This window comes from Cornus florida, unplaced genomic scaffold (genome assembly GCF_030987335.1).
Source record: "Cornus florida cultivar Cherokee Brave unplaced genomic scaffold, ASM3098733v1 CherokeeBrave_3.0.0_Hap2_Chr05, whole genome shotgun sequence".
Taxonomy (NCBI): Eukaryota; Viridiplantae; Streptophyta; class Magnoliopsida; order Cornales; family Cornaceae; genus Cornus; species Cornus florida.
In genome coordinates, this window is record NW_026775575.1 from 74,732,160 (window position 1) to 74,792,966 (window position 60,807).

The 60,807-nt window shown below is 34.7% G+C and overlaps 2 protein-coding genes across 3 annotated transcripts; both read right to left on the reverse strand.

Annotated features, from left to right (window-relative positions):
• Window positions 1-15,521: 15,521 nt before the first annotated feature.
• On the reverse strand, window positions 15,522-19,925 carry LOC132306881 (protein indeterminate-domain 12-like). The gene is made up of 3 exons (XM_059804462.1): window positions 18,751-19,925; window positions 18,139-18,535; window positions 15,522-16,501 (listed from the first exon to the last, which is right to left on the reverse strand). The coding sequence occupies exons 1-3, from the start codon at window positions 18,917-18,919 to the stop codon at window positions 15,760-15,762; spliced, it is 1,308 nt and encodes a 435-aa protein (XP_059660445.1). The 5' UTR covers window positions 18,920-19,925; the 3' UTR covers window positions 15,522-15,759.
• A 31,773-nt stretch (window positions 19,926-51,698) lies between these two features.
• Window positions 51,699-55,707, reverse strand: LOC132306882 (heat stress transcription factor A-6b-like). Of its 2 annotated transcripts, XR_009482130.1 has the most exons (4): window positions 54,756-55,707; window positions 52,387-53,859; window positions 52,081-52,252; window positions 51,699-51,974 (listed from the first exon to the last, which is right to left on the reverse strand). XR_009482130.1 is itself a non-coding variant. In XM_059804463.1 (2 exons), the coding sequence occupies exons 1-2, from the start codon at window positions 55,053-55,055 to the stop codon at window positions 53,074-53,076; spliced, it is 1,086 nt and encodes a 361-aa protein (XP_059660446.1). In that variant the 5' UTR covers window positions 55,056-55,707; the 3' UTR covers window positions 52,372-53,073. The 2 variants fall into 2 exon arrangements, 1 of the variants encoding a protein (XP_059660446.1); XM_059804463.1 differs by lacking the exons at window positions 51,699-51,974; window positions 52,081-52,252 and having other exon boundaries at window positions 52,372-53,859.
• Between the last annotated feature and the right edge of the window lie 5,100 nt (window positions 55,708-60,807).

Here is a 60,807-nt window from a genome sequence, read left to right on the forward strand (position 1 = left end):
GGAATTGGCTAACCATTAATTCATTCCTAAAGCCCAAAGGCCAAATACTCAATTGATCTTCACATATATCAGTGCTATCAAAGTTCAAGGCGGACTAAGGTGTCAAAGGTCCTTAGGCCAGGTGCACAATTATAAAATTAAATCACTATTAAAGTGTATTCATATTTCATGTTAAAGGAGCAAATGTTGTCAAAGTCATACATGAGCACATAACTGAACGCGAGCAGAATTGGTGGGGATGTTTTAAAACTTAGCAGCCATATATGTTTAGTTTTAAATAAACTTTCGAACTCCATGTCATTACTCATATACAAACACGATGATAATCCTTTGAATTTCACCTTGGCTATGTCATGAGGGAGAATTAAAAAGATCAATGGCCTACTGTTTGGATCAAAGTTGTGCACCATGGAATTCAGGGTAAGATGTACTTGTTACGGTATAAACTTTTTCTATCTTAAAGAAATGGACCACTTTGACTTTTCTCTGCGACTCATCATCATTCAGAACATCATGTGATTTCAATTTTTATGCTTTGCTTGGGGGCTGTAAATTAGGCCGAGACCCATCTCGGCCCGGTCATTTAAACTGGCTATGCCCAACATGGGCCCAATTTCGGATTGGGCCTCTAACAACCTGGCTCGAAAAGTGAACATTGAGACGATGAAGTCGATTCCTCATGATCAGAGCTCCAGAATATGCTGTGATCGACGACGACACTCGTTTGAAGTGATTGATTGAGACGATACACGTCGAATAAACCCTAAATGCTCAGTGTCAAACTTGGAAATCAGGGTTTAGAGGTAGTGGTAAAGCTCTGATTCTTTACTCTTCGCTGAGCTCCCTTTTCATTTCTTCTGTATCTTCTTCTGCATCTTTATTATTATTATTATTATTATTATTATTTTTTTTTCAGTTAATGATTTTATTCAATGTACATTTGCTTATTCGGGTGTCTAAGTTGAATTTTGGATGCATTGGGCTAATTGAGGAATACAACAATGTCTCACCCGAAGAAGTGATTTTAACAACCAAGCATGCGTTCAGTAGATGATGAGCTTGGCATAGTAGATTTTTTGTTCCCACAATGCCAGTGAAATTCTACCCGGTAAGGGAAAAATGGACTCTCCTTTTTCATTATTTCATATATGTCTGTATACATGTATTGATTATTGTGGACACTCATTTTTTATTTAGGCTCTTTTTTTGTTTGGATGTAAAATACTTTTCATAAAACATTTTTATTTTTATTTTCTGGTGTCCGGTTAATATTCAAACTTAGCAAAAAAAACTTACCCATCAATTTTTGGCAAGTTATTTTATACACCTGATGGTTTCGACTAGACCTTTGCCAAACATCAAAAATGTAAAAATAAATAAAATATTTTACCTGAAAAATAAAAATCTTTTCCGAGGAAAATATTTTACGTCAAAACAAATAGAGCCTTAGTCTCATGAGTCTTCTTTTTATGTGATCTCAATAAAAGTTTTGTCGGGTTCATTCTTTAATAGCTTATGTTTTTGGAGCAATTGATGAGTAACAATATTATTATACTATCATATTTAATACATCTTGGATTGATACTAGATTATTGTCTAAATTATGAAAACAACTTAGTAAAATTTTTAAACTATGAGAATGTTTATCATGTTAATTCTTCATAACATCTTGGTTTGAAGTAGGTTAAGAATGACAAGCGAAAATACTATCACAATCTTTCTGACAATGGTAGTTTGATGATTTGCTCACTTAGAGCATTTTGATATTCTGGAAAAGTTTAGTCACCCAATTTTCTTCTACATAGGCATTTGATAATCTGTGCAGCTTCACCATGAAAATTAAATAAGCCACTTTCTTCTATATGTTATATATTTGTTTTTTTTCAACATGTGTCAATTTAATAAAAGAGAGGCAACCTAAAAAAATGACATTGTTTGTTGACAACATAATGCCGTTATTTAATGATATTGTGACGTTCCACATCACCTGGGGGAGAAGCTGGCACTTATAGGTGTAGACATCTCCTAACTGTGTGGACACGTTTTGAAAACCATGAGCAAGGTGGGTGTGCAAATCGGACAACATCTACACAGTGGGGTGGGTCGTTATTGATAGAATTAAGAAAAATAGTCTTATTCAAACACGTTAAGCCAATAGGACTTAGGTTGAATTTTTATTTTATTATTTATTTATTTATTTCAAATTCAATTAGAAGTTTCAAAAGTTAGTTGGTGTCATGGTAGTTACCTCTTGCTCATTGTCAATGATGGAATTCAAGTTGCATTAAGGGTTAAAGAGAATCTTCTAAACAATGGGTATAAAGGTAAATTGACAATCGAATGCACCCACCAATATTAGGGTTCATGCATTCATTTATCAGGGTTTCTAATATTTCATGATTTGATTCAGAAAATCCTTCTGATATGGATGCAAAGTTTTTTTAAAATTTCCTAATATGAAAGTTTTATTAGTATAAAATTGCAAAGGAGTTTGACTGATGGAGCTATCGGTCAAAATTCTTTGGAGTTTTGTTGATCGATTGGCCTGCTCCTTGAGCGACTGATCTATTCAGAAATTTAGTTTCCTTTTCCCTTTAGGGCACTGAAAACCCTACTCTCTACACTATTATTTTGCCTTTAAAATACACTATCAAATGGCAAAATCTATATGCATTTAGAATATACACACACACAGATTTTTATGAGAGCATTATTATTATTATTTATAATAACATTCATAATCTACATTAGTTGGTTAGCGTTATTCAAGTTTGTTGACAACAATTGCCATTTAACACCAGCAACACCAATCAATCATTTCAAGTTTGTTGACAACAATTGCTATTTAACACCAGCAACACCAATCAATCATTCATAGATTGGGCCTGACAATTAGTTGTCTGAGACTGAATCATTGATTGGAGAATCAAATTCATGGAACGAAATCTGTTGACAAGCGGATCATGTGTCTGAAGGCTCTAGCAGGGAGTTTGGTGGATCGATCTGTGTCAAGAGGTAACCTGGGGTTTTGTAGGATTTGAGAAACTAGTAACCTAGTTATAGTATCTTTCTCATAGTGGATTTGGTAAGTCTAGTGGTTTTTACTTTTTACCAGTTGGGTTTTCCACATAAAAAATCTGTGTCCATTATTCTTGCCTTTAGTGCTTCATTTGATTACTGCTTGATTGATTGGAATTATTTTTTTCTTTCTTTTTTCTACCAGTCTCTAAACCTTGACCTGGGCCTTGTTTGATTGGAATTATGGTTTGAATAGATTTTAATATCCTGTTACAGTTTGAATTTAAAAATCTGTTATTTTATTTTAAATTCAAAAAGTAGTTAAAATTAGTTAAACCAATCAACAAGACCTATTCACCCCCTTTAGGTGACATTCATTGCTCTGAAAGCTTAAGTCTCTTGTGTGGGCCATCTACGTAAATGTAATGTGTTTTCTTAGGGCAGTGTTGAGGTTCAAACTCGGGTTCTTTTGGCTGATCCTATGATAATCACCAATATAAGAAAGTATAAGATGATAGAGGGGAATGTTGATGGGTATTGGTCATTTTAGTATGGGTGTAATGTGATATTTTGGCTGTCATTCAATTTAGATAGTAAGTTCATTTCAAGCATCGCAGGCTTTGCCTAAAAATGGAATCCAACTTGCCACCAAATTTGTTATTCTTAAGTCAGCAATTGACGACATGCAAGTTAATGGCCACGCAGCTGGCCTTAATTCTTGAATGCGGACTATATGTTCTTAATACCAGTGTTGGTTGACTAGAGTCCCAACTGAGAATACTGTAGGTGTTTTTTTTCTTTCTTTCTTAGTTGGTACTCACACACCCATGCCTCCACTGAGGCTTGAACCCCTAACCTCCCTTTGAGAAGTAGGGGCTTGGTACCGCTGGGCCACTGGCCCATTGGTACTGTAACTGCTGCCTTTTTAAAAACTGTAATATTGATTTAGTTAATCCCCTCTTCTATTTGCTGCAAAAATTTTGAAGAATTTCAAGGCGTGTTTGGTGCAGTTTTTTCTGAAAGGTGTTTTCTTAAGACAGTAAAATTTTTGAGAATTGGTCTTGTTAGTCAATTTAGTATCTGTAATTGGAAAAGTGAAAAATATAGAATAGAAACATCACGACGATGCTTCCATAAAGGCTGTTCTTTTTTAAAATCAATTTCCTGAAAACAGTTTTGGAAAGGAATTTCAACATTCTTTTCTGTCTTCTATATCTCTGGGAATAAAAACTGATTTTGCAAACGGCGGATAACATGCTCTTAGCATTTCACATCACTTTTGTATTAGTTTGAATCATGGACAATTTTCACCTGTTCCAATTGAAACTTCCAGTATTTAATGGAATACTGAAATTACAATTTTCTCTTTCAGTCACAGGAACAACAAAATTGAAATTTAGTTAGAGAAATAAACTTAGTTTTACAGAACGATGATTTAAGTTCATTCTATTTCTGATATATTTGTTTTATTGGTTTGGTAACGAAAAGCTAAAAGAGGCGGTTGAAAGAAGGGAAGATGAAGTATGTTGGGGTATCTAAAGCGAATCTAGACACAATAAGACAGGCCTATGCAGCTCACCCCATTGCTGTGTTACAAATGGAGTGGTCTCTGTGGACTCGTGACATTGAAGAAAAGAAAGAAAACCCCCTTCGCAGGCTAGTTGAAAGATGAATTTATGTTGTCATAGTTGTATTGACATTAAATGTGTCCTGAACCATGGTTGGGAAGTTAATTTAAAATTTTTCACTTCTTTTACAAATAAACAGATAAATAAAGACCCATTTTGTATCATATTATAACATACAAACGGAGTTCTAATTATCATTATTATTATTATTATTATTATTATTATTATTATTATTATTATTTAATAATTGCATGGTTTTATGGACTCATGATATCAAAGTATGGCTGTATTAAATGCCACATAAAAGACTGGTGCAAATCTGGATAGTAAAGACATGGACACATGAATTGACAAATTACTCCATCCGCGTTCCAACATGCAGAGGATATAGGTTTAGTGTCAAGTGTGTGTGTGTATATATATATTTATATTGGGAGTGCAGTCTGAACAGGAACATTCTATACAAGTTAGATCATCGAGGAGGCCATACTATCCAGATCTGCACCAGCCTTTTATGATGATTTTAAAATGACAAAGTTGTTTCGGTGGAACTGTCCTATATCCAGTTAAGATATTCACTTTGGCAGTTGAATTGTCCACTAAAAATTTGTCAGGTAAGTTATGAAAATTTTACTGAGAAAGCACAGGATGTACTTTGTAGAACATTTGAGAGTTGAATCCATACCATATAGGTGTAGATCAAATGACTTGAGAAAGATCTTTCAGAAAGACCACAAAGCTCAATCGTGTGCTTACTTGGTAGTAGAGAAAAAATAAGGCTACCAGTAATATATGCAGCGTTATTTATCTTATAATATCTGTTGAAGCCTTATTGTTGTAGTCAATGAATTCTTTCATTCTTGCCTTATAATAGCATTCAGTCAATGTGATAATGCTTCTTCAGGAATCAGGACTTCACCTTGCTACATGTCCGTACTATGTCATCTGGCTTAATAGATTTTGTTATATCTGATTACAGATTCCGCCAAGTGGATAGTTTGATATGACCATTGCTATTTACTTTCTGTGGCGATCCAAATGATGTCTGGTATGTTAGAACACATGTATGCTTACTGTTTGCTGAATAATGTGAAGATACTTTGGTCCGTTGTCTTTCTAATTGTTTCTTTTTCTTCTTTGTCTCCGCGTCTTGTTTGCTTATTGATTTTTTTATAATTAAAGATTGCAGAAAGAAATGTTATGTCTCTTCTTCCCTAGTTTCTTATTTATGGCAAGTAAAGCTCATGAAAGCAGGATGTAATTATAGACATTTAAATAAAGTATATGAACAAAGATTGCCATACTAGCTTTATTGGTGGAAAATTAGAGCTCACATGAAGCCCTTTTCTATTCATTATTTCTATCAGTATGTTTTATATGTTTACACCTTTGGCAACATGGTTTGTCAGCCTCACTCCTATTAATAAAACCTATCTCACTTTAACTTTCTTATTTGATGGTTAATAGCCACGAGGAGCACTCCGCTTTTTCTTGCAAATATTGGTTGGAGAACTCTTCTAGTTGGATCTTCAGAAAGAACTTGGTGGCAATTCAACAATGAACATACTTTCATATCTTCTAAAATATTTACAAATCTTTGCCAATGTTTTCTCATAATTTATCATGAGTTTTCCGGAATGTGTGGTTGCCTTTGCAGTTTCTTAATTGCATTTGCAAACTCTCCCTCCTTATGTGTGGGGTTCTGATGGCCATGGAAAATTTTGTGATATTTTTCGTTAAGATAGTCTTGCAGTTGGATCCTGTTCAAATTCTTGAGGAAACTGGCAAATGCCACTGTTGTTGTCATTTCATACATTTGTGTATGTTAGGTGAATAGTACTTAGTTTGACAATTTTTATATCAGATGCTTGAGTCTGTAATTTTGTTTTATTCTAGATAGAATTTTTGAATGTTAGTGTGAGTTGGCTACCTTTTGTCCGAGGGCATTATTGGAATTCAAAGCTACATTCAAGGGCAAAAAGATAAACTCAACACTCACACATGCTCTCACCAATTAGAGTTCATGGATTCATCAATTAGGGTTTCTTGTTTTTCATATTTCATTCAAAAAAATCCTTTTTGATATGCATTAAAGTGTTCTCAGAAGCTTCTTAAATCAAAATCCTAATCATAGAAAGGACAGGGCACTTCGATCTGTCGAAGGATCAGTCGAAGGCCACTGGCCTGGCGTCGATCGATTGAGCTTCAAAATTAAGTCTCTTAAATCCTAATGCTTTTGTGCCCAACTTTATATAAAGATCTCAAATGTTCAGAAAACCTATGCATGCTACATATTATTCTATCTGAGCATATTGAGATCATATTGAGTGTATCCTAGCAATTCTCCACCAGAATTTTATTTCTTGTCTTAACCCCTAGATGGTGTGAACAAACCCCCTGTACTGCCATTGATAATAATAGAATAAGGAATGCAACTGATACACTCCATTACAACGCTAATCCATCTGTCATCAAATCCCAACAACTAAGACAATTGGTTTGAAGTGGCTGGCTAACTTATTTAGTGGAAGGAAGGTTCCAATGCCCATTTATTAGCATGCATTTCTCCCATGAAAGGGTGCAAGTCTATCATATTCGTCACTACATCTAGCTTGGTAAGTATGTGCTACGAGTATCATCATCTACTAATTGCTAAGCCTACAACGTATTCTAACACCAAAAAGGAGTTTTCACACAGAACACTCAGATTGGAGGACTAACCAAGGATATATGTACTTATGGAGAAAAGGATCTTATGAGGAGCATGTTTATTGACGAAGCAGACTGATGGTTTGGAGACTTGAGGAGAGAATTCGGCTTTGGCCTGTATTAAGAGGTAACTAGAACTTCTCCAGAGTTCAGGAAAACTGGTTAATCGAGCATAATACTTCTTTCTTTCTTTCTTCTTCTTCTATTTATTTTTTAGTTTTTATTTTTAATTTTTGATGAATCTACTTCTTTCGCGTTAATGGATTTGATTTGTTTGGATTAGGTCCCGTGATTTTTTCCTTAGGGTTTCCACGTAAAAGTCTTGCTGTCCATTGTGTGATTGCTTTTACTTTTCTTTATTCACTATTCATGTAATTGATTGCATGATGGATTGAGTGAATTACAAGTTTAGTAGATAGTTTAATTTTAAAAGGTAGTTAAAAATTAGTTAATTATCCTTTCAAGACCTGTTCACCCCCCAGGTCTAGGTCACAGGCCTTGCCCTACTTTGTATCAGAGCTTAGGGTTCAGCTCCTACGTCCCCCAGTATACTAATGTATCATACATTATCTTGAATTTCACCTTTATCCTTTTGCAGACTAAAACTTGCACACTTGGACTGAGTTGTTCAGACAGATATATTAGCCATGACTTAGTTTTGAATTAAAAGTTAATCCTTGATGGCGATTCCTTATCCTCTAAGGAGAAGTTATTCTATGTTTTCTTTTTCTTGTTCTTAAGTTCACATTTAAAGCACTGTGAGGCACTGCTGGCTGAGAAATTTTTAACACATGCATTTGAGCAGCCTAATAATGATTAAGAAGCTCACGCTCTTTTTATTACACGGTAATTGGTGAAATGTTTTTCTTTTGGCAGTGGGGGCTTTAAAATTTTAAATTGACATGAATCAAGTTTTCTTGAGAAAAATATTTTTGATGGAGATTTCTTTATATCATTTTACCTTTAGCGATTTCAGCGTGATAGAAAAAAAATCAGTTGCTACCAGGGCTTTTTTTGGTTAACTTGAACGATTTACTTTTCAGTTTATGACCATAATTTAATTAGAGCTATGGCAGTGGTGCTTCAGAAGGGGGAAGCTAAAGCAGAGAATTATTTTACAGGAAGTGGAACCCGTTGCATTTCAGGCTCTTCATCAACTTGTTTCTTCGTCCACAACTGATAATTTTTCTGATTGAAGTCAATATCCTATGAACCTTCCAGTCACCTGTTTTGCAGCAGGTCTTTCTTTCCGTGGCAGTGAGTTATGAATATGCATATTCAGTAGAACAATTATATAATTTTAATTGTTCATTCAAAATTTTCTACATAAGAATTGCACAACTAAATAAATGACGCCCAGCAAATGTTATATAATATATTTTTTTAACGTGTACTCCTGATTATATCTTTTATTTTTCAACTATATTTTTCTTATATTAAAAAGTTTCCATTGTATGTTTGACTTGTTTTTGGCACATGTACTGTGTTAAATTTCTGTTGGAAATATTTAACGTGTGTTGATAGTGTCTGGCAAATTTCTAGGATTGGTCAGAGCAATGCTGTTTCTGACACAGTTGGAGATCAATTGCACACGGATATGGCTCCTCCTAAGAAGTATCTATGCTTCATAACCCTGTTGCTTATTTCTTTTTTCTTTTCTTTCTAAAAATGATGGCATTATTCTTATTTATGATATGGGGTGCCTCTCCTTGTGAATAGGCGTAGTTGCTTTATTAAAATTCACACCGACTCTCTGTCTAGTCCTTCCTTTCATTTTTATATAATGGCCATTGTTTGAAAAAATGAACCCCTAATCAATTCCCATCTCTTGTCAGTTAATGCCTCATCCTTTGGAATATGAATAAAGTAATGGTCTCAGAATATTTCTGGTTTTGTCTTGTATATCCTTTTCTTTTTCCTTCATTGGCACAAGACCTCTTATTTGTTTCAAATGTTGCATGTTGTATCGTTTTGGGGGTTTCTTGATTATCAACAATAGGTGCTGAAGCTGCTCCAGTTACCAATCTTTTCTTATTGACAAAGTCTTCGTATGTTCAGCCACTTGATGGTATATTAAACAAAATTTTTGAAGGAGGAGCCAACGTAATTTCTTCTCTCTTTGAAGTGTGTCACATTATTTTACCCAGTTTCAGCAAAACTTCCAAGAATGTTGGAGGCTTTACCACTTCACTTGCTTTCTGTCAGTGGGGCTGATTGTCCGTGTGCAGAAATTTGATGAGATGAATGAACTGACTGCGGTATAAGATCAATACTAATTAATTTCAAGGGAGTAGTTTATTCTTTGTAACGAAAAGGTAGATTTTATATTTGTCTTTCGTTTGTAATTCATTAGTCCTAGTTTTTTAAATGGTGCATTTCAATTTGCTGCAATGGATTCAATTTTGAATAGAAGAGTAGTTTGCTCTTCAGGTAGTGCTTTACTCTTGTTGGAAAAATGTTGTGAGGTTTAATAAACCACAAATTTGCTAATCACTAGGATTCGAGGTACACATTTATATGGCATATCCAATAGAGAAAAAGCTCTCTCTCTCTCTCTCTCTTTCCCTCTCCCTCTGTTTTTGTTTTATTATTTATTTCTTCTTGTATTTGGGGAGACTTTTTATTTTATTTTAATAATAGTAAGGAAATGGATATTTTGGTTTTAATAATGTCTCTTAACATGGAGTAATTTTTATCACTATGGTTTGCAGTGAAGGATGGGCCTATCAGAATTGCAAAAACCAATAAAAGACAGTCTTTGCTTATTGATCATATTCTTTTGAAGGATTTTCATACCATGATTGTCAATTCGTTGCAATGATAGTTGAAATATTTTGGAAGTCTTTATGATTTTATTCAGTTTTGATGCCACCAAAATCTTTTTCTTTGGACTCTAAATTCCATCAGAATGTTTCATGATTGCTTTAGATTTCTCATTGTGGTCTTGCTTTATGAAATCACTTTTGTTCTCTAGTTGTATGTGAAATGGCGCAGCCGATAAGTTGCAATAGTAGACAAAGTTCACATGGATAATCCAGTGCAAAAGCACACTTACAGGTTAATTTGTTCTTACTGTGCAGGGCAGGGAACATGGCCCTTCAGTTTATTTAGGTTGTTTGGAGATGAAAAGAGCTGGATAGGGAACAACATCCAAAGTTAACCTGCTGATCTAGGTACCTTGTTATTGTACCAATTGTCATATGACATACATTTTTATAATCCTTTTTAAAAACTTAATATACAGGTTTACACAAATTTTTTATTCAAATTGAATTCTACCTATAAATGTTTGGTCCAATATAATTGGAATTCTAAGCATAAATGTATGGTCCTCTTCAGCTTTGAAAACAACTTTGTTATGTCTTCTTTTTGCTTTTTTAATTTCATCCTATTATGCCTTTGTATCTGACAATGTATGCACATATATCATCAACATTTGCATCTAGAAGTCCACTTCCATCTCCATATGCAGTGCAAATTTTCCAAAGCTTGCCCAGGAATGAACAAACATTCAATTAAGTTGCAAATCTAATAGAAATATCTTGTTGTCTAGGATACAGGAAATTTTAAGGAACTTTGGTACATTTTAGAATTTAGCAAAACTGAAATTGATTTCCATGTGCAGCATTTCCTACTGCAGGCATTCAAGAATGTGTTAATATTTGGGATATAATTTTGGGTGGCCGAGACTGTTGGTTGGATGAGATGTTCAACACAGACTTCTATGAAGAAATTGGTCCCCCTAGTATCTTTGAGAATGCAAATCAATTCATATTCACAGCAAGGACTTTGTTCTCAATTGGTACTTTTACATGTGAGTCTTCCGCTGTATTGCAGAATACAAGTTCCACATTAACTTTAATAATTGCTTTCACGTGTACATGCTATTTCATCATGTTATATGACTGAAAATGCGATTTTGTTGAATTCTTGTGGATTCTGTACGATTCTAGATTTGAAATCATCTTTGTGCTAGCTTGTATAAGTTGCATGCTGTAAAACTTGATGATTTGCCACTGTCAAAGTACAAGAATTTTTGAACGTTAGGCACTATCATCTAACTTTCATACTGAGAGGAGAGGCTTTTATCTTTGGGGGTGAGAACAAAAATTTTCTTCATTTTCCTCAACAAACCCTTCATATATGTAATTTAAGTCTTAATGGAAGGGTAAAATGATAAGAAGATTAATTAACTGAGATAATGAAACTATCTAGAAGGTAGAACACACAACCTACAAAAAGCTCAAAAATTTTCTAATGATATGAAGGTTGCAGAAAGTTTAACGCTGAACCAAGCAGCCAGAGTCCATCAGATTCGGGCAAATCTGCATTTATGTCCTTGTTTGGATTGAGGGAGGGATGTAACAGTAGATTTCATGCTAGTTAACAACTATGCATAATTACTTGACGATTTTATCCTGTTCAATATTGCACTCTTATTATAGCTGTTGGCAAAACCAATACTTACATTTTGTTTTAAATAGATGAGGTCGAGTACCATAAGCTTAATTAGAACTCTTCATGGGTAACTATGCTTAGAAACTAGAAGATTTATTATTTTTTTTTTCAAAGTTAGGTTATGGTGGGTGTTTATCTTCTTGGATTATCGTCTCATATCTTTGCTTTTCACTATCCTTTTGTGTGTGAGATTAAGAAACCACCTCTAGATTAGTTAACCTTAAAAAAGGTGTGACAATCTTAATATAATTGAACAGGGCTTTGACAGTTAGTGGCAGGCTAAAGCAGAAGTATCTTAGATGAACTACATATTATAATAGGCCATGGAAAGATGTCTCACCATCCTCTATCTATTGAATGGAGTGATACTCAAGAGGATTGTGGAAAGAGGGTCTTGCATGGGGATTTGCAGCAGAAGGGAAAAGAGAAAAGCATTGAAAAGAAGGGTTTGGTAATTATTAGCATTGGAAGGAAGAAGGAAAAGAAAGAAAAGGTAGTTCTGTGGAGGTGAGATTCCCTTATGAAAGATGACATATGCAAGTCTGTTAGAGAGAGAGGAAAAGAGGAGAGGGGAATAGAAGAGAAGCTTTTGGTTTGTCTGGTTGTGCAGCACAGAGAGATAGATAAAAAGATGTTGTCTTTTTTAGCAGGCAAATGGTATGTAATGTACCTTAACCCTGCAACTTATATCTACTTTCTAAAAGAACGGATATACCATTAGACTCAACCCCTCCTTTCATTAATCCCTAGGCTCCCCTCTCTCTCTCTCTCTTCCCCCACAGATGGTGAATATACTTTTCAGTTGTAATAATTTGAGTTATTGGTTCTCTCTCTAAGTATGTTGAATGTACTTTCTCTAAAGTAAATGCTAGTTGAATTATAGTATGATCCAGAACAGTGCTTTATTTTCACATATATATATTTTTCCCTATTATGCAGTTAAAATCTTACTTATTACTCTCTAAGGCTTTGTTTGGTTCATGGAAAAAAAACAACATAAAGGAAATGCATTTTCTTTTTTGTTATCAGTAGAGGAAATAGAACATATGAGCAATGATCCAAAGGGTGAAAATTTTAGTTTTAGTTTGGTTTTTGTTTGGGGGTGATAGTGGAAAAGTCGACAAATAAGTTACATTTACTGTCACTCTACAGAACCATATATGAGATTTTCAATTCTTTCGAGGTCACTGAATCCTTTTTCTCCTTTGAGAATCTTCGCCCCTCTTCTACTCTATCTCGAAGAGTAACTAGGACCAATTTACCCTCGGTTTTCATGTTCTAGTTGAACACTTATTCAATTATATTTAAGAATGAGAGAAATATGAAGGAAATTGTTTTCCCCTTTGAATTATGATCATGTTATTCTTTGATCCAAGAAGAGTCACTGGGGTGAGTGATGTATCTAATAAGCATTTGATGGGAATTAGGTGGGCCATGTGAAAGATCAGAGAAGAAAGTACTGAAACTATAAGGAGCTAGTGTTGTGTTGTTGTTATGTTGAAGTGCCAGCTAAAGGCTGTAATATGGAGGCCTGCACAGAATCTGAGAGAGTCATCAAGGAAAAGAAGACTGAGGAAATGTAATTCAAACTTTCAAAGTTTCATCGAGCATCATTTTCATAACCGTTGACAATTTTCTTTTCCGTCTTTTTATTTTCTCTCCCTTTCCTCTCTTTATTTTCCCTTCTTTTCTTTCCTTTCCTTTTTCCTTTTGGTCTGGTCTGGTCTAGTAGTAGTACCACTAAGTCCCCGGACCACCACAACACATGTAAACCATTACACCTTTATATTCACGCTTATAACAGATTTTGCAGCCTCCCTACTCTTTAGAAAAGCCTACATTACTTTGAATCTGTTTAAATTCTTTTTGCTTAGTATCCCAAAAGTAAAAGATTGGGAAAAGAATTTCTCGAAATTGAATATACTTCAATCTTAGATTTGAATCTATAAAATGGGTTCTAAGAATTTGAAGTGACAATTACTTTGTACAAATAGTGCTAAAAATCAAGTGACTTCTAATCTATGTAAACAAATGAAAAATGATCATCACCTAATTTTTTTTTTTTTGGGTAATTCACATTTCATTTGTTTGTGCGTGTGTAGGGGGGTGGTTTGTTATTATCTAAGTTGGGTGTGAGTTTTTTTGTCCTATCTTTGGAAATTTCTTATAACTAAAGTAATATGTACGTTGACCTAGTTGGAATTTTCATCGAAGAAATGATGTAAACCAGAGACTTATTGGTGTGGCATATAGCCCTGTTCACAACCAAATTTGCTTTAGGTTTTCTAGATTTCAGCAAGCTCCTAGAAGGGTATATACGTGCCTTCACTGTATAACAAGTCGGAAGCGTGCAATCCGATCCGAAAATTTAAGCTGTTAAGTGGAGTTATTTATTCGTTTTTATAAGACCCTTTTTATTCGAATTCTGACTTGAGAACTTAAGTTATTAAGTAGAGTTGTTTATCTATCTCTATAACGTCAAGATTCAATTTAATGTGAGATAAAAACATTTAGCAGTAATCTAATTCTATCAAAATTTATCTTTTAATTACTCTTATGGATTCACTTTTCTTAGTTGAATTTTTTTTAATTGGAGATGCTTAATAAATTTTCAAAAAGAAGACTGACATGGTCCATTGATACCAACAACTGTTTTTTTTTTTTTTTTGGTCCTAGGATTGCGAGAATGATAGTGAACTTGAATTTATACACATGCAACCATAATGAGAGGGAGAGAAAGAGAGATGTGTCACTTTATATACATATATAAATATGTATATATTACACAATGAAAACAAAAGATCACTATGGTAGAAAACCTACTATTCTGACGATCAAATGATATATAATTCAGATCACACGGTTATTCCACTGTAGGAATCATCAGTGCATGCATGACTTTAGGAATGCATTTTAATCAGTCATTTCAAGAGTCTCAATTATCAATATTTGGCTGTAGCCATCACTGTCAGAGTGTGGGGTTGAAGGGCAAATTTGTCAATTCTGATTAGTACAAGGTATGGCCCCCCACCGACATCTTCTATCATATATTTGCATATTGCGGGATGGATTGGTGCGGTTCCTGGTTCCTCTACACACCTAGGACATCAGAATGTCGAAAAGTCCAAATAAAAGAAATTGTGTCAAATTGAAAGAAACATATCCATATTTTTCATATGTTATTTATTTTTTTTATTATAAAAAAAGTATAAAAATTGTTACCATGCTCTCCTAACTATATAATTTATCAAAATTTATTAGCGAGACTTAAAACTGAGAATTCATAAACAAAAAGGAAAATATAATTCATGGTACCCCTATGGGAAATTACTACTGGTAAACATTTATACGCAACAAGAAAACAGAAAATCATGGAAACAAATAAAAAAAGCAAAGGAAAATCATTTTCTTTACCTCTTTCCTTTGGGGGTGTTTTTGTCGTTAGAGGTCTTTATTATCATTTTACCCCTGAACATGTCTAATAATTACCTCATGCATCCGAGGCCCAAACCAAAACTACAAGAATTGTCACCATCCTTGGCTACGATCAATTATTAATTGAAATGCAAGTAAAAAAATTAAATAAAATCGATATATTTATTTACGTGTCAACTAGTAATTATTCAAAGATCAATGATTTTAGAATTATGTAATAATTTCTCCACCATCGTTCTAACTCTATACTTCTTCAAAATTTAATAGAGAAGATACTTAAAAATGTAAATTCATGAACAAAAACGGACAATATATAGTTCAGCATAACGCTATGAGAAGTTACTGCTACTTAACATTTCTTCGCAACATGAAAACATAGAAAACCACGAAAACAAATAGAAAATAGCCAAGAAGGGAAAATAGTTTCTTTTCCTCTTTCCTTTGGGGGTATATTAGTCATTTTACTTCCGAAGGCCCTTATTACTATTTTACCCCTCAACATGTCTGACAATTACCCCCATGTATCGGCAAAACCAAAACCTTGGGGCTTCAGCAGCGTGTGGTCACGGTCATATGCTGAGAAGTCTACGCACCCCGTGAACGATAGCGGACCCCTCAGGTTCACACTAGCGTTAACGCCATCGTCAGCATTTCCACCGCCAAAGCCGCCGCCGCCACCACCACAGTCTGCTGTCAAGCCCAAGAAGTCCCTGGTCAGCCGATCACTCTTCTGCTGCCACGCGGCAAGATTTCCGGGATTGAAACAGAGGTACTCTGGTGAGATTCCGGAGCGCACGTGACCCACAGTGGTACCCAGCTGGCCCATAGTAGATGCCACTTGACCAACTGACTGTGCACCAACTGTTGCAGCCTTTTGGAGGAGTGCAGTGGCTGAGAGGTGAGCAGAGGTGGCACTGTTTGAAATGAAGCTTTGGATCATGGTCTTGTGTGGTGGTGGTTCTTGGAAGAATGAGGAAGAGATTGGTGGTGGTGGTGGGATGGTGGTTTCAGGTTTGATATGAAGTGGGTTTTGGCTAGGGTTAGGGTTTTGAGGTGGGTCCCAAGGGTTGAGGGAGATGTGGGCAGGTTGGGTGGTGAATGGGAAGAGAGGTGATGGGTTTTGTGGGTCATGTAGATTGAAGGCTTGGTTTGCAGTTTGGTTGGTTGTTGCTGCCAATAGGTTTACTGAGAGTCTTGCACTTTCTTCAGCTAGAGCATCACAAAATGCTCTGTGGGTAATGAAGCTATCCTTTCTGTTAACATACAAACAATTAACAATATAGAAACATTAGCTTCACAATTGACTAATCCCACTGTACGTTTTATGTGGGTGAAGGTTAACGTCCCATTAAAATAGTTGGAGTTGTTTGTTTGACGGTGGAACTCTGTATCATAGACTCATATATATATATATATATATATATATTCAATTAAGCAAATAAATTAAATGACTAGGCAAAATGCATTTTTGAAGTAGCCCCTCTAACAATCATTTTTAATTTATAATTAACTTGGAGTAGGGAAGGAAAGAAACATATATAAGGTTAATTCTTGGTGGGTGAAGGACTTTTGGGGAATAAGATACTCAAAACAATGCATGTACCTAGGAACACAATGAGGACATAGTGATGATGCAATTATGCAAGAAAAATGCGTTTCTTTGATGGCTCTATCCATCTTGTGTGTGGTTCAAACAAAATATCTTTTGCTAAGATTACACACACATGCATGCGTGCAGTATAGAGTCACTCAGTTCACACTGTAAAGTCATAAAGCTTAGAAGAATTTTCTTCGTGGGTCAATCAAGATTTAAAGTCAGTGTGTGTGTGTATGTGTGTGATATATATGTATATATATATGTATAGAGAGAGAGAGAGATCCATGGCAATTGATTGATCATTGATGTTTATGCATGCAAAAGTGGGCATGAATATATAGTACTGCCTCAAAGTTTCTAGATATTAGTGATCATGGATTAGAATTGCCTCTTTGTTCTTTGAGCTCATGCATGAAACAAACATATACATGCAATTGAAACCCCATGTAGGATCTACAGATCATCATGAAACAAAAAAGAAGACAATGCACCATATAATTACCGGATCTTTTTACAGATTTACCAGATTTCATTATAATGAATTCCATATATAGATTCAGAGGGGTACTGCAATTAAAATAATAGCATATATATACACACTTCATTAAAGAACTATAAATCATGGTTCTCAACCATATATGGACACACACCAAGTAATTAATTAAGCTTCTCATGTATTTTTTTTTCTTTAGACAAAAGAACAGCAACCCGGCCATTATTGTTTTTGAGAGTACAGCAATAAGTCCATTAATACTAGTAAGTACCAAGTACAAAGAAAATATTTCCTTGAAGTGAAATTTTTGTCTAGCTCAATTATTCAAATGCAACTTGCCTTTTGTAATCAATTGAAATTGGAGATATTATGTTTCTCATATATGTATATAGGCAGAAAAATAAACAAATTTGAACTTAATTTGCAATTTCAAAAGAGTTATTGCTTTCATTTTCTCTGGCAATGTCATCAAGAACACACACTTGTATTAATGATGTCCACTTTCATGCAAATATGGCAACAAATTTAAGTTACAGATACATTCGGTGCAAAGCTTACTACTCTGGTGTAAGAAGAGAATTGGAGGATTTCAGACTTCCCATTTTCAACAAAATGCCAACATTCAGCATGAGTCCCATTAGACACCAAAGTGGTGAATGACAAAGATATATATTTATGTATATATATATATATATGAAATGCAAACCGATAAAAGAAGAGAATTAATTGGAGGATTTTTGAGATTAAAACACACAGATTAAAAAAAATGGGAATTTGAAAGGATGAAAAGAACTATGTACCTGGAGAAAAGGGTTCCACAATCACATCTATACTCTCTTGTTCCACAGGTTTTAGAGTGAGCCTTCCAGTCTGATTGAACTGCATAGATCTTTGAACACTTCTCACACCTCCATTTCTTTTCCCCATGTTTTCTGCAGAAGTGTTTCTTGATTCCTGTGAGGTCACCAAGAGCCCTTGAAGGGTGGTGGTGAACACATGTAGGCTCAGGGCAAACATAGGCTCTCTTCCTGTTCTCTTTGTTGTTCCTTTGCTTCAGCTTCCATGGAAGATTGTGGCCTCTCCTGTGAAGCTGAAGGTTCTGATCTCTCTGAAACCCCTTGTTACAGATCTCACACACAAACCTATTGGTTGCCAAAAGGGTCTTCGGAGATAATGCAATTACTTCAGCATCAGGGTCTGTGTCATCATAATTAGATCAATCAAAGTTATGAGCAACATATACGAAATCTAGGCCGATTATCAAATCTAATGGTAAATTGATGGTACTAATGTTGTGTTTGGGAACACTTAATTTGAGCAAGTGAATTTTATTTTTATTTTTATTTTTATGTTTTTCGATTTCAAATTTAATGTGTTGATTCGGTGCTCTCAAACGTGAAGACGAAACTTACCTGGGTTTCCGGGAAGGTTCCTCTTCTTCTTGATCTTCTGTGGCTGCTGAGTAGAAATGGATGAAACCATTGGATTTAAGCTACCAAAGTCTTGAACTTTAGCACCAGAAGAAACACTAACTTCCTCATGAGACAAAGATGTTGAGTTAGACATGACAGAAGGAAACATTGCCTCTGAAGAAGACTCCAACACAAGAAAAACAAAAACAAAACAAACCCCACTACTCTGTGTGTGTGTGTGTGTTTGTGTTTGTGTGTGTGTGTGTGTGAATGCTTGCACTACTAAGCCCTCTTGTAACAACCCACTATAGGACTCTGAAGAAAAAACAAGAAGAGAGGAATTAAACAGCCCAGAGAGAGAGAATCCCAGCTTTGGATACAACTAATTAGTAGTGGTTTGTTTGATGAACAGGTGGCAGTGACATTTGGGCAGAGAAAGGCATCATTGAATATGGGGTGTCCAAAGCAAAATCTCGTGAGGAGATGATGATGATGATGATGATGATGGGTGATTATCAAAGTCGCTATCTAACAATGGATATTGGATTGCTTGTCTGAGCAACTCTGCATCCCAATTTGTATATCATGATCTTTTTCCAATCTCTTTTAAAAACCCATCAAGCTATGCTATCCCCACCATGCAATTATATATCAGAAACACACACATATATATAGATATATATGGGAAAGAAGAGACAGTAAGATAATGGTTTTTTCTTCAAAACTCTCCACTACTACCCTGTATGTCTATATATGTGAATACTGAATAGGGAGACTGCACAGTACTGAGAAAAATAAGCAGTGGGTAGAGATTGTGTACAGAAGGTGATGATTATAGTGGCAGACCAAGACCAAGACCAAAGGGAAGAGGGTGCAAAATTAGAGTACATGAAAAATTAAAGTAAAAGAAGGCAAGAAACCCCAGAGAAAAGCTAAGAATTCAGAGAGAGAGAGAGAGAGAGAGGGCAACTCTAGCAAAGAGACTTGGAAGAATCCCAACCTAATTATTCTCAAATTTTCTTTTCATGTTTTACATATTGATTTCTTCAAAAATGACGTAGGCACTTTCTGTCTTATCCTTTGTTCCTCCTGTTATAAAATACCCAAAACCCAAAAGGAGCTTGATTTGAATGGAATGTATTAAAAGGAGGATTGCTAACTAGAAGGCTTAGGAGGTCAATCAGAAGCTTAGAAAGTAGATGATAAAGCTTAAAGGTAAAGTGTTATAGATGAGGCTAGCATTTCAAGCCTTTTTCTACCCCATATCTAATGTCATTGGTTCATTGATATTCTATTATCAGCTTAATACAAAAATGATATCTATTCAACTAAAACAATACTGACCTCCACAAGACAAGACAAAGAAGCAACATCCTCCACATAACTGATTTCATAAGTATAAAATGAGAAGATCAAAAAATGAGAAGTATCTATTTTTAAATTTAAATACACAAAAAGAGAAAGTTAGGATTTATGTTATTTTTCTAAATACTTTATATTTAATGAAAGACAAGTGTCATCGTATCATTATGACACATCAATAGTGTGAAGACAAATATTATTCAATAAATTATTTCGCATAACCTACGCGTTTTGTTAATTATCTCATCTGAAACCACTGAATTATTGTTCACGTTTTGGTCTCACATTGAAATAATTAAATTAATTAAAAATTGGGTGGTCCTAGCCTGAGTATCCCAAGTCTTGTATGAAAATCTTGCTAGTGTAAACAAGCTATTTTAAAAGGACAATACTTAGGTTCTCACCAGTGAAGATGTATACCGTCATCACCGCTGATGTACACCAATAAAAAATGGACATCACTTCTTTCATTATCAAATCAGAAATTGTGTATGTGCTCACCATCTTTGATTTGGTAATTGAGTATGTACCCCATCATCTTTGATTTGATAATTAAAGAGAATGTATTTATTTATTATTGGTCCACATCAGTGGTGAGTACGATGTACATCCTTATTAGTGAGGCCCTAACTATTATCCATTTTTAAATATACCAGCTTTCTTAGTCATTCCCTCTGAAACCAATGAATTATAGTTCTATGTTTTGGCCAAAAATAGAAAAAAAATTAAACTAATTAAAGACTAGGTGGACCTAACCCGAGCATCGCAAGTCCTGCCTAAAAATTTTACACGTGTGGGCAAGCTATTATAAAATCTACGCGCTTTCTTAATTATCCCCTTCAAAACCACTAAATTATAGTTCCATGTTTTGGTCTCGCATTGAAAAAACTAAATTAATTTAAAACTGGGTAGACCTAACTCGAGCACCCCAAGTTCTAACTGAAAATTTTACACGTGTGGGAAAGCTATTTTAAAATCTACTCGCTTTCTTAATTATCCCCTCCAAAACCACTGAATTGTAGTTCCATGTTTTGGTCTCGCATTGAAGCAACTAAACTAATTAAAATTTGGTGGACCTAACCCGAGCACCCCAAGTCCCGCATGAAAATTTTACAAGTATGGACAAGCTAGTTTAAAGTTTACGCGCTTTCTTAATTATCCCCATCGAAACCATTGAATTATGGTTCCAAGTTTTGGTCTTGCATTGAAACAACTAAACTAATTAAAAACTGGGTAAACCTAACCTGAGCAACCCAAGTCCGGCCTGAAAATTTTACAAATGTGGACAAACTACTTTAAAATCTACGCGCTTTCTTAATTATCCCCTCCGAAACCACTGAATTATAGTTCCACATTTTTGTCTCGCATTGAAACTATTAAACTAATTAAAAACTGGGTGGACCTAACCTAAGCACCCCAAGTCTTGCCTGAAAATTTTACAAGTATGGACAAGCCACTTTAAAATTTACTTGCTTTCTTAATTATTCCCTCTGAAACTACTGAAGTATAGTTCCATGTTTTGGTCAAAATCAGGGTGGACCCCAAGTAGGGGTGGCAAATTATGATACGACTCGAACACGACATGAGATAAACGAGTTTAGGTTGACCTTAAACGGGTTCGGATTATAAACGGGTTGACATGATTAACTCATTTACTTAATTGTGTCGTGTTAGGGTTAAGGGGTTGAACTCGTGTAACCCGTTTATAACTCGTTTAACTCAATATGTTATAATCTTAAATATGACCTATGTAATATGTTACTTATTTAAACCCAATTACTATAAATAGTTAAGTCATTTCAACATAAACCTTATCTATGCCTTAAGATTTTTCTTCTTATTTTGAATATTTGAGTTAATTATGACAATTTTTTTCTATTATTTATTATTTGATTAAATATTAAATATCTCATTTTGATAAACAGGTCATTAAACGAGTTAACACTTTTACCCATTTAATAAACGGGTTGGGTTAGTGTTGAGGGTTTTTGACACGATTATTAAATAGGTTGAGTTTGGGTTTACCTGTATAGTATAATATCCTTACATCGACAAGACATGATTATGACCCACGAACACGAATTGCCACCTCTAACCCCAAGCAGCCAAAGTCCCGCCTAAAAATTTTACAAGTGTGGGCAAGCTATTATAATATCTGTGCATTTTCTTAATTATCCTCTTCGGAACTACTGAATTATAATCCATGTTTTGGTCTCACATTAAAAAAACTAAATTAATTTAAAACTAGGTGGACCTAACCTGAGCACAAGAAGTTATGCCTGAAAATTTTACAAGTGTCCGTAAGCCATTTTACAATCTACTTGCTTTCTTAAATTCTCCATAGAAACCACTGAATTATAGTTTCACGTACGTGGTCTCACTTTCAAACAACACAACTAATTAAAAATTAGGGGTGGTACTTGGATGGGCCTAACTCGAGCACACAAAGTCCTGTCTGAAAATTTTACATACAAGTTTCAGCAAGCCATTTTACAATCTACTCGCTTTCTTAATTATCTCCTCCGAAACCATTGAATTATAGTTCCATATTTTGGTCTCTTGTTGAACAACTAATAAACTAATTAAAAACTAGGGTGGTACTTGGGTGGGCCTAACCCGAGCACCCCAAATCTTGTCTGAAAATTTTACAAGTGTGAGCAAGCCATTTTAGACCATGAGATTGTAATTTGGTTAATATTTTACATGATCGAGGAATTCCTAATCTAAGAAAAGTGTAATTTTTATATTTTTACACTCTCCTTTTCTTCATTTGCACTTCCATCTAAAAGGAAATGACACTTTTAACCCTAATTTCACAAGTAAATTATTATCTTTTTAAGGGTCGCGAGCGAAAAATACTTCTATGGCATGCATATAGAGTGTATAACTCCTTATACGTTTTGAAAAATCCCTGACATTCAATTTTTGAGGAAACAAGGATCTGAATGCTTAAAAGACTAAAGTGTCCCTCCATAACTAAATAAAAAAGGGTAAAAAAATAATTAAATTTGAAAGGACTAAAGCACCTCTCTTTTTTTTTTCTTTTTTTTTTGGGTCACAAGAAAAAAAAATATCCCTATGGTATGCATATAAAGTATATAACCCTCTATACATTCTAAAAAATTCATAACATTCAATTTTGGAGCAAATAAGGACTTGATTGCTGAAAAGACTAAAGTGTTCCTCTATAATTGAATAAAAAATAAATAAATAAATAAATGTGAAATGACTAAAGTGTTCCTCTTTTCAGTTCAGTGTGTGTGTGTGTGTGTGTATATATAATAGCATTATCGGATATATGGACATTTTTGAAATTTTATATCTTAAAAATGTCATGTGCAATTCACATGACTAAATTTTTAACGAAATAGTAACGTCAAGCTATTCTTTGCTCAAATTTTCAAACTTAACGGAGTTATATACACAACATAAACAATAGGGGTGTTATTTGCCTAAAATGTAAACATTAGGAGTGTCTTTCTCCCTTATTTATTTATTTTTTTTAATGGCATTATTGGAAGAGAAAAGGGTATTTTTAGAATTTTATATCTTAAAAATGTCATGGGCAAATTTGTAACGAAATAGTGACCTTAAATCATTCTTTGATCATTTTTTCAAACTTAACGCAGTTATGTACCAAAAAAAAGAAAGAGAAGATGTTAGGGGTGTTTTTCTCACTTTGCCCTTTTTTTACCCTTCTATATATGGTTAGTCTCCCCCTTCCAATATTTAATATTTTTGGTGTCTTTTGACATGACCCTAAAAATAAAACAATACTGACCTTTGCAAGACAAAACAAAGAAGCAACATCCTCCACATCACTAATTTGGCATAATGATAAAATGAGAAGTGTGTATTTTAGAATTTTAAAACACAAAAAAGAGAAAGTTAAGATTTATGTTATTTTTTTTAAATACTTTAATTTTAATGAAAGATAGGTGTCATCGCATCATTATTACACATTAATAGTATAAAGGCAAATATTCTTCAATAAATTATTTCACACAATCTATACGCTTTTTTAATTATCTCATCTGAAACCACTGAATTATAGTTCCGAGTTTTGGTCTCACATTGAAATAATTAAAATTGGGTGGTCCTAACCCGAGCACCCCAAGTCTTGTTTGAAAAATTGAATTATAGTTCCATGTTTTGGTCTCCTATTGAAAAAAAACTAAACTAATTAAAAAACTAACTAGGTGGACCTAACTGCTGCTTGAAAATTTTACACGCGTGGACAAGCTATTATAAAATCTACGCACTTTCTTAATTATCCCCTTCAAAACAATTGAATTATAGTTCCATGTCTTGGTCTCGAACTGAAAATACTAAATTAATTAAAAACTGGGTGGACCTAACTCGAGCACCCTAAGTCCTGCCTAGAAATTTTACACGTGTGGGCAAGCTATTTTAAAATCTACTCGCTTTCTTGATTATCCCTTCCAAAACCACTAAATTATAGTTCCATGTTTTGATCTCGCATTAAAACAACAAAACTAATTAAAAATTGAGTGGACCTAACCTGAGCACTCTAAGTCTTGGCTGAAAATTTTACAAGTGTGGACAAGCTACTTTAAAATTTACGCACTTTCTTAATTATCCCCTCCAAAACCACTGAATTATAGTTCCAAGTTTTGGTCTTGCATTGAAATAACTAAACTAATTAAAAACTGGGTAGATCTAACCCGAGCAACCCAGGTACCGCTTGATAATATTACAAGTTTGGATAAGCTACTTTAAAATCTATGTGTTTTATTAATTATCCCCTTTGAAACCATTGAATTATAGTTCCACGTTTTGGCCTCGCATTGAAACAACTAAACTAATTAAAAACTGGGTGGACCTAACCCGAGCAACCAAAGTCCCACCTGAAAATTTTACAAGTGTGGACAAGCCACTTTAAAATCTACCCGCTTTCATAATTATCCCCTCCGAAACTACTGAATTATAGTTCCACGTTTTGGTCACACATTGAAACAACTAAACTAAACAAAAACTGGGTGGTCCTCGAGCACCCCAAGTCCTGCCTGAAAATTTTACAAGTGTGGACAAGTTATTATAAAATTTACGCGCTTTCTTAATTATCCTCTTCGAAACCAGTGAATTATAGTTCCATGTTTTGGTCTCGCATTGAAAAAACTAAATTATTTTAAAACTAGGTGGACCTAACCCAAGCACACAAAGTCTTTCCTGAAAATTTTGCAAGTGTCGGTTACAATCTATTTGATTTTTAAATTATCCCCATAGAAACCACTAAATTATAGTTTCATGTTTTGGTCTCACTTTCAAACAACTCAACTAATTAAAAATTAGGGGTGCCACTTGGATGGATGTGATACCCCTCGGATCCGAGACACGGTTTGATCAGGCCCAGGCCCAAACCCGAGGGAATATCAAACAATTAAAGTATTTTAAAGCGAACACAGATGACAAAAAGAATAATAAAGATAGAATAAAACTGAAAGAAACATTAATTATAAAATCCTCCACAACTTCAAGGTTACAACTTGGGAATCCACTGATGGACCCCTAACCAAAAGTTCAACTGAAACTGAAAACTGAAAATAGATAATGCTAGAAATATCGAGAGAAGTCCTACGTAATCAGATGAAAGTGAGACTGTCCTCGACGAGCACGATCAAGCTCTAAAGCTGGAACCGTCCTGTACCTGAAAAGAATAATGAAGGAGTGGGTCAGACCCACGAGCAAGTTCTAATCTAACTGCAATCCATACAGTGACCCGATACGCAGATACACCGTAGACACCTCACAATATCTATCTAGTCCATACGTATAAATATATCCACACTAAGGGACATTCACTAGTCTATAATAGGGGTCTCAACCTAAATAGAAGGCAACATGCGAATACGCACCCAAAGGTGGGCATGAGTACCTAGACCTAACAGGGTACACCTCAACCTATTATAACCAGCTACGCATCCACTGCATATACGCACCCTAACCAACGAGTCTGAGACTCAAGCTCAACTCGTGGTACCATAAACATATACATAAAGTCCGTCCAAATCCAGGTTAAGCAGTTCAACTATTTATTAAACTGACCTACAATAAACCAACTAGTTAGTCACTCAACTTATTCAGTTGATATGACTTAACTACCATCCGTTAATCCAGGAAGTCATCCAACTTGGTTACAGCTGATCTGACTTAATCACAATTAGGATTCGATATCTTTCAATCCATTCCATTAATCCATTAGGTTAGGTTTATGCGTTTTGAGCTAAACCGTCCCTAGTATGTCACCGTCCCATACCGGTACTTACAATCCTCCATATCCAGGTAAATTACAACATATATAACAGTTTAATAATTTACAGACCCAAGAACCATCATCCAAACAATTGCAGAAAAATATTTAAAGCTTCAGCAATTTAAATCCAAGCATTTAACCATATAGTTGCAGGAGACGATTTAACAAATCAACAACTAACATCCGGAGCATGTATAAACCAAATTTAATATGTCAGGGACTCCATCATGCATGTGAATAGGTTAAATAATCCTATTACTATCCAATAAATTGCTAAAACAATTTCAGAAGATTGTTTAATATTTCGGCAATTTAAATCCAAGCATTAACCATATAGTTGCAGGAAACGATTTAATAATTCAGCAACTAGCCTCCTAAGCATGCATAGATCAAAATTAATAATTAAATGACCTTATCATGCACTTGAATGCATTCTAAAATAAGTTTTATAAACACATTATATTCCATCAAATTGCAGAATTTGAATTCAACAATTAATTCAACTTCCAATTGTTAACAACATAGGAAGTGCCTTAATTTTTACACTGTTTGTCCCGACAATTTAGAATTAAACTTTAATCAATTTAGGGTCTTAATAACACTCAAAATTCATTCCTTAATCCCTCTGTAAAGTTCCAAATTCACTCAAATAGTCTTCATGCTCCAACAGTGAACATAGTACGTAGAAAATAAAAAAAAAACTTAAAATAAATAAAAAATAATAAGGGAGCCTGCTCCAAAATTTGGAGCAGGCTCTTTTTCCAGCCTAGAGCCGGCTCTAGGACTCCTTAGAGCCGGCTCTACTTTGTTGTGGGAGCCGGCTCCCACTTCTATGGAGCCGGCTCTCACCTCCTTTAAGAGCCTTCAGTCCCCGGTGCGTCGTTTCAGCTCTTGTGTTCCTTCTCCGGCTTATTCCTAACACTCTGTTAGTTTTTAAAACCAAACTTAGGTGTCATATTAATACCCAGTAGCATCCCAATGGCTTGATAACAACAATTAAAATCAATTACAGAGATTAAATTTGCTACCGAACTAACCCGCGTTAGGAACAAAACTGAAACTATAATTCTATTCCAACCTCTCTGTTTCTCTTCACAAACAAATCTTAGGAGTCTTATATCATCCCATTAACATCCCCAGGGTTTGTTTACAGAAGATAGAAGCAAGAATCGTAACTAAAATCTCAACAGATTTTAATATGCTTTAATGAATAGAACTGGGAGCAACAATACACGAACTGTAAACAGATTTGAATTCAATGCAAACAAATCATCAACAAGCATACATTAAACACATAAGTTCCATTTACTAATTAGTTAATCCCTAGAGACTATCTAGGTGCACAGAACACGAGCCAAAGAGAAGGAGAAAGAGAAGAACTTGCCTGTGATTTAAATTTTGAAATCCCTGTGTCGTCTCTAAGTTTTCCGGCAATTCTGAACGCCGCCAAGCTTCCTATAACTCTGTCTCTAATCCTTACTCAACCTCCTTGGTCCTCTCTGTACAATTCCTCTTAAGCCTCACTCTGTTTTCCCACAACTGCTCTCTGTTTTTCTCTCTGTATCTTTGGTACGTGAATAGGGTTTTTCCAACCCTTGATACAGATTATAACCGTATATATATAGGCGTAAAAATCATAAACCCTAATCCGTGTTTAATCAGAGATAGAGCCCTAATTCTAAACCTAGTCGGCCCATGAAACTATCTCTGTTACGGCTTACCTATACGTGAAATTCCAACCCCAAAGTTAACTGTAACTTAAAACAGAATTAAATGAAAAAAAACAATTAAATAATTAAATCTACTTAACTAATTAATTCCAATTAAATAACCCAATTAAATAACTAAAAACACATAAACAATAAAATGCCAATTAAATAATAAAAGATAACTTAATTCAATTTAAAACACATGACACATAGGTAAACAATTAAATTAAATCAATAAATAAAAATACTTAAACCAAATAATCACGAAAAATATAATAAAAATAATAAATAAATGCCAAGACTATCCTTTTAAAATTAGGGGTATTACATTCTTCCCCCCTAACAAAAGGAATTCCGTCCTCGGAATTCGCCCTTACCTTCTTCCAATATTCTAAGAAACTGCGAGCGAATGATATCCTCCCATTCCCAAGTGGACTCGGCCTCATTGTGATGACTCCACTGCACATGAACCAAAGGAATAACCTTATTGCGAATGATTTGATCCCGACAATCGACAATACGACATGGTGGCTCCAAATAAGTTGCATCCGGCTGCAACTCAATCTCCCCAACATCGATATGCTGATACCGATCCTCATCTCGCAGAAATTTCCGCAACATGGACACATGAAATATGCTGTGTACGCGATCCAAATTATCCGGCAGTGCCAACCGATAAGCAACAGCTTCAACTCGATCCTTAATCATGAATGAACCGACAAACCGCGGAGACAACTTCCCTTTCTTCCCAAAGCGCATAACACCCTTCATAGGAGATACTTTGAGAAGAACCTGATCCCCAACCTGAAACTCCAAAGCACGAGTGCGACGATCAGCATAGCTCTTCTGCCTACTTTGGGCAGTACGCATGCGATCTCGAATAAGAGCAATCTTTTTAGAGGTATCCTTGATGAACTCAGGACCTAAGAATCGATTCTCTCCAACCTCCATCGAACAAACAGGTGATCGACACGGTCGACCGTATAACGCCTCAAAAGGTGCCATCCCAATAGTCTTCTGGAAACTATTGTTATAAGCAAACTCCACAAGTGGCAAATAGTCCTCCCAGTGGCCTTTGAAATCCAGGACACACGATCGAAGCATATATTCCATAATCTGATTCACCCTCTCAGTCTGTCCGTCAGTCTGAGGATGATAAGCAGTACTAAGGTGTAACTCCGTACCTAAAGCCTGCTGAAAACTCTTCCAAAATTCAGATACAAAGCTCGAATCCCTGTCCGATATAATAGACAATGGAATGCCATGTAGCTTCACAATCTCTGAAATGTAAAGCCTCGCCAATTGCTCCGAAGTGTAGTCAGTGCAAATAGGCAAGAAATGAGCTGACTTAGTTAACCTATCTATAATGACCCATATAGAATTATGCCCCTTGAAAGAATTTGGCAACCCTTCCACAAAATCCATAGATATGCTCTCCCATTTCCACTCCGGAATTGGTAGTGACTGTAGAGCTCTTGGCGGCCTCTGATGATCAATCTTAACCATCTGACAACTACTACACTGAGAAACAAAAAGAGCAATGTCCCTCTTCATACCTGCCCACCAAAACTGCCGCTTCATATCCTGATACATCTTATCGTCTCCTGGATGAATAGAGAACTCAGAGTGGTGAGTCTCAGTCATCACATCCTTCCTCAAATCATCAGCAGAAGGTACCACTAACCGTCCCTTGTACCTTAAACCTCCATCAGCCCCAACATAGTATAATATTACCTCTCCGGAAGCTATCTCTGCGACCTTGTCGACACACTGCTGATCGGTGAGTTGTGCTTGTAAAACCTTGTGAATGATGGAAGGTGTAACTACCATGCAAGCCATAAAAGCATCCGATAACTCATCCACACTCTGCAAAGCATTCCACTCAGTAGTGAATAGAGCAGAAAGACTACCAACAGGTCGGCGACTGAGTGCATCCGCCACCACATTCGCTTTCCCTGGATGGTACTGTATAGAAAAATGATAGTCTTTTACAAACTCCAACCATCTGCGCTGTCTCATATTCAGCTCTCGCTGAGTGAACAAGTACTACAGACTCTTGTGATCACTGAATAATCTAAAGGACTCACCCAACAGATAATGCCTCCAAATACGCAAGGCAAAGACCACTACTGCCAACTCCAAATCATGTGTTGGATAATTAAGCTCATGAGGCTTAAGTTTCCGAGATCCATAAGAAATCGGTCGCTCCTCCTGCATCAATACACATCCAAGACCCTGCATCGAAGCATCCGTGTAAATAAGATACTCTATCCCGCTCTGCGGAGTAGCCAGAACCGGTGCAGAAGTCAGCTTCCTTTTCAGCTTATCAAAAGCTCGCTGACAGTGTTCATCCCACACGAACTGTACACCCTTCTTGGTCAGATGAGTGAGTGGTCCTGCTATCTTGGAGAACCCCTGGATGAATCTCCCGTAATATCCTGCCAGACCGAGAAAACTCCGAATCTCAGTAGGTGACGTAGGCTGTCCCTACTCAACCACCGCTGAAACCTTAGCCGGATCCACTGCTATCCCCTTTTCTGACACCACGTGACCCAAAAATTTCACCTCCCGCTGCCAAAATTCACACTTCTCGAACTTGGCATATAACTGATGCTCACGGAGCATCTGCAAGACTATGCGAAGATGTCTAGCATGATCGTCCTCCGACCGAGAATAGATCAAGATGTCATCAATAAAGATAATAACAAACTGATCCAAATAAGCCCGGAAGACTCTATTCATCAAGTCCATGAACACTGCAGGTGCATTAGTTATCCCAAACGGCATAACGCAAAACTCATAAGAATCATATCTCGTGAGAAACGCTGTCTTAGGAACATCCTGCTCCCTAACCCTCAGCTGATGATACCCAGAACGCAGATTAATCTTGGAGAAATATGTGGCTCCCCTTAACTGATCAAACAAGTCATCAATCCTGGGCAAAGGATACTTGTTACGAATCGTAACCTTGTTCAACTCCCTGTAATCTATATACAGACGAAGCGAACCATCCTTCTTTTTTACAAATAGAACCAGTGCTCCCCAAGGTGATGTACTCCTACGAATAAAACCCTGGCTGAGTAACTGCTGAATCTGATCCCTCAGCTCTCTCATCTCTACCGGTGCCATTCTATAGGGTGCCCTAGCAATAGGCGCAGTGCCTGGAGCTAAGTCTATCACAAAATCGATCTCGCGACTAGGTGGCAACCCTGGAATCTCCTGAAATACATCCGGGAAATCCTGTACAATTGGTATGTTATCCAATGACACAGTAATCCTCTCATCCTTTTTCTCCTCCACATGGAACAAATAGGTGCTACCGCCTCCTTTAGAACGTGGCATAGCTACTACATACATATCTTGACCAGGTATGGTAAAAATAATAGATCTATCAAAACAATCAACTTGGGCATGGTAGTGAGATAACCAATCCATCCCAAGTATCACATCATAAGTGTGCATATCCAGGACCAGTAGATTGGCTAGAAATCTGAGTCTGCCAATATCTAGTGTCACATGCCCATCACTCTCATGTATAATAGCTGTATCACCCAATGGTGTAGAAATACCCTGAGGTCTAGTGCATACCCTCGTCCTCGTCCCAGATGAAGCAACAAAAGTCCTAGCTACAAATGAGTGTGTAGCACCAGTATCAAATAAAACACGTCTATGCAAACCATGAATAGGAAACTTACCCTCAATAGTCTGAGGTGTCTGAACATCCTATGGCATGGGGTTATACACCCTGCCATAATGCAACTGTTATGGTGCCTGTCCCTGAGTCTGCGGCAGTGCCGGTAAAGCTAGATGTGTCTGTCCCTGAATCCGCGGAACTTGTGGAGCTGGTAGAGGCACTGGCGCCCTCTGTCCCTGCTGCACATATTGTCTCTGTCCCTGTCCCTATCCTGCTTTAGGACACTGCCTGGTGGTATGACCATACTCTCCACAAGTGTAACAACTACCCTGGAAAGTACCAAATGGCCTTCTCTGTCGGTTAGCCTGTGGCTGACCCTGTCCTACCTGTGGTCCCCCATTCTGTTGCCTTTGAATAGGTGCCACATTCCGGTGAGCATCTGAACCACCCTTGTGCTTCTTCCAAGTCTGTTGTCCTTGGAACTTGCCTTTGTCATTCTGCCGGTGACCATTGCCATTCCCCTTTTCATCTGACTGATTAACAGAGTCTTTATCACCTCGCTTCTCACCACGAGCCTGTCTGATGTCCACAGTCAACTAATACTGTTGTAGAGCGGCGTCTATCACCTGAGCATAGGTAGTATAGGCTGGACTACCTGTAATAGCTCTCTTGATAGACCACATCAGTCCCTTGACGAAACTGTTACGCTTCTTCTCCTCTGTATCCACCTCCTCCGGTGCAAAGAGAGACAAGCGTGTGAACTGCTGCTCATACTCCGCCACTGTCATGCTTCCCTGCTGCAAATTTAGAAACTCGGTCTTCATAGCTGCCCTAATTGCATAGGGAAAATATTTCTCTTCAAAGCGAGCACTGAACTCATCATAAGTCAATGTCATCCTCTCCTCTGGGGTGGTAACTGACTCCCACCACTGTAGTGCATCCCCAACTAACTTGAAAGTAGCAAGCATCTGCTTCTGAACCTCCGTGCACTAAACCAAACGAAGATGACGCTCAATGTCCTGTTTCCACTGGTGAGCTGCTCTCACATCGGTTGAGCCTGAGAACTCAGGTGGACTCCCCTTTGTGAAAAAGCTCTTAGCCTTTCCCCAAGAATCCGTCTGAACCACTGGTGCTGGTACAGGTGCCTGCTGAACCTGTGGTTGGCTCCGGAGTGCAGCTGTTACCCCAGCCTCTATAGCCCGAGCAACAAGGTCATTGAGGTGTGGAGGAATCTCTGGAGATCTGACCCGACCCTGAGTCTGTTGAACTTCCTCCTGCTCCTCCTGAAACCCTGGCATTTGTTGCTCTTCTTCCATTTGCCGACGTTGTAAACGTTCCTGCTGTCTACGAGCCGCTCTCCTCTGTCAACTGTTCATGTTCTGTCCTCTTCCAGTGTTAACCATGCTGTTAACATAGAAAGACAGACATCAGTACGAGTTTAAACGAACCATGAAAGAATTCAACGAATCCTAAACATAAGCTCTATATAAAAAACAAATGCTACGCGGAAGTCTTAATACGAAACGTCCTAGAGACACTTGAACCTGGAGTGCTCTGATACCAACTGTGATACCCCTCGGATCCGAGACACGGGTTGATCAGGCCCAGGCCCAAACCCGAGGGAATATCAAACAATTAAAGTATTTTAAAGTGAACATAGATGACAAAAAGAATAATAAAGATAGAATAAAACTGAAAGAAACATTAATTATAAAATCCTCCACAACTTCAAGGTTACAACTTGGGAATTCACTGATGGACCCCTAACCAAAAGTTCAACTGAAACTGAAAACTGAAAATAGATAATGCTAGAAATATCGAGAGAAGTCCTACGTAATCAGATGAAAGTGAGACTATCCTCGACGAGCACGATCAAGCTCTAAAGCTGGAACCGTCCTATACCTGAAAAGAATAATGAAGGAGTGGGTCAGACCCACGAGCAAGTTCTAATCTAACTGCAATCCATACAGTGACCCGATACGTAGATACACCGTAGACACCTCACAATATCTATCTAGTCCATACGTATAAATATAACCACACTAAGGGACATTCACTAGTCTATAATAGGGGTCTCAACCTGAATAGAAGGTAACATGCGAATACGCACTCAAAGGTGGGCATGAGTACCTAGACCTAACAGGGTACACCTCAACCTATTATAACCAGTTACGCATCCACTGCATATACGCACCCTAACCAACGAGCCTGAGACTCAAACTCAACTTGTGGTACCATAAACATATACATAAAGTCCGTCTAAATCCAGTAAGCAGTTCAACTATTTATTAAACTGACCTACAATAAACCAACTAGTTAGTCACTCAACTTATTCAGTTGATATGACTTAACTACCATCCGTTAATCCAGGAAGTCATCCAACTTGGTTACAGCTGATCTGACTTAATCACAATTAGGATTTGATATCTTTCAATCCATTCCATTAATCCATTAGGTTAGGTTTATGCGTTTTGAGCTAAACCGTCCCTAGTATGTCACCGTCCCATACCGGTACATACAATCCTCCATATCCAGGTAAATTACAACATATATAACAGTTTAATAATTTACAGACCCAAGAACCATCATCCAAACAATTGCAAAAAAATATTTAAAGCTTCAGCAATTTAAATCCAAGCATTTAACCATATAGTTGCAGGAGACGATTTAACAAATCAACAACTAACATCCAGAGCATGCATAAACCAAATTTAATATGTCAGGGACTCCATCATGCATGTGAATAGGTTAAATAATCCTATTACTATCCAATAAATTGCTAAAACAATTTCAGAAGATTGTTTAATATTTCGGCAATTTAAATCCAAGCATTAACCATATAGTTGCAGGAAACGATTTAATAATTCAGCAACTAGCCTCCTAAGCATGCATGATTAAAATTAATAATTAAATGACCTTATCATGCACTTGAATGCATTCTAAAATAAGTTTTATAAACACATTATATTCCATCAAATTGCAGAAATTGAATTCAACAATTAATTCAACTTCCAATTGTTAACAACATAGGAAGTGCCTTAATTTTTACACTGTTTGTCCCGACAATTTAGAATTAAACTTTAATCAATTTAGGGTCTTAATAACACTCAAAATTCATTCCTTAATCCCTCTGTAAAGTTCCAAATTCACTCAAATAGTCTTCATGCTCCAACAATGAACATAGTACGTAGAAAATAAAAAAAAAACTTAAAATAAATAAAAAATAATAAGGGAGCCTGCTCCAAAATTTGGAGCAGGCTCTTTTTCCAGCCTAGAGCCGGCTCTAGGACTCCTTAGAGCCGGCTCTACTTTGTTGTGGGAGCCGGCTCCCACTTCTATGGAGCCGGCTCTCACCTCCTTTAAGAGCCTTCAGTCCCCGGTGCGTCGTTTCAGCTCTTGTGTTCCTTCTCCGGCTTATTCCTAACACTCTGTTAGTTTTTAAAACCAAACTTAGGTGTCATATTAATACCCAGTAGCATCCCAATGGCTTGATAACAACAATTAAAATCAATTACAGAGATTAAATTTGCTACCGAACTAACCCGCGTTAGGAACAAAACTGAAACTATAATTCTATTCCAACCTCTCTGTTTCTCTTCACAAACTGATCTTAGGAGTCTTATATCATCCCATTAACATCCCCAGGGTTTGTTTACAGAAGATAGAAGCAAGAATCGTAACTAAAATCTCAACAGATTTTAATATGCTTTAATGAATAGAACTGGGAGCAACAATACACGAACTGTAAACAGATTTGAATTCAATGCAAACAAATCATCAACAAGCATACATTAAACACATAAGTTCCATTTACTAATTAGTTAACCCCTAGAGACTATCTAGGTGCACAGAACACGAGCCAAAGAGAAGGAGAAAGAGAAGAACTTGCCTGTGATTTAAATTTTGAAATCCCTGTGTCGTCTCTAAGTTTTTCGGCAATTCTGAACGCCGCCAAGCTTCCTATAACTCTGTCTCTAATCCTTACTCAACCTCCTTGGTCCTCTCTGTACAATTCCTCTTAAGCCTCACTCTGTTTTCCCACAACTGCTCTCTGTTTTTCTCTCTGTATCTTTGGTACGTGAATAGGGTTTTTCCAACCCTTGATACGGATTATAACCGTATATATATAGGCGTAAAAATTATAAACCCTAATCCGTGTTTAATCAGAGATAGAGTCCTAATTCTAAACCTAGTCGGCCCATGAAACTATCTCTGTTACGGCTTACCTATACGTGAAATTCCAACCCCAAAGTTAACTGTAACTTAAAACAGAATTAAATGAAAAAAAATAATTAAATAATTAAATCCACTTAACTAATTAATTCCAATTAAATAACCCAATTAAATAACTAAAAACACATAAACAATAAAATGCCAATTAAATAATAAAAGATAACTTAATTCAATTTAAAACACATGACACATATGTAAACAATTAAATTAAATCAATAAATAAAAATACTTAAACCAAATAATCACGAAAAATACAATAAAAATAATAAATAAATGTTGAGACTATCCTTTTAAAATTAGGGGTATTACAATGGACCTAAGTCGAGCACACAAAGTCCTGCTTGAAAATTTTAAAAGTGTTAGCAAGCCATTTTACAATATACTCACTTTCTTAATATCCTTTGAAACCACTGAATTATAGTTTCATGTTTTGGTCTCTCATTGAAACAGCTAATGAACTAATTAAAACTAGGGGTGGTTCTTGGGTGGGCCTAACCCGAGCACCCCAAATATAGCCTGAAAATTTAACAAGTTTGATCAAGCCATTTTAGATCATGAGATTGTAATTTGGCTAAAATTTTACATGAGGAATTCATAATATAAGAGAATATAATTTTTATATTTGTAAGAGTAATTGGATGGTAGCCATCAATCCAACTTATGCCAAAGCTACTTCAAAAGTGAAAATAAAAGTATAATAATTGATATTTAGTTATATTTCTAAATTACACTCTCCTTTTGTAATACCCCGATAATTTTAAAAGATTTATTAATTAGGATTAATTATTTTATTTTATTTTTCAATGATTTATTTTATTTTATTGAGTGCTAGATTAATTATCTTATTTTAATTAAGTTATATTTCGTGATTATGTATGATGATTGATTGTTTGTGTGGTTGATTATTGATGGAAATATTGGTGTGTTGATTTTATTGGTATTATATGACTTAGTTGTAAATTCTTGTTTGTTTATGTGTTTCATGTAATTAGTTATTTTAATTTCTGTATTTAATTAATTATCTTATTTATTTAAATTAATTGGATTGGGCTTAAGGAAAGTTGGACCAAAAGATGTGGTCTTGGGCTTGTATGAAACCTTATTGGGTTAATTAATGAAGGTCCGTGGTTATTTAATTATTTAAATGATCATTTTTGTATCAATTATATTTATATATATATATATAATTATATATAAATATAATTAATTAATAATTGTTATGGAAAGATATATATATAGATATATATTTATTGATATTTATAAGTATATATGATTTAATTAACTAATGAGTTAATTATGGAAGGAATATATATTTATATATATATATTTTTATAGATATAAATTATTTAAAGATTATTATTTTAATTCATAATACTAGTTGGAATAGGATTTGGAATTTAAGGTGTATAAAAATACACATAAGGCTTTAGGGTTAAAGGTTTTACACGTTAGAAAAATAAAATAGACAGAGAGAGAGGAAGAAGAAGGGCTGCTGACAAGGAGGACGTCGGATCTGAAAAGGAGGACGTCGGAATTGGAAGAGATAATTAAAGCTTGAAGCGTCGGTTTCGTTTCGAAACCTTCAGGCGAGTTTTCTCTATTTTTCCTCTTAAAACCTATAAGGATTTCATTTTAAGTATTAAGGCTCTAATTAAATTATTAATTTGGATTAATTAAAAGCATCAAGTTAATTTATTTTATTAAATTGTGTTTAGATATGATTATTTAAAAGTATGAATTATTATATATTTTTAAATAGTATTGGATTATTGGATAATGTTTTAAGGGGTCCTTGAGTTATGGGATTTCCGAATTGTAATTGTTCGAGAATCATTAAGTAATATTGATTTATTAGTTTTCTTCAGCGGTTTATTTATTCTTTATTATTCATCTTTGTATTCTGTGCTTGTTAAATACTTAAATTGTTTTGATATCCCTTGATTTTGTGCGCGGATTTGATCAATCCGTGTTCCAAAATTAGGGGGTATTACACCTTTTCTTCGTTTGCACTCCCATCTAAAAAGAAATGACACTTCTAACCCTAACTTCAAAAGTAAATTATTATTTTTTAAATTACAAAACTACCCTTCCGGATATGGTTGGTCTCCCCCCTAGCTCCAGTATTTAATATTTTTGGTTTCTTTTGACAGGGCCCAAAAAATAAAATACCCCCCTTTCCCAAAAAAAAAAAAGTTATAAATAAACTATCTCTTTTGAAATGACCCAATAAAAAAAAGAAAAAAAAAAAAAGAAACCAAAAAGGGACAAATTTTTTTTATTTAAAAGTAGCCATAAAAAAAAGAACACAAAAAACAAAACACAGTTATATCAGTTGAATAAATTCTTTCTTTTGACAGGACCCAAAAAAAAGAAGAAGAAGAAGTTATCTCGATCTCTATTGAATTATTTATCTCTTTTGACATGACTAAAAAACAAAAAAAAAATACCCAAAAAGAAAGTTATATATGTTGAATATTTTATCTATTTTGACAAGGTTCCAAAAAAAATGGGGCTATCTCTATTCAATTAATCATCTCTATTGAACAAATTATCGCTTTTAGCATAGCCCCAAAAAAAAGGTATAGTACAAAAAAAAAAAAAGAAAGAAAGAAGAGAGAATTGATGAAAAATATTATTTTTGCTAAATAAATTATCTTTTTGACATGAACTAATTAAAAAAAAAAAGTTATTTTTGTTGAATAAATTACTATATCTCTTTTGACAAGATCTAAAAAAAATTGGTATCCAATAAAGAAAGGACATCCCAAACTTTATCTTAGTTGAATAAATTATCTCTTTTCACACGATAAGAAAAAAAAAAAAAATATTACTAAAGGATGAAAAGATCGAAGGTAAAAAATGTAATGTTCTGGAATTTTCTGAATTTTTATATTATTTCTTTTTTTTTTTGTGAGGGCCGTTTAAGTCCTTTTCTCGAGCCGAGAGTTTTAGAAGTGCATTTTTATTTATTTTAAGCCAATTAGAAGTGACGGGATGATTTTCAGAATTTTTTAGAGTCGGGAAGACTTCCTGGCTCGGGAACTTCTCCCGGTTTTCTCATTTTAAATGGGGCGTTATTGGTATTTCATACACATATACATATATCTATACATTAAGGTAGATATTTTGGGAACAAGGATTACATTCCATTGGAAGGGTAAAGGCAAGATGGTAACTTAGCCTAAAGTAAGAATCATTGGTGGTTTGACAAGTGGCAAGGCTATGACCACATTTGGGTTTGGAAGACAAGGCCAACTCCTTGCTTCCTCTACATTTTTCAAGCATTATTTCTCTTTCTCTATCATTTCCTTTTTCTCTCTCTATATCTATACACATGTCTTTTAAGTTTCAAGCCAAGATTTGAGAACGTTAGGCTAGGATTTTGATGAAGAGCAAGAAGAGAGTTTTATTCTACTTGGCAAGAGCTTCCATTTAACACTATTGATGATAGGGTTTAGAGGATTTCAAAAATGGGGGCTAGCTAAGGGCTTGTTTGGTTGCACATAATTGAGGTAGGGGTTGTTTAATTCTTCAAACTTTTCCTTTATTTGAGTATTATTATATGATTTCTCAAAAATCTCATTCTTGAATGATAATTAAGTGAATAAGTTGATGGCTGTGTGATGATGTGTACTAAGCATGCTATGTATGATGAAATAGTGGTTATTTTATGTTAATTGAAATTATGTTGCTACTTACATGCATATGTGATTAATGTATGAAGATATCATGATTGTGATGATGTCAAATTTGTGATGAGCATGCATGAAATTGATGTATTGATAATGCTATACTTGTATTCATTTCGTAGAAATTGCCATGCTTATGCTATTGTTATTACACAAGTAAAATTGATGAGAATAATTATATGCATGGCATGGTGGGTAAATTGAATGAGAAGGACAATGAGCCATTTTAGAATGGTGAGGAAGTTGAATGAGATTGACAAGTAAGCCATATTAGAGTGGGCGGGAAAGAGAAATTTAGAAATGGACCAAGTATCGCTAGCCCAGTGCTAACTTGACCTAGAGGGAACGCGGTCCAGTGTAGGACGTGTAACGTTGGTACTAAGCCCCGAATGGTTATCAAAATGAGGCCAGGGATAGTATCAATCTCATCTCGGTAAAATCGGTTAGCGTAAGTGGGAATCGGGGTCGGTTTGAGACCAAGTCTGGGAATGGGTATGCATTGCATTGCATTGCATTGCATTTGCATTCATAGTGTGTAAAGTTGTATCTATGCTATTGATTGGATTGAAAAGTGGTTTAAATTCCATAAAATCCCCGATGTATGATCTCGGTTTTCTTTTATCCGCAATGTGTGATCTGTGACTTAAGTGAGTTCAAAGTTGGCGCCTTAGACATCTTCTATTATTGAGCCTCCGTGCTCACCATTTCCTTTAACTTTTTTCAGGTTATTACAAGGACCAAATTGACAACGGATCCTCACAAGTATAGTTAGGGTTGACATGAACATCTTTTGATATTTTTGTAATAAAAGCATAGTTGATGTAAATTCTTATAAAAACATTGTAATTTTGGTCTTAAGGACCTCAACTATGTATTTATATTCTTTTCGACTATTTCGAAACCTTTGGAGTATTTTGGATATGTAAATGATGATATTTGTGATTATGTTCATATCCAAATCGATTATGCAATTTTATGAAATGAATTAATTTTTGACGTTTTGATTTATTTTGTATCCGTATCGGTAAGTTGGGGCAGGTATTCTAAGGTCTAATTGACTATATTATAGCCCGAGATTAAGTACCAAGCCATAGGAGTAAGAATGAAAATTTTCAAAATTTCAAATTTTGGGCCAAAACATTGTTCACCAAAAAGTTTTTGAGCTGGCTACTGGTCGTTGCTTGTCATGCCGCACGCCAGGGTGCTCATTTGTGCGCACAGGGGTTGTCCAGGGTGTTTAACGACCGGTAGCCAATCACTCCCATACTATGATACCCCCTAATTTCAACGTCATGGGTTGATCAAGTCTAAGCCTGAAACCAGGGGATATCAAAACCATTAATATTTTAAAACAAACACATAATACAAAAGGATAAATAATAAAGAAATAATATCGCTGAAGAGAAAAACTAATAAATAAATAATCATTTGAATTAAAAATTCATAAATTCCCAAATGTAAATAACCCTTCAAAATACAACACGGGAATCCTTCATATGGATCCCTAATAAATCCCATAACCGAAATAAAATAAATGTTTAAAACTGAATAAATAAATATGAAGTAGAATCTTACGTCGACAACACTGGAAGAGTGATGAAGAAAAGTCTTTGATCTACACAAGTAACCTCTAATCCTGCTAGTAACGAGGAACTGAAAAATATAACAAAGGTGGGTCAAAATTTATAAACAAGTCATTTCTACAACAACCCAAATAGAGACCTGATGAACAATACATCCCTATCTAACTCATGCAATATTTACATAGTCGATACACACACACATACACACACACACATACACACATACTGAAGACTCCCACTGGACTAAGGCAGACTCAACCGGATAGTGAGTATCTCATGCAAAGTGCACACGAGGTGGTCATGAGTCCTCATTTTACCAGGGCATACTGTGATACCCCTCGATTCTAGAGCCACGGGTGATCAAGTCTGAGCACAGATCCGAGTGACACCAAACAATTAATATGTAAACAAGTAGGAATAAAACTGAATTAAGAATAAAATAATAATACGCTGAAAGAAAACTAAAATAAAAATCCTTAAACTTTAAATAGTGAATTATTATCATTTAAATCCTTCTAATCCGTACAACTTGGGAATCCATCTAGTGGACCCCTAATAATCCCAAGCGATAATTTAAAATACAGAATTTAAATCCAAAACTAAAAAAGGAAAGAAAATCCTATGTAGTCGAGAGTGTGAGTGTCTGTATTTGCATCAACACGATCAACTCTAGGCCTGGTACCAACGAATACCTGAAAAATAAGAGAGTGGATCAGGCCCACATGCAAGTCCTATTCTACTACGATCCATACATAAACCCGATACGCAGATACATCCTAGATAGACTCAATAATATTTAGAGTAGTCCATATATGTATAAGTACACACTATAGGACGCTCACTAGTCCAATAGGTTTGTTTCAGCCTGAGTAGAGATACCATGCAAGTCGCACATAATGTGGTCATGTGTACCTAAACCTACCAGGGAACAACACCTCTGTCCAGCTATCCATCCTAGGTGATATACGCACCCTAACCATGGTCCCGAGACTCAAACTCATACCATGGCACCATAATATAGATATATAAAGTCCGTTCCAGGTGTGTCATTCAAAAGTTTTATTGACCTGACACCTAAGTATAAGTAGGACTTAACTTTTGTAGTTAATCTATCTTATTCCTGTATAGGTAGGACTTAGTATTAGAACTAATCCGTCCCTAGCATAGGTAGGTCTCAGTGTTCTGAACTAAGCCATTCCTATTATGCTACCGTCCCATACCGGTGCATAAACATCCACGTAAATAAGACCTAACTGTTTATAGTTAATCCAACTTATTCCAAAATAGGTAGGAGTTAATGTTTTACTACTCTATCCCTAGTATGCTACCGTCCCATACCGGTGCATACAATCCTCCACAACCATATAAATTACAGAACCAAGATAACAGTTCAACAACTTAAATCCAAATCCATATTCCAGTTACCAACCATAATACAAGTAATTGCAGAATATATTATAATATTTCGACAAGTTCAATTAAAAAACATATTCCAATTAATTGTAGAATAATATTTAATATTTCAATAATTAAATACCAAAACCATTATCGAGTCCAAATCCGAAGTCCAGTTAATTGCAGATTACACATAATCGTTGTTTATCAACCATTAGCCAGAATATACCCAAGTACAGTTCAATACATATATCACGGCATTAAGCATTCATTACAGAACCTAAAAATCACCTTCCGAATACTTAAATGGCTAACACGAGTTGTAGCATTTAAGTCCTCCACATAACCCAGTAATTGGCACAATTAACAGAATATATGTATCAATTTATTCCAAACTAAGCATAGATGATTTCAAGAGGATTGCTATGCTTATAACTATGTTTAAACATAATTAAACTATATAAAATTTATATACAACAGAAGCTTCAAAACCTAGCACGTAGGTTAATTAACCACAACAGTGTGCCGTTTATAGGTTTTTCCCTAAATCCTTCTCGCTTCATCCCTTAATCTAATTATGAATTAATGTTTTCCCCTACTGTTATAGGTCTAATACAGTCCCATACACTATTTATAACAGTTTAAACCAATCAAGAAACACCTATTCAGTCCAAACAGTCCCTTAGCATCAAAACTGGACCATTTAAAGTGGAGCAGGCTCTCTTAAATTTTGGAGCCTGCTCTAATTCACCTAGAGCCGGCTCTAGGACCTTGAGATCCGGCTCCATTACACCTAGAGCCGGCTCCACCTCAATGGGAGCCGACTCTAATGGTTTTGGGAGCCTGCTCTCCCTCCCATGGCAGCCGTTTCCTGTTTTCACCTTGTCTCCTTCGACTCCAGTGATTTCCAAACCTCTGTAATGTGTTTCAATTCTTGTTCCAGTGTTCGATTAACATTCCAGACCAATTACAAGACAACTATATGCATCATTAATCTCAAATAAGCAAGAATTAAACATGTATACAGAAGGAGCCAACTAACAGAAACTTAAAGAATTTTATATCAGTTTCATTCAACGAGATTCATTATCAATTTAAACATGCATAGAAGATTGTTTAAACATTTATTAAACTCCTGGAGTCCATCTAAGCATGCACAAATCACAAGTTTAAGGGAAAGAAAAGAACATAGACTTGCCTTTGAGACATTAGATTAAAATCTATAACTGTCGTTTCTAGATTTTCAGGCAAATCCTTCACCGATCAATCCCTCTGTTTCTCCTTGGTTCCACACACGTACAACCCCTTCAATCCTTCCTTGGTTCAATCGTAGCCTAAGGTAAAACCCTAGACTTCCTCTCTGTATCTCTCTCTGTATTCTTCCCTGTAACTTTCTGTTTTTCAGAATATGTTTACGTTTTGTTTTTCTGTTTTCAAACCCTAAACCACGGTAACCCTAATCCGTGTATAACTATTAAACCTAGCTATAATTCCAGTCGGCCCATCCGTGAAACCTAAAACCCTAAATAATTAAACACTTAACAGAATAATCTACAGTTACCTATTATTAAATTAATTTAAATAATTTAAATAAAATTTAAATAATTCAAATAACACAAAGAAATAATATGATTAATTAATTCAAAAACACAAATAAATAATATAATATAATTTACATAATACAAACAATTCAATCATTCAGCCCATAAACAACAATTCAATTATAGAGTAATTTAAAAACAATAATTCAATAAACACAATTTGTCAAATAACTCAAATAAGCACATAAGCCACTTAGTTAAATACAAATGCAATAAAAAAAATCAAAATTAAATTCCCATTTTATCCTTTTGAAAAGTAGGGGTATTACACATACATATCCCTATATTCAGCTACCCATCTCAACTGATAGTATACGCCTCCATCCTAATTACTGATCACGAGATCTCAAGCTCGTATCATGGCACATAAAAATAATATAAATAACTAGTCATATACTAAACCATGACATAACCACACATAGAAATACCGCAACCATATCCTGACAATGGCACGACCACGTAAGAATATTATAACCATATCCTGATAATGGTACAATAATCAACACATCCATATCTTGACAATGACATAGATTGATCTAACTTATTAGTTAATCCAACTGCATAAATTAAAATCTTAAAAACCATATCATGACAATGGTCTCACAAATAACAGGACAGGAATAGATCATTTATTAGATCATACAAAGCATCCATGGGTATGATCAAAATCATATTAATAAATAATTATTGCAATTATCATAGGAACTCAACCTTATTTAATTTATAGTTACACTTATAAATCAATAAAGTCCTCCTCATCAATTTTTAACAAAATAATTCCAGCCATATATATTCTAAAAATCTATTTACATCCAGCAATTATAATGACTATCATAATATCCATACACAAACATTTAAATTCTAATGTTTAATTAATTAATCAATTTACAAGTTAATAAATGATTAATTTCCAAACTAACAAGCAAACTCCAAATTTCAGCAATTAAATCCACACACTACTGATCCCAAGTTTTAATAATATGCTTGGGCCCTTAATAAAACAATTTGGGACTTAACGGAACGTGTTTGGGCCATAATCATGCATCAATACTCGATCACCCCCTCACTGGGCTCGAGCGTTAAAATGTACTCGAGCACTAACCAACATCGCTCGAGCGCTATTTTTCAGAAAAAGGGTGCTCGAGCGCTGTTTAGGGAAACAGTTCGAGAAGTCCGTATTTTTGCCCAATTCTCCATTGTTAAGGGTTCTAAAGCATACATCTATGTCCAAATTAATGTTTAACATTAATACTAAGCAAGAATTACCATTCAAACAACTTAAAATTCAAGTTTCATGCATAAACATTCAAGATTACATAATTGCACAAATATAAATCCATACCCATGTAACCTTTATTTCATTCCTTTTTAACACATGCAAACAAGATTTTAATCTTCACTTAATTTTCCTAAAGTTATACTAGAGTGCATAGAACATTAGATCTAAGGGAGAAGTGTAAAATAAAGAATTTGCTTTAAGTTTTCGGATCAAAATCTAAACTCCTTCTTCTTTGTTCTTCTTCTCTAACGCCGGCAGCCTTCGGGTTGCCGTCGTTCACTCCGCTGATCCAATTTACCCCACGAACAGATCTTCTTTTTTCTTCTTCTTCCTCTAGCCCTTTCTCTCTCTCTCGCATATCTCTCTTTCTCTCGCGTCTCCCTCTTTTCTTTTCTTTTCCCAAACAATTATATATGTATATATATATTTATATATATTGTGGTGTATATATATATTATGTTTATTTTATTATTATTTTTAATTTTATATTTTTGTCAGACATGTGTTATATATAAAATCATCCCCACGGGCCAATAACCAAACCCATCTAGGATCCCTTCCAAATAGTCCAAGACCCATCTAATTGATCCAAATACTACAAGTCCAAATCCATCTCCTTAAAATAAAATAAACTAAATATTTAACTATGCACAATTAAACATTTAAAAACAATTTAATTAAATAAACACATCACACAAAGCCACATAATTAAAATGCATGAAATCAATTAAACGAATGTATATACACAATTAGCCATATTATTAAATTTAAATTAAACAAACATAAAATCACTAAAAGTAAATAAACGAATAGCCACAGAATTAAATAAAAATGCAATTAAAATAATTAAATAAATATCCAGAAATTAAGGGTATTACACATACTTAGACAAAATTTTTCTTTTCTTGCATTTTCAAAACCAGACTTCAACGTATCATATCATTCTCGTTTCAAACCCGATTTGATTCGTTCTTGAGTCGTAGTTGCATGATTTAAAACCTTCTTTCCCATGGTGTGAATTTCGTTCCATAATTTTGACATGAAATAACCATTTTACCCTTATTAACCAAAAGTAATTCGAATTAACCCGAGCTTCGAGATAAGTTACTCACATGATCCATAATGGCTAGAAATGACTAATGTGACCTTGGTATGATTCATATAGCATAGTTGGGGGTGAAATGGCTTATGGGTGGTGCATAAGCAGTTCTGTTAATTAAGTTGAAAATAATGTTGTAATGACCTAAATGGGGTGAATAAGTTAATTTGCTTGATTTTTGTAATTGATTAAATTGCCCACAAAGATTAACAATTAAACATCCATAATCACAAAATATGAACAGTAATATAAAGTAAAGTAGAGTTTGACATGACACTGAAATTTATAGCATAGAAACCCTATTAGAGAATATCATCCAACTCAAGAGAATACCATAGAGACCTTGCCGTCTTTTGTGAAACCAATCCACTATCTCAAAGCAAAGTACGACTCAATTTCACACCCTCTCCACCATACCAAGAACTAGTTGTTGAATGTCTTTTACTTTGCGACTCTTAGTCCAAATGTTCTCGACTTCAAGCTTGTTCCTCAATCCTTGTGGACGGGTTGTTAGTAGAACACCAACACTCCTCTAATGATCTGTTCCCTTTATAATAATTGATTTTCTCTCCTTTCAATGATACGAAGACTTAAGAAGGAATTCTGGTACTCTCAACAAAGTGAGTAAATCGATGTAGACTCTGAATGCCCTTTCAATCAGACGAAAAACATGACCCTAAATCACTTTTTAAGTGTTTGCTCTCAAAAAGATAAAAATATAATTTTTCCCAAACCGCTCTTTTTAATGGTGTCAAAAATTATTTTAGGTTTTTCTCTCAAAAGCCATATTAGGGATGGAGTTTAGCTAGAGCTAGAGGTATTTATTCCCGAGTCCTCAAAATATTAAGAAAAAGCTTGTAAAATCTTAGTAGAATCTCAAGGAGTTTGGATCAAAAAGGAAATTTAAAAGTTTCCAAAATCTAAAATCCCGCAACGTATCAGGAATGTGCGACTGGTCGGACTTGGACAGTCTGTAAAGAATGAAGATTTCGAGAAGTGCGGCTGGTCCAAGAAACTGTGACCGATCAGACTATATATTACAGATTGCAACTCGGAGATGATATTCATTTATAGGCCAAGTGCGACCGGTCTGGACTGGTTGAACTCACATACCCGTTCTAAGTAATGTTTCATCCAATCATATTGTATGAGGCATTTGAAATTCAGCTCCGACGATCAAGACACAAGATAAACAAAAATTATAATTTGATCGAAGAATTTTGACACCGAAATTTGTCAATACCAAAACCTCTATCTCAACCAAAAAAAAAAAAAAAAAAAAATGATAATTTCTATTATTAATAAATATTTCATCGTGGGTTCACGGAATCTTCTTCAATTTTCAGCTTCCAATTATTTTCAAGTGGATTTTTTCCCTTTCTATCTTTCTTCTGTAATTATTCTCACATCCTAGTGTACAGTGATAGTTATCAAGCCAAACGTACCCCACAATGGAGAATTTAGAAGCTTGGGGTATTCTTTTATCTTCTTACTTTTTCTTATTCTTCAAACATTAGTTCATCAATAAATATATGTATTTACTAGATTTTTTTTTGAGTGCTGAAAGTGTCATTATCTGCAAGGGATTCCCTTTCCTTAGAGGGCATGCGTGACCTCACGAAAGGTAAGGCACAAGGTAGCAACCATGCAAAGCTAATCCATAAGCCTTAACGTGCAGGAAATAGGACCCATCTATCTACATTTACCTCTTTGATATATATATATATATATAATATTGTTCATGTAAATAATTGGAATCCTATGTAGGTTTTTATTTTTAATTTTTATGATCTTATTTATCTTTTGAATGTGGAGAGCTAGCTTCATGTCCCTTTTCTTTGGATCGAATAAGGTGAGAGTGAGACTAATGTTTCACTGATAATACCTTCCTATTTTCTGCATATTCATCACCTCTTCCCTCGACATTACATAATAACCATTCCCACATCAGCCACCATGCAATCTTTCCAATATTTGGTATACATATATACATGTATATTTGTGTATATATAATACAAATTTAATGGAAAGTTAAGAATTTTTTTGATTGATTATGATTTTGGCCTTAGAAATATATAAGTTTTGAGAAATGCGCAAGTAGGGGAATTTTTTTGCTTGAAGAATGGCTGCTATTTTACTCCATTTAATTTGAATTAGGATCTCTTCTGACTATCCACTACATGTGGGAAGATGAAGATCACTTCACATGTATTGTATTTGTGGTCTGTAATTCTCTATAAATAGAGTCTACTCCACTTCAGGTAAAGTGGACCTAGTGAAGGCTCCACTGAATATATATATATTTTTTGGTATTATATACTTATTAATTTTCTTTTGTTGAATTATATATCTATAAAATTTCTAAATTGCCCCATAAAATTATTAAAAAAAATTCACTATTGCCCCCATTTCATGATTTGATTTATATTATCTTTTTATTGTTAAAAGTCTGTCCCCTTTCATATAATTTTTTTGAGTCTGTCATCAACTGAATTGTATACTGCATAAAATTATTTGGATTCAATATTCGATACACACTCACACAAATATGTAACTTTTAAAATTTCGATGGTCATTCAAGTCCTTTCTATATTGATGTACAGAAGTCCTCCTCGTGACTTATGATTGCCACATATCTATTTGCAACTTTACACACACATACACATATATTTGCAAGTATCTACTGTGTAATGAAGAGTGCAGGGGGGCATATTGATGAGCAGGGAAGAATAGGCAGTGCGGGCCACAGTTTATTCACGGGTTCTTCTATTAACAGATTCTCTCATGCAATCCCGCATATTTTGCTTTCAAGGGCAATTAAAAAGGCAATATTGCAGTGGAGCATCTATATTTTCAAAATTTTGCCTTTCTTCCACACACTTCCATGACTTTTTTTTGTAATCTGTCTCCTTCTTGAAATAATATATATATATATATATATATATATATATATATATAAACATTTTTCTAACAACTTAATCTTTTATTTACATGCCTCGGTTAAAACTATGGAAAAAAAAAATTACATTTTATTTTTTTTTGGCCGTTCAAAAAGAGACTGCCTAGTAAAAGTGCAAAAAAAGGGGCATTGTTGGAACGAAAAACAAATTACTGGGCTTTAAACTTTGGGCCTCGAAAGGCTCCTACTTTCACTCTAGAGCAATATAAGTGGCATTGACCAATCCAATGAGCTCTAAGCAACTTAGAAACCTTTTCCTTTACATTTTAGGTCCAGTATCATCAACAATGCAACACACCATATTCAGAATGAAATACTCATAAAACACTGTAACACATTTACGTCAAAGATACAAAATATTTACAACAAGAATGTAATACTCACACAATACATTTACATCAAAGATACAACATATTATACCGAGTTGCCACACTACGAAACAGGGCCGGAGCAGGATGTAAGGTAAGTGGGGGCAAAAATAAATTTTGGAGGGCAATAGTGCATTTTTTAAGTAATTTTAGTGGGGACAAATGTAACATTTCATGGGTATATTACAGAAAATGAACAAATTATAAGGATAAATACTAAAAAAAAAAAATCCAGTGGGGGAAATTGCCCCCACACCCTTCAATGTGGATCCGTCCATGCTACGAAACCATGCAACGTGTTTACATTCTCGATTTGATATTGTTATGTTAGTGTTGCATTATCGACTTTCCCCCCTAAATGTTGCATTATCTATCTAAATGCCAGAAGGTATTAAATTCAAAAATGCAACAGAGAGATTCTTGATTCTTAATCCAGTTTCTTTTTAAGCTATGAAAAGAAATTTTTTTTTTTTTTTTTTTTTTTTTTTAAATGGCATTTCTTATTGTCATGTATAGACTGTACTGCCTTTTCTGGGTCAGTACTGGGCCTGAATAACAGTTGGGCCTGGGTTCGCAGCTGATCTTAGCCAGCCGACTGGCCCAAATTCAAGCCATGTGAATCCCTAAGGACAATTTTGAGCTCCTATCACCCATGACGCATAATTTCACAAGAAATGTAAGATGAGATAAGAAGTTAGGGCATGAATTGAAGGAGATCCATATAAATCGGACTTAAAAATCAGACCTTAGGCCAGATTTAATAAACATATGTGACACATGTCATTCATATATAATACAAACAAGCCTTATATATCTCCAATATTTTGAATTTCATATTCGAAATTAGAATCCAAACTCAATAAATTAAATTTTGACTGTCTATATCTCAGGCCAAACTTGATCCATTTTGATGTGCTAACGAAGGTTCACTCCCAGGTCACGAACCAAGATCCCCTTCTGTTTGGAGGTGTCTTGTGCATTATATTGTGTACCAAAAAAAAAAAAACGTTTGGTGCACAACACAGATCCCAAAACGGCTGCTCCAAGTTCAAAGTCCTAACATGGAGTCCGCATTAGATTCCCTGTCTGTGCACTAAAACAACGTCGTTTGGTACACAAGACGGTGCATATGTGCCCTACAAATTGGGGGGATCCACTTCTCTCAAGTCCAAGGGCTGACTTGAACTTTGCCTCAGAAAACAGATCAACTCGAGTGTTGCCTAGACAAATAATGTAGCCATTATAATTGGAAGTCATCACAACCAAGTTCGGTTCATCCTTCCCCTACCAAAGTACCAACCACACTGCAAAATACTGCAGAATTTCAAAAACTGTCCACCCACAAAACATCACAACCTTTCACACGTCATTTGTCTCTCTTCCCCAACCTGTCACATGCTCTTCACAGATCAGAGCTTCCATTCTACAGAGGAGTTCAATATGTATTTTGTCTAAAGAGCAAATAATTTCACAACATATTAACTCATTCAATCACCAAACACAATATCACAGGCTCTATGCAGTTAAAAGCTTCCATTTTCTGAAAATGTAAAATTTTAAGCCTACTTGCTGACACCTTTTTTTATTTGATGTTCTCAAATATGAATTCGAATCCTCTACAGCATAGCATGCGTGTAAAACAGATAGCCACAGTCACTTACATGTGTGAGTGATAATGGCTGTTCAAATCCTCTACAGTATAGCATGCGTGCGCAACAAATAGTCACGATCACTCACACGTGTGATCATGCCACGTGTGAGTGATCGTGGCCGTCCGGCTATTACAGAATGCGCCACAATCCCTCCAATAGATAATGAAACATAGTACCATGTACGTACCCTAAAAAAAATAAATAAATAAATAAAAATACCATGTCCAATATTTTCACACACAATTCCTATTTTGAACAGGAATCATATTGCACATACAATTGGAACTTATTGGGCTTTCAATATTACAAAGGTAGCTGGAGCAACAAAGAGAAACATATCTCCACCTTGATCAATCCAAATATCCATTCATTGCATGTTCAGCACATCTATACCAACAAAACAAGAATATTCATTTGTTATCTGAAGAGCATTAGAGTTATTATTTTTCATGAGTTAAAAGCTTAAAATCACAATGACAAGAAAATATCTTACATTTGTACAAATGTTACATCACCAACGACCTCTCATTCCGTCTCACTAAAACCAAAAAAGACAATTTATAAACAAAAATCTGACCGACCAACTTGAATTTGAAAACATCACTTAACTGAGTTTTCTGCAACTTGCAGCCAAATTATATCCAGTCCAGTAGCTCCAGAGCAATCTAAAATTAATGTAGGGCAAAAGCAAATGACAGGAGGCATCAATTAAATGAATCAGTCACATCAATGCATGGATTGAATCCATTTGCAGAAGGAAATGAAATTTTTTTTTGAAAAGAAAAAAAAACAAAAAAACCTTGAAATCATGATAAGGACTTTGTTAGAGTGGCCAAGAAATTCTGCAACCTGATCAAGAGAGATGAATGAGAGGTAGAGATGTACAAGAGGGGGGAACAAGGAGAGACAAAACAAACAAGAAACACAGAAGTTAGAAACAACAGAAACAAGATATTATCCATGGGCGCAATGCTTGATCATTCTTTTCTCCTGTCAATAACAAGAAACTCAGATGAAAGTTATGGTAATTGAGAGAGAGAGAGAGAGAGAGAGAGAGAGAGAGGGGCAGGGAGAGAGAGAGGGAGAGAAAGAGATAGATAGATAGATAGATAGATAGATAGACAGACAGACAGACAGACAGACAGAGGGAGAGAGGGAGAGGGAGAGAAAGGAGAGATTAATCAAACAACAATGGGAAAACTACGTCCAAAAGAAGGTAGGAGGCAACCAGTGATGCAGACAAGTCCAGCTTCACAGATTGATGCAGTGATCGGAGAAGTAGACAATTAGCTGTGCAGAAGAAGTCAACACGAGGTACTGCAACGGTGGCGAAGACGTTCACGTCTTCTTCTTCTCCAAAGGATCTAGACTATATAAAGTGAGACAGAATTAGTTAAACAATAGGGAATTTTTAGGCAGAAAAAATGGTTACTGATGCAGTCAACAGAGAAGTAGACGACTAGCTATGCAGAACAAGACTAGCTTCCTACTTTGGGCTCGAACCCAAGTGACCCAATTGATTGGCCAAGACATTCACATCTTCCTCTTCACCTTCTTCATCCCCAGGTAAATCAAATTCTTCATTGAGATTATCATTAAACAATTCTTCCCAAAATCCCTCATCAAGGTCTTTAACCCCACTTTTAAATTGGTCAAGCCCTTCATTTTCTTCTTCCGGCTCATTTCTTGCTTTGCCAAACCCCTGCATTTCCAATGCAAGTGCCTCCAACTCTGAGACTTCAAAATCATAAGGATCACCAAATTCCAAAGGCTCAACTTTAACGGAATTTAGTCCCTCGCCGCTTCTACTTGATTGACCTCCAAAATTACTAGACACTTGATCGATTGGCCGCCTCCTTTTTTTAGTAATGGCCTCTTCAAGTTCCTTCCTCTTCTCCTTCTGCTGGACTAATTGCTGGATAAATGCTGGATTTTGCATAGCTCTTGCCAAAAAGCTCATCATTTGTTGCTGCTTCTTCTCTGTCCCTTGTAGCTTAAGTTCCATGGCTTGAAGGTGGGCTCTGGTATTCTGTTGTTGCTGTCTAAGCTTCACAAGTTCCACCATCAGGACCTGCTTGTCACGCTTCAGACGATCAACTTCACCATCTAATCCGAACCGTCCAACTTCAACACAAGGACCCAGTGCTTGTTGGGAAATGAGAGACTGAGAAGGTGCCTTTCTTCTTCTTATGTTCCTCAGAAGATGCTTCTGACCCCTCAGAAATCCTTCATTGGCAAACTCCCACCTATCTGGATCAATCTTTCTAAAGCCCTGGAGTCCACAGTCCAACAATCAAGAATTTCTAAGAACTTGAACTTATATGCAGATTAATTCCACATTTCGAGTCCAAAATCCAACAACCAAGAAATTCTCTAAACTTGAATCTACATGCTACATTTGGAGTCCACAAATCCAACAACCAAGAAATTCTCTAAACTTGAATCTACATGCTACATTTGGAGTCCAAAATCCAACAACCAAGAAATTCTCTAAACTTGAATCTATATGCAGATTCAAAGGCTTCATGAAGCTTCACAAAAGAAGAAGCACACTTGTTAAACAATAGGATTCATAACATCCCTGTTAAAGATAAGAGCTTGTATATAGTGACTCACATGTTTCATGTTTCTGCCCTAGCTTTTTGGGACAATTTTTTATATTTTTTTCCCAGTAAATTACTTTTTGGGACAATTGGAAAAAATCAAGATCCACATCTACAAAGAACCTTTGCAAAAAATGAAAAAGCACATCAATTTGGGGTGGGGATTGAAACATCTGCAGAATTCAGAAGAGCGAAAGATTGGAAGATTGAAACAAAATTCATCTAACATTCAATCCAGAAAAGGGAAAAATAGCCATTCTCAAAAAGCTGTTAACAAAACAGAGAACTGAAACTCAATAACTCATTTGAAATATCAAATCAGTTAAAAATTAAATAGGCCTAAAAAAAAAAAAACACAATTTTCAAAGGACAATCTCACAGGCCATTAATCAAACAATTTAGTGACATATCAAAAACTTCAAGAAATGACAATCCAGGCATCTATGTAACTACAAAAACTTAAACTTTTTCCTTGTTTACCCATCTGCAGTTATTTATTTATTTTTATTTTATGTTTGAAGAAATCCATGATTACATTCGAGTTGAGTTTGAAGAGAGTACTTACATAAGTGTTGAGCTGCCTTACAAAACTTGAGAAGTTGTTGTGCTTGAAGTATCTAGGGAGAAGACTGGTAGAGAAGGCATGAGGATCCCACACAACAAAGCTACTACCACCTCTGCTCCAAGACACAATTTGATCGATGGACGTGTCGTCCACCATGTCAAAGGTTTTGGTGAGAAACGGTGGAGGGCCCATGTCATGGAGCCCCTCCATTGGCTGTGGTACCGGCGGCATCATCGGCCGGCCACCGGACTTCGATGAACTAGATCCCGTGTAATCCTTAACTGGGTATGAACGATTCATGATTAATCTTCCAATAACTTGCTCAAATCTTGATGGGTTTAATTCAGATTCAAGGATTTTGTGAAAATTAAAGTCAATTTCACAGGGAAAAAATAATAATAATAAAAACCAGAAATATTTTGATCTGCTGAAAATGCAAACTTGAATACTAGCAAGAGAGAAATAGGTATACAGAAGAACAAAAGTAAAACACAACGAGTAAAGTTTTAGGAGGAAGAAAAGGATAAATAGATGTTAGTTGATTCAAAGCTACACATAAACTTGAAAGAAAATTGAAGAGATGGTTCTGAAGTACTATAAGAACAGTTGATAGAATAAACAGAAGCACACAGAGACGTTTTAGATTTTTTTTCCTTTTTCTTTTTGCTTACGGAGCTTCTTTCTACTTTGGGAAGGCGGTTTATGCAGTTAAGAAGTTGGGTTTGTTTTTGTGTCACAAGAAGCCTCCGAAATGAATGTTCTAAGGCGATAAATGGAAGTGAAACCCTATGTGTGATTGTATTGCAAAATATCTATGTAATGGAAAGTTCTAGAGACTTCGTGGGCATTTCTCCATTTTGGCGCTTATTTTATTTTTTTTATTTTTTATTTTTTATTTTTCTTTTTTCTTTCCGGGAGAGATATATCTTATTCTTCTTCTCCATTTGGCGGAAGGTTCTGGAATTTCTGGGGGTGCAGAAGTGATATATGGTGGAGGTATGGTGTAGGGCCCACAAATATTTATAAAGAGTGGTTTTGGTTTAGATAGTCCCTATGGAATATGTTTTGATTGGTGTTCACCTATGCCCTGCTTATAATTGGGTGACATCATTTGAAAATCACCACTAAATTTAGCTTGGCTTTTGCTTGGTTTGTAGGGCCCAAAATCAAGCTGTTTTTTTTTTTTTTTTTTTTTTTTTTTTTTTTAAATGTTTTAGTTGGGTAGTTTTAATATTTTATTTTATTTTTTTGACTTTTTAAAATGAGTTGTCAAATATTTTAAGTTTTTATAAAAGCAAAATGAAAGAGTGTTTTATTACCAAAAAAAGAAAATTCAAGTTGGCTTTAATGTGATCTTTCAAATAAGTTCATTCATTTAACACTTTAAGAATAACCAAAATTATTAAATAATATTTTAAAATTTTCTCAAGAATATAAGAGTATCTTTAACAGTATATTAAAATAATTTTTTTGTGTAAAATATACAATGTCACATAAACTTTTTTACACGGCCACATTAACATATTTCTTTTTTCTTCCCTCTTTCTCATTCCATTAACGAGTCAACTCTATATTAAGTAGGTTTGTAAAAATTATGTGGGAATCTAGCCATGATATTGATTGGTTGTTATTAGGGAAAATATATTTTTACACAAAATGTATAAAACAATGGTTGGAACTAAAAATAAATAATTTAAAATTTTTATATAAAATTATTATGACAGATCAAATTTACTAAAAAATAAATATATACACAACAGTTGGAGATGTTCTAATAAAGTAAAGTGGTAAAAGAAATAAAATTTTCCATCCCAAGAGCATCTCCAACCATTATGTATATTTTTTTGTGTAAATCTGATATGTCATGATGGATTTACACAAAAATTTTGAATTATTTAATTTTAGCTCAAACGGTTGTTTTATCTCTTTTGTATAAAAATATATCTCCCAATAACAATCAACCATTTGTCATGCTAGGACACATACACATGCAAGGAGGCCCAAGATCCACATAACTTTTACAAACTTACTTAATAGTTGATTCTTTAATGGAATGAGAAAGAGGGATAAAAAAGAAAATATATTGATTTGGTCGCGTAAAAAAGTTGTGTATTTTACATAACCCTTCTACACATTGGCGATGTGGAAATATAGGTTAATAGACTACTAGAGATGAAAAAAATTTATACATTATTGGTGACAGTGTATATTTTACACAAAAAATTATTTTAACATATCGCTGGAGATGCTATAAAAAAAAATAATTTGAAAGAATATTTTAACAAATAATTGAGATTTAGTTGCTTGATGCCTATGTCTTCAATTTCTCAAAACTTTTGAAGTTAGAACCTATTGGCTGAACCTGAATACCTGAATAATTTCACAAATTTTATCTTATTAAAGTCAAATATTGTAGGGAAAAAAAATATATATATAGGCAAATATTGTAGACATTTAATGATTTCCTTTGAATTTTTTATAAAAAAAATTTCATATATAAAGAATTTCATACTTTATAACATGAAATAAAAAACCGTGTACACGTAGACATGAAAGAATCCAATCGAACAGAGAGTCGAATATTTCCATTCACGATGAAGTGGTGGGCCTCGAAAATAGAATTTTTTTAAAAAATATTACACAAAGGGCTAAAAAGAGGCGTCGGTAGCATTGAATTTTGGATGTTTTGGGCTATTTTTTTTATAATTATTTTACTATGGGTGACAAGTGGATGATTTCACTCACCTTCAAGTTGCACTTATTAAATTGGAGAATTAGGTAAAGAATAATATTATATAATTTTTACTATAAATAGTACAGTAGTATTAGCAAAAGCCACATGGGAGCTCTGTCATGGGGCACAAGTGTCAAATGGCATTACGGCACGGTCACCAATGACCATCGGCAAAATCAAGTAGATTATCAAAATCTTGTTAAAAATTTAAAAAATTATTAGATGAAAAGAGAATGAAAAAATAAAAAAAAAAAATTGGCAATTCACAGACTGATTATGCATTATTTAATCTTTTACTTTGGGAAAATGATTTTTCAAAAGTACTTCGGTACTTTTGTGCGTTAATTATATTGCTCTCTATTTAAAAATCAACAGTTGTGTAGGGATAACTTGATGTAATTTGAGACCTTAGGTGAAAAATAAAAAGTGGCATTTTATATCATAATTTATAATATAATTGGACCATTTTAAAATAATAAATTTCTTATTTTTGTATCAATATTTTGTCATTGTCCATGATCATATATATTTGTGGGAATAAAGTATGATTTTTTATTAAAATTTTTATTTTTCTTACTTGTTTCACTTTATTTCAATTCCTTTTATTGCTCTTCATTATCACTTGAATCAAGTCACTAGTGTCTTTTTCTTTCCCTTCTAATTCTTTTAGATGACTTGGTTGTTCATTTATTTAATTTTCATCTAAATTTTTTGTTAGGTTTTAATTATTAGTTGTAGCAAATTCATCAATAGCACTTTTTGAGATTGAATAAATTTATTTATTCTTGTCTTCCTTCTAAGTTTTTCATATCCCATTCATACTTCTTGATAGACACGTTCAACAATATAAATACAAATAGTCACAATTTACAAACAAAATATATAAATATGAGAGAAAAAATATATACACAAATTTATAATAACAAAAGTTAAGAAAATTAAAAAATAATTAGAGAAAATGAACAATAGAATTTAATTTAAAAAACCTCACTCCAATGTTCCTACAAATTCTTCAAGATAAAAGTGCAATCAAATTAAGTGTTATAAGTATTAAACGGAGAATAAATATAACCACAAACTTGTATGAGAAGAGAGGAAAGAGAATATTTGTTGAGAGAATGGGAGAGTACTTGTCTGGGCGCGGTGAGCAAAGGTCTAGCAATTCACTGTGCTAGAATCATTTCCTTTAAATATTTATATTGCCTAAAGTAGTGTTAAAAAGAACGTAAATGATGGAGGATGAGGGAGAAATGAAAAAGAAAAGAAAAAGTTATTTTAGTATATAAATCTTTAGACCGGTTAAAAAATATATAAATTTGTAAGCTTAACATGAATTTTTTTTTAGTGTTTAATAATATTATAAAATAATGAGAATATAACTAATATAAACAAACTTATAAAATTTGAGACATTCTTATTCGCCAGGCCTTAAGGCAACCCCCTAAAGGTTCAGCCGCCGTTATGTAAAATAATTTCTAAAGATTACAACAGGGATTATTACATATAAATAGTATTAATGATCCATATTTACCATTTAATGGAGTCAAAGTCTCATACTTTTTAAAAAATTAAGATATGAAAAAATACTGTTCACTTTTTGCGCATGCAGGTATCACTTTTTGTGCATGCAGGTACCACTTTTTGTCATTAGGTATCACTTTTTATTTTGCACAAAAAAAATAGTACCGATACATAAAAAGTGGTACTTATGTGTACAAAAAGTGGTACTTTTATACTAGGGTTGTAACTTGGGTAGGTTGGGCGGGTTTGAGGTATAACTTGAGTCCAACTCACCATACGAAATGCTAAACCCAAGCTCACTCCTTACCCTATCATCAACCTTAACTACTCAATTCAAACCTAACTCATTCTTCTACTTTTAAATTTGGGCTTGCAACCCGGGCTTAGGTTCCAGGTAAAAACTTCAAGTTAATTCGGGTCACTCTTATGGCTAATCCTTACACCAAAAATTTAATATGATCTTGAATTAATTTTAGATTAAATTACACCTAAACAATAAAAAGTTTAAAGATTTTTTGTAGATTTTTAATTAATTACAAACAAATTTTTAGAAAATTAATTCTCATAAATATTAACATACAATAAGTTAATATTTAACAAAAGAAACTGAAAAGATAAAAAAAAAAGTAATCATAGTTTAAATATTATATATAATGTATTTAAAAGTAAAAATATATATATAAATAATATTAGAATTCAAGTTCGGGTTAATTCGGGTTGGTAACCCTTCAATTCAAGTCCAACCCTAATTAAATTTGGGTTGAGATTTTTCAACCCAAGATCAACCCTAATTGTAAATATGATTGCCCAAGTCGGTGAAAAATCGGGCTGGACTCGGGTTGGGTTTGGGTTACCCAACCCAAGTTGCACCCTTAATCTATACCCAAAACAAAAGTGGTACCTCTATGCAAAAAAAAAAATGGTACATATGTGTCTAAAAGAGGTATCTCAGTGAGGGTAAATAATATTTTTTCATGTCTAAGTCAGCATTTTAGTCAACTTCATTTTTTAAAAATTATGAGACTTTTGGCTTCATTAAATAATAAATATGGGTATCAGTACCATTTATATGTAATAATCCCATTACAAAAAGTAATCTAAGACTAAAAAAACTCATCCATCACCTTTAAGTCGAAGGTTTTGCAACCTTTGATTACATGAAAATTGGACTAAGTAAATATCACATTCCCAATTTAAAAGACGAGAAGCTTTCAGCTCGGTTAATTTTGTTGTGGGTTTAAGCATTTTTTTTTTTCGATAAATACTATCAAATATCTATATATAATGAGACAATACTTAAAACTTTATGTGAAAAAAGACGGCCTTTAATAACAATAAAATAAAAAATATTGTAGAAACAATAAGAATTTTTCTATAATTTTAGTCGTCAATTTTAAAAGTTATTATGTTTATAATACCAAAAAAAAAAAAAAAAGCCCCAGAATTTAGGAAGAAAAAATACAAACCCTAGACAAGCAATGTTTAAACTTTAAAGGAATTTGATATGGAATTAGTTGTGAATTGTCCAATAGGCCCATAAAAATAAAAATAAAAATAAAAAAAGTTCACTAAAGCTTTTCTTATCCCAACACATGGAATTGACCAATCATGCATCGAAACGCGTCCAAAATATTTCTCATACCAATAATGAAAGATGTTATCTTCAAACATTATATAATATAAAAGCAAGTGACCACATTGATATTATATTCAAATATTATACTCCGTATAATTTTATGATAATATAATAAAAGCAATAATTATGCTTCCACGTTGCACTGCTTGAAGGACCACAGT

Coding starts and splice junctions, on each gene's coding strand:
- LOC132306881 (XM_059804462.1), bottom strand. CDS start 18,919: ATGTTTCCTTCTGTCATGTCTAACTCAACATCTTTGTCTCATGAGGAA. Junction 18,536..18,750: donor GAACCTTCCCGGAAACCCAG/GTAAGTTTCGTC, acceptor ATGATGACACAG/ACCCTGATGCTGAAGTAATT. Junction 16,502..18,138: donor TGTGGAACCCTTTTCTCCAG/GTACATAGTTCT, acceptor GTATGTTAACAG/AAAGGATAGCTTCATTACCC.
- LOC132306882 (XM_059804463.1), bottom strand. CDS start 55,055: ATGAATCGTTCATACCCAGTTAAGGATTACACGGGATCTAGTTCATCG. Junction 53,860..54,755: donor TAAGGCAGCTCAACACTTAT/GTAAGTACTCTC, acceptor TGTGGACTCCAG/GGCTTTAGAAAGATTGATCC.